This window comes from Nyctereutes procyonoides, unplaced genomic scaffold (genome assembly GCF_905146905.1).
Source record: "Nyctereutes procyonoides isolate TBG_1078 unplaced genomic scaffold, NYPRO_anot_genome, whole genome shotgun sequence".
Classification (NCBI taxonomy): domain Eukaryota; kingdom Metazoa; phylum Chordata; class Mammalia; order Carnivora; family Canidae; genus Nyctereutes; species Nyctereutes procyonoides.
In genome coordinates, this window is record NW_026575052.1 from 70,281,378 (window position 1) to 70,353,466 (window position 72,089).

Consider the following 72,089-nt stretch of genomic DNA (forward strand, 5'->3'; position numbering starts at 1 on the left):
TGCCTGGGTGGTTCAGTCTGTTAAACGTTCAACTATTGATTTCGGCTCAGGTCATGATCTCAGGGTCATTAGATCAACTGAGCTCCTCCTCTGGCTCCCCATTGGGTGTGGAGCCTACTTAAGATCTGTCTCTCCCTTTCCCTCTGCCCCCACTCCTTTTGCACACACACTCTCTGTAAAAACAAAAACAAAAACACAACAGCAACAACAACAAATCAAGATTTCAAAACTAGTGGCAGAGCCTGAACTCTGGTCACATGACCTTGTGAAACGACTAAACAATGAAGAGACAATCCTTGACAGCTAGGAGAGAATACTTAGAATATAAATTAAAGGAAGTGAGAGCTTTACTCAGAAAATACATATGGCTATCAAGAGGTGAAAGTCATAACACCATTCAAGGACATATTATTAGATAAATCTATTACGGTTCATAGCAGACTTGTAGAAGCTGGGGGCAGGGGGTGGGCTTGACATGTAGCAAACCATGAGTTGTGAAGGTCAAGGTAAAAATCAAACCAAACATGATTTGGTTAATATCAAAAGGAATATAGGTTTGGATGAATTACAAAAATGATTCTACAAATATTGCATATTTTCTCACCATGTAAGTAAAGGTCATATTGGATATGTTCTTAACATGTACCACATACAGTGTATGCTTGTCATACAGTAAGTGCTCAATTAGTGATAGGTGCTGCTTCAGTTCACTGCTACCACTATGCAAAATCCAACTAAATTGTATGGTGCTAGTTCATATAATTGGAATACTTTAGTGTAGTGGCTGTGTACTCATGTTTTCTTGCCTTACAGTGGCATAAGACCGAAATTTTATAATCTCCATTTACCTAAAGCAAAGAATATTTTAACTTTCAATTTAATTTAGAGCAATGAGAGCATAGGGGGAGAAAAGAGAGAGAGAGAGAGACTGGTTGGATGATCAAAAGAAGATAGCAATGGGGCTCTCCATGTTTTCCCTTCAACCTTCTAGGTTGCACTTGCATAGGATGAGGTTAGCAACTGGAGAAGTAATGACATCTTGCATTGGCCCTGGCATGTGCAAACACTGCTTAAGTCCATTCACCTTACCATTGCTCCATCTTAAAACTGGGAGTATAATACCTAACTTATAAGTAAGATAGAATGCACCATGCTCAATGATAAATACTAATGCATCATCTAGCATCTTCACAGAAGTATTCCACACAAATCCATTTCTGATCAATTATATTCCTTTGAATCATCTTTCAGAAAAATATTATTTTTATTGAATTATTTATAAAGAACATTAAATCATGACCCTGTTTTTCTTAGTCTATGCTAAACCTAATTCTATTTTATTTGAGAAGAGTATGACTAGCAATTGTTTTATTTAAAAGCTGTGGTGCTCAGAAAAGATGTTCAGGTATGAAAAATCATTTGTCCTTACATTTAGTGGCTCCAGATTATTGTCGTTATACTGTGTTGTTCTGAGCCTGATTTCCATTATCAGAATATCCTGCTTTTAATTTGGTTCTTTCTTTCTTTTGCATAATTTCTAACCCATGAGACTCTCTACATTCCTGGTTGGACAAAATGCATGGGTTTTGTTAACAGACTTTTGTCACTTACTGGTACTTCATTTTGGACTGTTCACTTGCTTATTCTGCAAATGCTGGAAATCTGATCTCAAATACTGAATGTCCTTGACAAACTCCAGGAAGAACAACTGAAGATATATCTCTATTTCTATTCTAAAAATTAATTGTAAGTAAATGCGTAAGGAGCTTCCACTGAGGACAGTCATTAGAAATTCAACTTTCACTTTAGTCAGCTGGCTTTTTTTCTGCAATGCTATATTTTCACAAACCTTGCATTGAGAACCCTGGAATGAAGATTGGTGACCACATAAAAGTGCTTAGGCTACTGATCAAGGCAGCAACTGGATGGAGTATGAGGGGAAAATCCAGCCCATTAGTTCATGCATGGTGGACCACCTTTAAGAGACACTGCCTTCATGCTGTGCCCGGATATTGACAAAATACTGAAACAAGGGGTGCCTGAGTGGCTCAGTCATTTGGGCATCTGCCTTTGGCTTGGATCATGATCCTAGGGTCCCAGGATTGAGCCCTGCATTGGGCTCCCTGCTCATCAGAGAGTCTGATTCTCCCTCTTCCTATGCCCCTCTCCCTACTCCTGCTCTCTCTCTCTGTCTCAAATAAATAAATAACATCTTTTTAAAAATACTGAGACAACATTGACAAGAAATATTTGTATGGAAGCAAGGCAAATATCCAGAAACTTTATGGGCATGATATCCGTGAAAACATTTTATGGTAAATATGATGAAATCAGTCATTTGGAAGTATTTGGTGGCAGGGTCACTTGTCTTACCAGTGTGGCCACCACAACTCACTCTCTCTCTCTCTCTCAAAAAGCCACTTCAGAAGTCAAGTTGGTGAGAATGACATCACAGGGCTAACTAAACTTAGCTCCACTACAACCAGAAATTGTTTGCAAACGTCAGGACTTTGTTTCTAGTAGCAAAAAATTACTCACCTCAGAATCGATTGAGACGCGCCAATGTGTAAAATAATGTGGTTTAGAACTCCCACATAGCGGATATTCCCTTTTTGTAGTCGATGAAAGTGATGCTCAGAAGACATAAATAAGTTGCCTGGGGTCATGCAGCTAGCGAGTAGCAAAGCCGTCACCCACCTGAAACCAAGGCCGCTGAATCCAATGCTCTTTCTACAGGGCACATCACATTTCCCCAAGCACACACCTAATGAGCTATTCAAATGAATAACAATTTAATAGTGCTGGATGTGACTCACTTTTCCTCTGAGACGGACACTACCTTCCCACTAGGAAGAATCGTCTACTCTCCATTTAGCCCCGGAACCACGTTTATACAGGACTATACGACTTATTTCAAAATACATGCTATTCATGCTAAAACATCCATTTCATGTTCACAACATTAGGCTGCAAATATATGTACCCTGGACTGAAAATACATTTAGAAAAAATTGGGGCTGAATGTTGCTTAGACAAAATTTGTGTTTTTATAGAATTATTTATTATAGCAGAAAATCTTTAATTCCAATGACAAGATGGCCTGCAGCAATATTTAATATTCATTCACTTTTATTCAGGCAGAAAATTGACATTAGAATAGGTCTATTTTTATAAGAGGCATTCTAGCTTTTCCAAAGGAAAGCCGCTTTTTCAACTGTTATTCAAAATTATGCACTCAAAGTGTAGTCCCAAATTGTGATACCAAATGCTAACTTTTTATTAGCTACTACATCTGACAAAGTGCTTTTGCAAATATCCGGATCATGCAGCAGGCCTGAGAGCTGGGATACTTCGCTAATAACAAAGATAGGACAGCTCAGGCCTGCCATGTGTCCTAGACGGAGGTCATGAGAGAAATGAAGGATATTCCCTCTGAGTGAATTGACAGCCATTTATTTGCTCAACATTGAGGCTGCAGATGTTGGAAAATGTCAACCTGCAGAAAGAATAAGGAAATAACCACTGCAGCTTGACTCAGGCAGACTGCCAGAAGAGCCATGGTTTGGTGACAGATGGACACATTTTTTTTTTAATATCCATACAAAGAGAATACAGACAAGGACAGAGATTTAGGCAAATACCCATTCTTTCCAGAGCCCTGGGCACAATGTAAGCCTGGTTTGAGTGTCACTGTGCCCTTGGGTGAGGGCAATCTTTGCTTAGGCTTTGCTCAGACTGTTTGCTGGTCTGTCCTCAAATTCTTCATGCCAAGACTGGCTTTAATTGAGCAGCCATCTAGCTGGGTGGCTTTCTCGGTGACAAAGAAAACCATGTGGTCGGGAGTTATTTGGTGTGTTGAGAGAAAGGGTAAAAAAGAACACAAAAACAAACAGGCTTGAACCCGAGGGAAATGAAGAAACATGAGGAGGTGCATACCAGGATGGCTCCAAGGACAGGAGCTCCAGGGTGCCAGGCTCGCTCCTGCTGCCTCTGCTGTGGCCTGATGGCTTAGGATCTACAGGACACAAAGCTCTGAAAACAGTATGGCCAAGCCAGGAGGCTCAGGTGATCAGGAAGGTGAGGGAGAACCCATCAGAGAACCTCTCCTGGCACCTACCCTCTTAAGTCTGCACAGGGGCACAGGAGGTGGGTCCCTCCCCGCACTGGAGGAAGACATGCTTGGGGAAAGGGTGCAGCTGCGCATAGGAAATCAGTAGCCGCCCTCTCATCACTGTCCCACCCCCGCCGCCTCCTCACCTTGACATCTCTTGACATTCTGGGGATTTCTTATTTTTTGGAATACTAAAGAGTGGATATACTGGCAGGAAGTATTAGGTATTTGTCTAGCAATGAGAGAAACTATAAAATATAAATTTTATTTTACTAAATTCCACCTATTTTTATTTTAATGTTTTTAAATCAATGAAATAGAATCACCCAGACTCAAGGGGGGTGTCCTCCTTGAGACCTGATCAACTTGAAGCAACTATTATGATATTGATTCAGCAAATAAGCAACTTTTATTGAGATGGCAAGATTTAATATCATGAAGACAGCAATGTTTCTCCCTGAAATAACACATAATGCAATTATAAGTAGAATCCTAGAGGGTTGTGAGTTTGGTTTAGTAGAGTAGGGGTTATTTTATTTATTTTATTTTTGGAATTGGGTGAAGCAATTTGATGTTTGCATGGAGAAATAAGCCTCCAATAGTATTATGAAATTATGAGAAACAGGAATAAAGCATAATGTGTTTGAGGTTGAAGAAATTGTTGATTTGCTTTACCAGCTATAAAACTTATTTTAAAGTTTCTTTGATCAAATCAACAGAGAAGCAATATATAAATCAACAGAGAGTCTAGGAAAAATCTGAGTATCGTTGGGAAATTGACATGGGACAAAATGATATTTTAATTCAAGGAGAAAGGATGGCTTACTTAACCATCCCCTCTAAGTTAAAATTTAATAATTTTTTGATGAATTTGGCTAGCATAACTGACTAACCATTTTGAGGAAAACAAATTTAGTCTTCTTCCCACACCAGATACAAAAATAAATTCTAGATGAACTAAAGACTTACATGTTTAAAAATTAAAAGAGAAGATGAAACTTAGAGTTCTCCAGCAAAATGGGGATCTCCAAAGCTATAATCCATAAGGCAGTTTTGATTAAAAAAGAAATTTAAAAAATATTTGGGATGATAAATGATTCCACAGTATCAAAGGACAAATGACAGACTGCAAAAATTATTTGAAATTGCATGAGGGATTTGAGAATTCAATTCTATATTCATTGATTTTTTTAAAAGGCATAGAAATCAATGCAAAAATGGGAAAGGAATACAATGCAATTCTTAAAATACAATTCACAAAAGACGATCTAAATGATTAATGAACATAAAAAATGCCCAACTTCACTAATTGGAAAATACAAATTAAAGGTACCATAAGATGCCATATCATATCCATTAGATTGGTACTAATAACAAAGAACACTAGCCCCCTGTGCCAGTCAGGACAAAGGAAATATTTCTCTTATATATGGCAGGTGAAAACATGGATACTGTAGTTTAAAAAATAATTCAATGATATCTAGCAAAACAACTGCAATGTGTAGCATTATTTGTACTGATCTCCCTCTGTAAAAATAGAGGAAAGTAATCAGTGAAAATAACTTGAATATCCATCAATTGACAAAAGGCTAAATAAATTACGGTGCATTATATTGTTAAAAATATGTAAAACATGAAATGTTGTGTAGTTATTAAGAAGAAGTGATATCTGTAGCTACTGACATAGAAGAATATCAATACCTTGTTTGTGAGAAAGATCCAGTTATAAAGAAATGCATGGTGATGCTTAATTTTCTAAGTCAGTTTGACTAGGCTATGGTGCCTGGATATTTGCTCAAACACCAGTCTAGACAGTGCCTTGAAGATCTTTTTTTAGATGTGACTGACATTTAAATAAGCAGACTTCCTTGAGTGTGATCTGTTGTGTATGAGATCCAGTGCCTTATCCATAAAATGGGATTAATAATAATACCTCCACAAGCCTTTGTGAGTATTCGATGAGATCATATATGAAAGGCACTCAGTATGCTGGTGTGCTGACACAAAGTAGTACCTTTATTACTCGCATAATTTTTGTTATTGTTATTAGAGATCGTGTGAGATTACTGGGGGACCATTAAAAGAGTCCATCAAAATTTGCAAAGAGTAGTTCAGTGGTTGGTAGAGTATTTCAATATACCCTGAGTAGCATAAGGGAAAGGATGTGTGTGTGTGCATATGGCTGACACACTTAGAGGGAAGAGGTGGAGGCAGTAGGAATGAGTGAAAGGGAGGACCTGAGATGTAAAAGCTGCAAGATTAGTTCAACATTAAAGATGCTATCAAAGTTCCTACAGTTGATAGTGTTGTGACCAAGGGAGAAGAAGCAGGTTTGGGAGAAGGATATAAGATAAAACGTTTGGGGGGCACCCGGGTAGCTCAAATGGTTAAGTGACCAACTCTTGATTTTGGCTCAGGTCATGATCTCAGGGTCGTGAGATTAAACCCCACATTGGGCTCCATACTAAGCATGGAGCCTGCTAAGATTCTCTCTCTCCTTCTGCTCCTCCCCACCTCCCACTGTTGCATTCTTTCTTTTTCTCTCTCACTCTCCAAAATAAATAAATAAATCTTTAAGAAAAGAAAAAAGAAAAGTTTGGTTTGGGACACAACAATAACTAATATTTATTGAATGCTTATCTCTTATGACCCTATCAACACTCTATACAGTTAAGATTACCTTCGCCATTTCACAGATGACAAAATTGAAGAACAGAGACATTAACCAACTTACTCAGGATTGCAGCTTCACTGGCCTCCTCATTGATCCTGGTGCACACATGCTCTCCTTTCATGGGGACTTTACACTCCCCATGAAATTGTCCCTTTGGCCAGAACCACTATTCCCCAGGATGTTTGTTATGTCTTTGTCAGAAACCTTCCCTGATCAACTTATTCGAAATAGCATTCCTTTTATACCATTATTTTCCATTGTTCTTTTTTTAAAAGATTTATTTATTTGACAGAGGGTGAGCATGGTGGGGGGACAGAAGGAGAGAGAGAGAGAGTCATAAGCAGATCCCATGCTGAGTATGGAGCCCAACACAGGGCTCAATCTCACTACCCTGAAATCACAAACTGAGCTGAAACCAAGAGTCAGTTGCTTAACCACTGTGCCCCTCCATTGTTCTTTTTGTTTTATTTTGTTTTATTTTTCTTCAGAGCATTCATCACCATAACCATATATTTATTTGTTTAACATTTGTCTTCCAACACCAAATATGAGCTCCATGAGAAGAGAGACTTTGTTCCTTAAAGTATCTCTAGCAACTGAAACAGTTGTTGATACACCATAGGAACTCAAAAATATTTGTTAAAGGAATTAAATTTATCTAAGAGAATGTGTACTTCTTCTCAAGAAGCTTATAATTTAATTGTGTGTATATAATACGCACACAGACACACAAAAAAATATTGAAGTACCACAAGTTGATGTAGTGCTAAAACAGAGCACACGAGACTCATTGGATAGACAGTGGGTTGAGGTCAACCAGGAAACATTTTGTACAAGTGAAAAGGCTCAAGTCAGGTTTGGGGGGAAGAGGACAGAAAGCTGCATTTGCAAGAAGGGAAGTATAAATGAGGAATGAGTGATGTTTTATTTTAAGACTGAGGGTGAGGGGGATTCAAAGAGAAAGTCATGTGGAGATAATTCTCAGGAGGGCTCAAAATATATTATTAATGATTTTTTTCTCTCTCTCTCTCTTACATATACGCAGCACTGAAGAAATTCCTCTAGCAAAACTGGGGTTTGCCCTTTAGTTTTATTTATATATGCCTTCCTCCAAGAAGTTTCAAGAAATTTTATGGCAGATCATTCAGCATTAATGTGATTTTAAAAATTTTGATGACGTTTTACATCACTTGTATTCAGGAGGCATGGAAAGCGCATCTAAGTCACTTCCTGTGTTACCTAATGCCCTCACTTCTCAATTCTTATTTCAATTTATAGTCACTGGGAGAGCTTTAATGAATACTTATGGCCAGGCCCTGCCCCAACCAATTAATTCAGGAACTTTGAGAGTGTGGTCTGTGCAGTGATAGGTTCACAAGGTTCTTCAGGTGCTAATACAATGCATCCAGACTGAGAACCACAGAGTTAGTGCATTCACCCCAAATCGAATCCCTGAGCACCCAAATATTGGTGATGCTTTAGTAGCTTGAAATAACACTGTTTTTCATGCTCTTCTGCTTGGTTCCCTTAGTTATCATGGTCAGAAATCCTAGTGGCTTGACTGATTTCTCTACTCTATGGTTCCAAAGGTGGAAATAAAGGTGTCAGCTGGTCTGGGCTCTTATCAGAAAGCTCTGAGGGAAGAATCCACTTTCAGGGTCATTCCCATTATAGGAAGAGCTCATTTCCAAGTGCCTGTAGGACTGGGGTCTTCCTTTCCTTGCTACATCCCCATGATAAAATCCCCTCTTTCTCAGAGCCAGCAACAGCAGGCATTCTCATTTTTTTTAAAGATGTATTCATTTATTTGAGGGGGGAAGGGGCAGAGGGGGAGACTCTTCAAGCAGACTCCCTGCTCAGCAGGGAGCCAGACATGGGGCTTGATCTCAGGACCCATGAGATCATGACCCGAGCTGAAACTAAGAGTCAGACACTTAGCCAACTGAGCCACCCAGGCACCCCAGACTCTCTCATTATACTTTGAATCTCCCTTTTGCCACCTCTCTGATCCTAGCTGGAGCAAGTCCTCTGCTTTAAAGACTAATGCAACTAAATTGGGCCCACTCATATAATCCAGGGTAATCTCCCTATTTTAAGGTCTATAACCTTAATTACATCTGCAAAATCTGTGTTGTCATGTAATATAACATATTCATGGTTTCCAGGGATTCAAGTACGGACATATTTGGAATCCATTCTGCCTTCCTCACTACTCTAGTCCATGAAATGTTGACCCTAACTCCCCTCCCCATGTCTGTGTATTTCATTATTTAACCCAAGTTAACTTGAAATCTTGCAAAGTGTGCCTTCCTTCATGCAGGTTTCATGCCTGTGTTATCAGACAAGGTACATTCTATGGTTTGTCTGTTAGAGCTCCTGTAACAGAGATACCATACACTGGGTGCCTAAATAATAAGCATTTATTTCTCACAGTCTGGAGTAGAGGAAGTCCAAGATCAAGGCCCTGGCAGATTTGGTGCTTGCTTCCTCCATAGATGGATGTCTGTTCTATGTCCTTACCTGGGGGAAGTGGGAGACTGGAGACTCTTTTATGACAACACTAATCCCATTCATGAGGGATCACTCCCAAAGACCCCACCTCCAGATACCATCACAGAAGGGATTAGGTTTCAACACATGAGTTTTAGGGAGACATGAACATTCTATCTATGAATCTTACCAAGAACTTTGAAGATTCAGATTCCTTGTATAACAGGAATAGAGAACCTTTCCCGGGGTGGGGTGTGGGGAGAGGAAGAAAAGATAGGAAAAAAACATTAAAAAAAACTAATGTTTCTTGACCTTTATTTTGCCCATAGCAAGCTGAAAATAGACCATAAACATAGTTATAGTCTGCATGATTAGTGCTATTTTATTACTTAATTTTAGTACTGTGGCAGTAATGTATTTGAATAGTTTTTAAAAATGGATGCTTAAATTGTTTATAAATAAAGGAACAGAGGAAGTACTTAGAATAACAATTCTTTTTAAAATTTTTTTTATTTAAATTCAATTTGCCAACATATAGTATAGCACCCAGGGCTCACCCCATCAAGTGCCCTCTTTAGTACCTGTCACTCAGTTATCCCATCCTCTCACCCACTTTCCCTTCTACAATCCTTTGTTTCCCAGAGTTAGGAGTCTCTCATAGTTTGTCTCCCTAATATTTCCCCACTCAGTTTCCCTCGTTTCTCTTATAATCCTTTTCTCTGTTTCTTATATTTCTCACATGAGTGACACCATGATTGTCTTTCTCTGATTGACTTATTTCACTCAGCATAATACCCCCCAGTTCCACCCATTGAAGCAAATGGTGGGTATTCGACTTTTCCAATGGCTGAATAATATTCTATTGTATATATATATATATATATATATATATATATATATATATATATATCACATCTTCTTTATCTTAGAATGACAATTCTTCACCCCAAAGCTCTATTAAATATATTTATTTTAAACATGGTTAGTCCTGCATATATATAGACATTCCATTACTAGGTGTAATATTAATAGTCATTAAATGGTATACTTTTTTTACAGGTGGCAAGGGATTCCTGGCAGCTTTGTTGGGGGTAATACGGAAACCACACTAAGAAAAAGGACCAAAGTGAAATGGAATAGTTTCCAGCTAGATTGGAATGATATTAAATGATCACCTAGGAAACCAGAGGTATAAACTTTTAAAGGTTTCACCATTAGGGTCAGTTTGAGTTTCCTGTCAAGATAAAAACCTGTGTTTCCTTCAGCTGCATCAAGGAGAAGCAAGTCAGGCAGCAAGAGCAAAAGCAAGCAAGATCCTGTGCTGGGCCATGAGGTCTAGTCTGCACTGCTCCCTGTGTTGAGATGAAAAGGCTGTGGAGGTCAGCACATGGGAGGGGCAGAGCTGCTTGTGTACTTGAGTCCTCCAGCTTACCCTCACCCCTCTTATCCTTAGACGAATGACACTCAGCACAGTGGCTGCAAATGCCATTAGGCAAATGACCATATGGCAGTGAGCGTGTACGCCACTGAAAGTCTATATGCTATTCTAAACCAGAAGCGAAAGTCTGATACATCTGTGACCCTGAGTAAATGTTTTTGTACTGGCTTCCCAAAAAAATCAGAGTAAAGTCATTTTAGACACTTCAGTCTAACCACAGTGATGCTTTTATGAGGCTAATAAACCCATCTCTAAAATGTTGTAAATAGGTGTATTTAGAAAAGCTGCTGTAAGCATATAACCTTTTCTGAAGTACATACTGTACTTGTTTTCTGGATTGAAAGCTTCCCAACATGCCACGGCCAGAAGTAAATAAAGTTCAAATTTAAATGTGAAATATTAAAGAACAGCTGCTTATATGTAGAAGAACCCATGAAACATTGCCCCACAGCCTCACTGTTGTAGGCAGTGGTTATCCCTTGGGTATGAGAGCAAAGAATGCCTCAAAGCATGTGGTTAGGGAAGGTTTGTTGCCATTACTTTTGCAGATATCACTCTTAATATATTTTTATTTCACCTCAGGTTAGAAAACCAATCAACCAATCAACCAACCAACAATGACAATCCTATCCAAAGTTACTCCCGTCATTACACATGGAGAGCTTAGTGCCTATTTTTGGAAGCTGTAGGTTGCAGCAGCTTTCAATCAAGGTCAATAACAAAAGGCAAATAGATCCTAGGAGCACTAAACACTAGGGCTGAATGGATCCTACAGATCCTCTAATCCAGAGGATCCCAATCCATGGGCTTCCAGCTGCTAGCACAACAAAGGAACTATAAATCTATAAATGCAACAAGTCTCGTATGTATAGTCCATGAACAGACACACACAAATACATCCACATGTACTTATTACATTTTCAATTATAAGACATTGAAATCATTTGTGTTCTCTTTTCCTTTCCAAGATGGTAGTCAGGCTCTTTGTACAGCATTGGCTCAGAATAGGTTTGAATTTCTTCCAGGTTTTTTATTTCTAAGCTCCCTGAATGAATTAAGTTACAAGCAGAGAAGAGAGGCAGAAGCTTTAAATCAAAGGACGGTTTTCCATCCTGATAAAGATATAGAAGTCTGTAGACTGGGAGAGTGATAGAACCTATGTGGTAGGGAATTTTCTAGATTTCTAATAGGATTGGTGTGTCTGGGAAGGCTTGCCAACCGACAACCAGGACTCTTAGGCTTGGCAAGGCTTACCATTCCCAGAGAGCCAGCAAATGATATGACTGTAAGAGTGGTGGTTTTGCACACTGAGTGCTTCAGTGGTAATCCCAATAATGACTGAAATTAGATAAATTACTCTTCTGGCAAAATCATTTTTGTGATATTCAGAGCCAGATTTCAGTTGTTTTTAAAAAGTGACATTTCATATGTACCAGAATTTATGGAGTAATACTGATATGTGCTATAAACACATACATACAACTTCTCTGACAATGTATGTAGATGCTATTGTGGTAAATGAAATAAAATTTAATTAGAAGAAGCATGATGTTTGTCATTCTTCAGGTATTATGAATTTCTCTCTTTTTAAAATTTTTTTAAATTCAACTTAATTAACATACACTGTATGATTAGTTTTACAGGTGGAATTTAGTGATTCCTCAGTTGCGTACAACACCCAATGCACACTACATTATGTGCCCTCCTTAATGCCCATCACCCAGTTATTCCATCTCCCCAGAATCTTACCTCCAACAATCCTCAATTTGTTTCCTATAGAGTCTCTTATGATTTGCTTCCCTCTCTGTTTTTGTATTATTTTATTTTTCCTTCCTTTCCCCTATGTTCATGTTTTGTTTCTAAAATTCCATATATGAGTGAAATCATGGTGTTTTCTCTCACTGACTTATTTCGCTTAGCATAATACCCTCCAATTCCATCCATGTCATTGCAAATGACAAGATTTCATTCTTTCTGATGGGTGGGTGTATATATATATATACATATATATATGTATGTATGCGTGTGTGTATATGTGGTGTGTGTGTATATATATATATATACAACTCACCCATATATATAACTATATATAACTATATATATAACTATATATAACTATATATATATATATATAACTATATATATACCACATCTTTATCTATTCATCTGTTGATGGACACCTGGGCTCTCCACACTTCAGCAATTGTGGACTTTGCTACTACAAATGTTGGGGTACATGTGCCCTTCAAATCACTATTTTTATATCCTTTGGGTAAATACCTAGTAATGCAATTGCTAGATCATCAGGTATTTCTATTTTTAACTTTTCGAGGAACCTCCATACTGTTTTCCAGAGTGGCTGCAGTATTGTGAATTTTTCAATCAACAGTCACTAAAATGACAATGGCCATCATTCTGATTTCCTCACCATGACATAAAAACGGTGATGTGGAAAAACAGATTCTCGTGCTGAATTGAAAAATCATTGCTTTTCTCATCCCTTTCATTTTTCAGGATGGGAAACGGGCTTGGCAAAATTAAGTTACTTTCCCTGGACAACATGGCAAACTACTGTCTGAGCCATCCCAGAGCCCAGCTTATCCCACTATATCATAGGTGGAGTCAATAGAAGCGGGGGATCTGCCCCTCTATGAGGTCAGGGCAATCCTCTGATTGCTCTTCCTCCTGCATCCAAGTGAAAGCTACAGGGTAGCACCTGCTTGTTAGTTCTCTCACTTCCTTATCTGATTGTCTTGGCCTGTCTCCTCTCTGCTGCCTCCTGCTTGAAGTCTTTTGAACTACTGCCTTCTTTCAACTAGATTAAAGTTTAAAATGTTTTTGACATAGACTCAATAAAATTTTTATTTTCCCTGAACTTTCACATCAGAAGAATTTTACCATATCCATAGCTTTCTCTCAATCATGAAATTGCTTTTCTCTTTCAGTGTATTACAACTGATTTTTTCTGAAGTTTTCTTTTTGTATTTGGGTATGATTGACATATAACATTATATTAGTTTCAAGGGTACACCATGATTTGATATTTGCTTTAAGTTAAAAATGATCACCACAATGAGTCTAGTTAACATTCCTCACCTAAGTCCTGTGATGAGAACTTTTAAGATCTACTCTCTTAGAAACCTTCAAATATACAATATGATATTAAGTATAGTCTTGGTGACATTACATCACCATGTCTTTTTTTTTTTTTTAGGATTCCACATATAAGTGAGATTATACAGTACTTGTCTTTCTCTGCCTGACTTATTTCAGTTAGCATAATGCCCTTAAGTTCCATCCACAATGTCACAAATGGCAAGATTTCCTTCTTTTTTATGCCTGAATACTATTCCATTGTGTACCTATACCAAATTTTCTTTATTCATTCATCTATCAATGTCAAGTTCTTGAGAAATGACTCTCCATTCCTTCCCTAAAGGGGAGGGCATGACACTCCACTCATACTGGATATGTTTAGAGGAATGTAGTCTCCTAACTAGCTGTGCATCAGAGACACGTGAACCGCTTATAAAATACAGATTCCTGGGTCCTAGCACTAAAGTTTCTGATTCAACACCTTTTACTTGAACTCATTATTCCCTTTGGTGATTCTGATACAAACACAGACTTGAGGACCTCTCCTCCAAGGCACACAGGTGTGAATGAATCTACAAAGCAGTTTTGATTACAAGTGAAGATTGTCATTATTTATGAGAGAGCTTTGCTTCTAGCAACTGCCTTCTTTAGTTGGCCATTTGATTCCCACTTCTTTTTTATTTTTTTTAAAGATTTTGTTTACTCATGAGAGATACAAAGAGTGATGCAGAGACATAGGCAGAGGGAGAAGCAGGCTCCCCATGGGGAGCCTGATGCGGGACTCAATACCAGGACCCCAGGATCACCTGAGCCAAAGGCAGATGCTCAACCATTGAGCCATCAAGATGCCCCAATTCCCACCCCTTTCTATCTCTGGCCTCCTATTCAGTCCTGTCACTGTTCCTCTAATAAATATAGTGAGCTAATCAGCTCTCTTGGACAATATGCTTAGTAGTGGTGACAGAGGAAACTCTCATAGCCCGAAAAATAAAATTTACTGATCCCTGAAATCCATTATAAGTTAATAAATCACTGAGACTTTATCATTCTGAGATCGTAATTTATTAATTGAAAACTGTAAAATCTTATGTAAATTCCATTCAACACCTGTTGATTGAAAGCTTATTACATTGGATGTACTCTATCCGATGTGTTAATCTTTGCCTCTCCTTCATGATCACAGTTTAGTAGTGAAAAGAATTCTCCTATCCTTATTTATACTTCTGCATTGAATTTCTCCTACAGTGGTATTGTCAGCTGGCATCCTTTGAGACTCATATTAAAATACTGTCTGGAGAAAATAAAAGAATTGAGACCATAATTACTCCTTTCTTTGTTATTCTAGGAGACTTAAAGAAGTGAAAGGGAGGAGCTGATAGCACTTCAAACAAAATTACCCTGGCCTCTAATGGCCATCCCAGCTCATACCTAGGGTTAATTCTGTCAGGAAGACATTAACCATGGATCCAACTCTTATGTTTTCTCCAAAAGCTGCTGAATGATCCTGTGCGCTAGAACAATGAGGCACCTGTGGGTTGTTCTTTTTAATTAAATACTCTTTAATGGAATGGACTTTCAGGCATTTACTTTGAGTAAATGCTAGAATTTGGTCCACCTCATTTTCCAAAGTACAATTTGTAAGTGGTGTTTAAAAATAGCCTCCTGGTTTGAGCACACAGTAAAAAATTCACAGCAGTCCCTGAAGGATGGATATATAGGCTTTCAGACAAGAAAGCAAGCAAGATTGCAATGTGTCTGCTATATGCATGAATGTTTACAAGTGGCTAGAGATTGGTAGGAGACTCCTGAGAGAAGAGAGAAAGGTCAACAAAGAAGAGACTGACACACCAGAAGACCTTAGGCCATCATAGCGGACAGTGAATTCAAAGAGAAAGCCTTATGACTAATCTAGGGAATGAGGGGGGAGTTAGCAGAGCTGGAAGGATAAGAAAAGCCAGCAAAAGCAATTCATAAGCATTAGTGAGGTGTGAGGTTCAACTGTATTTAAGAGAACGTTATCTTGATATGAACTTTCAGAATATTCCTTAGGAGGGATTGATGAAGTAACATGCTATTAACCAAGTGCTACTCTAAGTGATTTTAGAGCAACTGCCTCACTTCTAATTTCAACACAGACCCAGAGGGCTTGTCCTGAGAAGAGGGTGAGCAAAAAACTTTTCACAAGAACTAGCTGCTATTGAAGTTCCCTAAACATCAGAATTTGAATGGATGCCAATTGCATCTGTAAATGAGACCTAGTTCCCAGAAAATACAACTCAATGCCAGCTTCTTACTCATTTCCAACATAAATTCCTATTTCTCCATTAAAGTTTTACATATTTTAAGGCTTCCATTGGCAAAATGTTATAAATTATAACAAAAAATCAACTCTTTTATTCATTTGTTCTATCAACACTAATGGCTACCTATTTGATGTTGTCTTTTACTGTCTTTTAATGAATATATACTTCTGAGCCCTTTCTATGTGCTAGAACTGTACCAGATTCTGAGGATACAAAAAAATAGACACAACTTCTCTCCTACACAAGCTAACAACTGAAAGAGAGGAAGACATTAGGTTAATAACTAAAAGGAATGTATAATTACAAATTATGACATTTATCGTATTAGTTGGGATGAGCTAAATAATGCCGTGGCCACAAACAATCTCAACATCTCATTGCAACAACAAGGGTACATTTCTTGTTCACAGCAAAAAAAAATTTGCTATGGAACCATTCAATTCTTCAAGCAGGCAACAAGTGTCCTCTAAATGGCAACTCACTGTATAGACGGGAGTTAAAAGCCAGAGAAAATGGAGATATATTAGATATGCAGGTGACAAACAGGGTGGTACCCCCTGAGACTTATCAAGCTTCATGGGTGATGTTGTCAACCATTAAAATATGAAAGGCTACAAGACACCTATTATTTGGTGACAGATAGTGCATGTGTTTCATGCGTGTTGCAAGAGATGCTAGGTTCAGGTTTGGACATGTTGATTTTGGATTCTTTTGAGACATTGAAATAGAGGTGCTGGGTGGGCATTTGTAGTTCTGAGGTGATTCCCAGCTAGACAGATAAATTTGAAAGCCATGAGGAAAAAGAAGAAAACTGAAGGCAGAATCATGGATAAGGATGTCTATGAAGATGGTATAGAGTAAGCTCAGAAAAAGGCCTGGAACTGAGCCTTGAGGAACTCCAACATTTATTAGCTTAGGATATTGAGAAGGAGAGGACCAAAGAGACAGAGAAAACCAAAAGAGTATGTATGCTATCTTGAAATTCAGAAGATAGACTCTTTCAAAGAGAAGCTGTCAACATAATGAAATGCTGCTAAATATCAAGTAAAATCATAATGAGACCTGTATTTCCATTATGACATAAGTCATCAGTAACTTAGCAAGGGATATTTTAGTAGTATAATGGAGACAGAAACTTTATCTTGAGGAAGGTAAAAGAGAATGAGAGACCACCAATTAAAGATGATGGGTTGAAACAGACTTTTATCTCTTTTCCAAAACCTCACTAAAACAGAAGTTAAAGGATTTTTTAAAAGGTATAAACTATAAAGAGAAAGGAAGAGAAGATAGAATCCATTGAACACTCTAAAACTCTGGATCCTAACCTGGTAGGAAAAAAAAAAGCAACACAAATTACATCTCAGATCATACCAGAAGTCTCAAGAAATTGTGACACTGTGTCCCTTTGGACATGTGGTTGGAAGGATTGCTAAACATAGAAGAATTGGTGGAAAATAATTTAAAAGCAATTATATCTTCATTTACCCCCTTCATTTACACCATGTAGCTATACAGCTGTCCCTCTCCCATGCCAACACACAAAGGAATATTTATTCTCTGCAGAGTAAAACAAGATCTCTGGACTGGTGGACTCCAGTCAAAATTGAAATAGAGTACCATGTTGAATGAAAGAAAACTTAAGTCAAAATGTATGGAAAGCTTTCTTGATTTATATATTGTTGTCGTATGGTTAGGAAGAGATTAGATGAGCCTTCAAATCTGGAAAATCTGCCCAGCCCAAGAAAAAAAGCCCACAGAAACTGACATTGGTTTTCTAGAAGGAAAATGGTCAAATAATGTTATCCTACACCGAAGAACACAGTGGACAAAAACCTGACAAATTCACCCCTGCCTCAGGACAGTTGCAGTTGTTATTTCTAGACATGGTTTTCCTTCTAGTCTCATATTGCAGTTGTCTTCCCAATATTCAGGTTTCTGCACAATCTTATGGAAAAATTACATTTATAGGAATTGCTAAACAGTCCTACATTTATCACAAAGAACTAATACTAATAAAAGTCATGTACATAGTGCTTACCATAGCTAAATTCTATACCCACATACTTACTTAATCTTCCTATCAACTTTATGTACATATACCATTATTATTTCCACATTATACAGGAGCAAATGGAAATACACACAGGTTAAGTAAAATTACCTAAGGACCTGTAGCTAGTAATTGGGGACCATGAAAGTCGAATTCAGGGAGTCTGGCCCCAGAGATCATGCCTTTAACCACTATGCAGTTTCCTCTTAAAATGAGATATGGCTGAAATGTGACTACCAGTAGAGTAATATGAAGAAAGTCAACTATTATTAGCTCTCCTGAGTTCTTACTATCTAGGAAACTTAAATATTTCATATTGTCTTAGTGATTATGTCCATTTCCGTGAATTTCCTTACAGGTTGAAGATGATTTGCAAATACTTAAGAATTATGGCTAATGTATTATAACTTACAATAAATGTACCTTCATTAACTAAAAAAAATCTAAAATAAAATAAGTAAAGAGAATTGTAAGTCCATTTATCATGATGAGCACTGAGTAATGTATAGAACTGTAGCATCACTATACTGTATATCTGCAACCAATAAAACATTGAAGGCTAACTACATGGAATTAAAATAAAACTTAAAAATGTACTAAATAGGTGAAAACTTTCATCCATAAAAGTTCAATCATGTTTAAGTGTTTTGTTACATGATGTAATGGAAGCTAATGTAAAAGGATCACTAATTCTTCATTCTATTTTCTATGTTTTCTCCCTTCTTATTAAACTTACTTTTAAAACCAAATTCTGTAACTTCTAAGAAAAACAGACTTCCATCTTAAGATGAAGAAGAGTTAGTATTTCCCATTCACCCTTTTCTATCTTTTTATTGAAATGCAACAACACTCTAAGAGAGGCATCATTACAAGAGCACTGGCAATAAGGAATACTGGTCAATAATATATCAGATATACTAACCAAACAGTGACAGAACTCAAGGAGAGGACATTAGATGATTTCCACTACTGCTCATGGAGTAGGCCTGACTCAGGTTTCAGAATATTCTCTGGACAAAATGAGGGAAGCCATCAACCAAATGCAGAAGCTGTGGCATGCAGCAGGCAGGTCCCCTTTCCCCACCCATTTCTATCAATTAAAAGAATAGCTTTTCATACTTGTTCAGACACATGCATTTTCAATAAAATGATTTGGGGTGGAAAAGACAGATTTGTGGAGCACCAATCCTGGGACACAAAATCTATTGTGTGAGGAGCCATGCAAACTGGGAAGTGGATAGTTTTCTCATACTCTTTCTGGAAAAGGATGGTCACCAGAGAATCTAGAATAAATTCCTCTTCACATTAATAGACAATGCGAGAGCAGAAGATCCTCTTGCAGTGCAGCATAATCATACTGTATAATAAATGACCACTAAACTCAGGAAATTCAGAAAAGATTTGTGTAAAATAATCCAGGCTATTATTATGTGACAGAGAAATTTTAAGCCCAACCGAGTGAAAAATTCAGGCCACCAAAAAGAACTCATTCACCCCATCTTGACAAAATCAGACCTAAAGAGTGACCTTCTCATTAAGATGAGCAAACAGGAAAAGAATAAAACCAAAATAAAAAAATACTGTAACTCAAAAGAAGAGGAATGTCATATGTAAGATGAAGAGGAACTAAATGCTTCAGAAAAAGGTCAACTATAAGATTCACATGATTTCCAGCAATATAGATTTGTGTTGCCAAAATTTAAACAGGCTGTCAAACAAGAAAAGAAAAGAGTTAGACATCAAGAAATTAAAAAGAAGCTGTTTAAGACATAAGAAGAGAAGAAAAGGGAAATAGGTAAAATAAGGAGATGCTATAAGAAAATGACCAATGTATTGGTAGAATTAAAAATCTGCGTGTGACATTATTTAAAAAAGAACTAAAAAATACAAAAACATCAAGGTAATGTGAAATAAAAATGGAGATGATCTTCCAGAATATAGAGGAAAAGGGTAGACATAAACATTGATAAAGAGTATGACAAATATGAAATAGAAAAAAAAACTTATATATGTACAATCCATAATCCTAAAGATGAAATATGCAATAGATTATTGAAACAACATTCAAACTCAGAATAGAACATTTCTGAGTTTAGGAAGGTCCTGAGTCACCAATACATCAAATAATTACTTAATGAGAAAAAGGTCTCTTATAAAATTAATTTAAATGCCACATACCTGAAATAGAATTAAACAAAAAAACCCAAGAAGATGAATTATAAATAAACTTTTTAATCTATTATCTCCCTAGCAATAAAAGAAAATATCTTTATTTTTTAAAGATTTTATTTATTCATTCATGAGAGACACAGAGAAAGAGAGGCAGAGACACAGGCGGAGGGAGAAGCAGGCTCCATGCAGGGAGCCCGACACCGAACTCAATTCCAGGACTCCAGGATTATGCCCTGAGCCAAAGGCAGGTGCTAAACTGCTGAGCCACCCAGGGATCCCCAAAAATATCTTAATGGTGTTATTTTTTTCATTTGGTTAGTTGAGCAAAAGAAATTTAGACTCACTTTTCTCAACTCCGGGAAATTTACAGTGAAATATGTATGCTCATACATCATTGATGAAAAATCATTACAAATTCACTGAAAGGCAGTCAGATATATTTTGAAAGTCTTAAGCCTTTTGATCTTGTAACTACATTTCTAGGAATTTAAGTAATCAAAACACACAAAAATATATGTACAATGAATGATACTCATCATAGTCTTGTTTAATAGTAAAAAGGGAAACAATCTCCATATGTTCAATCATCATGGAACAAATTATAATGTGTCTCAGTGCCAACATGGAGAACATGCGCATTCAGATCCATCCATGTTTGAGGTTTGCTCAGCAGGTGCAATAGAAAGACAACAGAACAAGAAAGTGAGGCTTAAAGTAGAGAGTTTGGTTGAAGCGATAGTTCATGGAGTCTAAGATGGGTAGGGAGGAAGTCATGGAAAGAGTTGCCTAAACAGAGAAAATCCAGAGGATTTTAATAGTCTGTATATAACAAAGTCGTTGAAGAATCAGTATATTAATAATTGAATGAAACTGCTGGAAAAATGAGCATGTCATTTCAATGGTGAAAGAGTTCTGAGTGAAAACCAGAGACCAGCCTTGGTGGTACTTGGCTTGAATAGAGTGGAAGAGGGGCTCAGGATGATTAAATTGAATGAACCGTTTTTACAGGCCTTGAATTTAGCCATGAGGAAAGCAGGATATTGGGTGGAAAGAAGGTCTGTGCCAAGGAACTAAGTGCCAAAGTCTTCCGTGGGTAAGGAGGGTAAATTAGTCTACTAGGGATGCCATAACCAAGTACCATATAGTATGTAGCTTAAGAAACATGATTTTTTTTTTCTCACAACTCTGGAGGTGAAAGTCCCAGATCAAGGTGTTGACAGGGTAGACTTCTTCTACCTTGGCTTGCAGATGGCTGTCTTCACATGGTCTTCTCTCTGTATATCTGTGTCCTGTTTTCTTTATCTGGTAAAAACACCAGTCATATTGGATTAGGGTCCACCTGAATGAATTCATTTAACCTTAATTATCTCTTTAAAAACCCTATGTCCAAACACAGTCACATTCTGAAATGCTGCCAGTTAGGACTTCACCATTTGAATTTGGGGAGGGTGACATAATTCAGCCCATAACAGGCAGTGCCCAGGAGGTTAAGTGACAAAACTAGGAGGTACAGAGGGGACAGTATCAAATGAGATGAGCATAAATGAAGAAAAAATGACTTAGTGGCACTGTGGTACAGGGAGACACCAATTTCACTAATTCAATTGAATGTGGAGAGGGAGGGAAAAAAAGCATTCTCCATTTGAGAAAGTGACCACAAAAATCACATCCTCAATGGTGAGGCACGTAAGGTCAAAAGATGAAAGGAATATTTAGTAAACAAGTTAAAGATTTAGCTGAAAGAAATTTAAGTAAAAATAATCTAGGAGGTTCATACTTTCTCATACTTCCACTTCTCTAAACACATGCCAATGTGATCAAATAGAAAAAGAGCAAACAAAGACAACATAGGCAGACTTTTATTTATTTTTTATTTTTTACGACATTTTTGGGGAGCTCAGCAAAAAAGATTCAGAAATTAATTGCGAGAGCACCTGGGGGGCTCAAGTCATGATCCTGGGGTCCCGCATCTGGCCCCCCGCAGGGAGCCTGCTTCTCCCTCTGCCTTTCTCTCTGTGTCTCTCATGAACAAACACATTTAAAGATCCTTAAAAAAAATAAATAAAAATGGATGTGGGTAGATTAAGGATTTAAGTATAAAAAAATCATAAAAGCGGTAGCAGGAATTACGTGTGAGCAGTTATCCTGCTGGGGGTAGGCTTGCCCAGGTGTCACGGCGAGTGTCCTGTCCACACGCGTGGGACTGGCAGCAGAGTCGGCCAGTCCTCAGCCTGGGACACTCAGCTCCCCCTTCAGGAACATGAACAGAGAGGGGCTGAGCTGGTGGGCAGTGGGAGCTGCCACAAGGCTGTGGTGAAGTTGGGCCCCAGCCAGGCCAGGAGCGGCTCAGAGGCAGACTTTTAAAGAAATAAATATCACTCTGGACTAGGTACAGAGCAGAAACATCAATGGCTAATGCCCAGCCCTGCTGAGTGCTAATGCAGATGCTAGCAGGCAGCAGGGTATTCATCATCTCTGGGAATAAAAATGCTGCAAGGATTAGGGATAGTCCCCCTTCTCTCCTTAGAGAAGTTAAAGAATATCACTTAGCTTTTATGATGTTTACTAATGAGCTCCATTTAACTAAATCCACCAGTCAGTTCTCAAAATTCCCCAGTCTTTTTTATTATAAGCATTCAATCTGTTTGATCACTCTCCTCCTCCTCCTCCTCCTTTCTTCCTTTTCTCCTCCTTTTCATTCTTCTTCTTCCTCTTCTTCTTCTTCTTCCATTTTTAATCCTTGCAATTCTTTCACTCTCTTCTCTTGAAATGCTTTCTTACTTGACTTCCCCAAACCACCTCTTTCTATTTGTACTTCACTGGCCTCTCCTTCTCTTCTTTATTGGCTCCTCTGCATCTCCCCCACCTCTACACTTAGGCATAACCCAGAGCTTGACCCTCAGCTCTAGTTATTCTCATCTCTTATTTCATTCTTCCCCTCCATGACTTCACCCATTTCATGGCCTACCTACCACATGTTTGAACTCCAGGGCACACATCCACTGCTGCAAGTCACATCTCCATTTGGGTATCATTCCAAATGAATATTTCCAAAATGGGACTTTTGCTCTCTGCCCCCTCCCGCCACATGTGCTTCTACCCCACATGGCCCAAACCTGTTCTTCCCAAGGTTTTCATGGTAAACAGCACCCTGATGGTTTCAATTATTAGAGTTGTCCTGGTTTTCTCACCTTTCATCCACATCTAATCCATTTAGTTTTGTCTTCAAAGTACTTCTCATTTTACCTTCATTGCTTCCAGTCTGATTGCTAACTCCACTCCAGCCACACTGGACCCTTTGGCAAGTCCCAAGCAGACAAAGGTACTCCCATCTTGGGCCCTTCTCACTTGCTTCTTCTGCCTAGAATTCTCCCCTCTTTGGTTCCTTGCTCAAATATCACTTTTCCAGTTAGGTATTCCTTAAGCATTTTATATAAGATAATCAGATGATGACCATCTAGCAGAGCTAGAAAATTATCAGTCCAAACTCCAGTAGGAAAGCAAAGGACCCAAAGGGAATGTCTTCAAATGTAACAAACTGGGCTATTAGTGAGCTGGATGATGCTAGAAATCAGTTGAAGGCAGCCAATTGTTTTTATGTCAACAAGAAATGCTGCAGTTTGGAATGTAAATGACATTCACATTGATAATGTGTAAGTCATGCTCCCTGACTGACTAAAGTGGATGTTTAGTGAAGAGCTGAAGGTTAGCAATTGCCCTCACAGAATGCTACTGGCCAAATTTATCGAGAATTCACTAAGTGCCAGGCCCTTGCTAAAATGCCAGGCTCCTGCTAAACTCTTCAAACATATTCTCTCATTTTATCCTCATAACAGCCTTATAAAATAATTATCTCCATTTTACAGATATATTGAAGAGTCTAGATATAGTGCCTGAGGTGGATACAGCAGGAAAAAGAGACTTAAGTATGTTATTTAGAGTTATAAAGTCAATTAATAAATGGATCATTAATAAAAATAAAACCATTTTAAGAGGCGGAAGCAATTGTACAAGTATGTTATATTCATAATCTTTCAGAGAATATCTACTGTCTAGTGTTGATAAATCAAAAGGTGGAAGTATCAGCACGTTACCTGGGATCGCTATAGATTTAGCCACAAGAACTAAAAACAGAAATGGAAGGATACTGTTAGGGGATGGATATTCATTTTCTGTCTTCTGATCTCTGTACTATCCTAATTTTATTATCAGTGTGCATATGACATTTATAATAAAAATCCTTCAAGTATGCAAGTGGGGTGTGAAACAGCAGCTATGGAGGCAGTGGAGGCATGTAGAAAGCAAGAGAGTCCCTGGCTGCTGGGAAAAAAGATGCCAATTACCCAGGAATCAGTACAAAAGGCAGTTCTAGAAACAGGGGTGGTCAATTCAGCTTAGGGTTCTAGAGAGTGGTGTCTCCTGCCCCTTTCCCTCACTACAGCCCTCACTCAGTACCTGTAGGCATTGGAAGACACTTAACATGGAGGAGCCTAGACATGAAATCTGCAATTTTCATGTCTGTTTGGTACTTTCTGTAGTGATTATACATATGTACATACATACAAATCATGTACATCTATGTGGCTATGTGTATATCCTTACATTACACATGCCTGTAAGGGGAGGACTGCATGTTGTCCATCCAAAGACTGGCACTAGGGGGTTGTTCAGATAGAGCGAAGGCTCCCAAAAACAAAATCCTAGACCCTTTGTCAAAGAAACAGGCAAGTACACAAACTTCTACAACTGAATTCTTCTCAGCCCTGGACAAGGTCATCTTTCTATCAAGGCTGCATAATTTTGATTACATGCAATTTGAAACAACCATCTAATTATCACATAGGACTACCATTTTTGGCTCAATCATTCCTGAAGCATTTGCACCCCAGCACAGGGCTTCATAGGTAGAATATTCCACCTCAAAACAAATTTGAGCATAGACAACTCTTCTTTTTTAAGGTAGCAAAGAGAACTGCTTTTTTGTGAAGACCCAGGAATTGATAATTTACCTTAAGAATAAAGAAGAAGGGAGATTTTACAGAAGATTGCAACTATTGAATCATTCTGTCATTAAATCAATTACTGCATCTGATTAGTTTTCCAGTAGCACTTGGAGTAGAGAAAATGTTGTTGGCAAAATAGTGAAAATCTGGCAGCCCAAAGATTTAAACATTAGCAGCCGTTCAGAAACAAACAGAGGCAACTTAGTACAATGGAGAAGAATCTTTTGATCTAATTACTTCCGCTAGTAAACCCTGCCATTTTTCTTCCTACTGATTTATTTAGTATCACAGCATGAGCTCAATTAATTTCTCTTTACTAAGAGGTTGTGTCAACTCATATCTTCACTAAAAATATTTTGAGATTCTAACAACAATGCAATGCTTTGTTAACCCTTTGGTACCAGAAATTACCACATGTACAAAAAAGGTTACAAATACAATACTTGGTATATAGAAGGCACTCAGTAGAGTGTTATTTAAATTATAGGGCATAATTTAATCATATCAAATGACTATGAACATCAGCAATGGCTTAGAAAGAGGGAACATGTTTAGACTATCCAATGAATAAACATAAAACAGTTGGATTAGATGTCAAGCCATGCAGAAAATTGTAAATGTGTGAATAATTCAACTTTTGAAAAAGGAGCAAATAAATCATAACTGGATATTACTGAAACTGCAGATCACTGTGAAGTCATTTTGTTTCTGCAGTTCTCCCCTTTCATGTATTTCAACTACAAATTCCCACCAAAGCAGTCTCTGTGCTTCTCCTGTGGAGAAACCTTCAAATAGAATCCACAGAGTCTATAGTTTACTCTTCCCTTCAGCTACTGCAGACAATCAAATGGCTAGGTGTAAATTGATTCAAGCCCTACACAATTATCTATGTATCAGGGGCAAAAGTAGATGATCAAGGAAAATACTTATAGCAAATCCCAATGCTTGTTTTCACAACTCTGTTGAATTCATCCTAACCTTCCAAGTTTTGTTTTACAGAAGCAGAATCATCTTATAGCCACTATATCTGAAAACATTACTTGGAGTAATCAGATTTACAGCCTTAGCTGAAATTCCTGCTTAACTGAATAGCTTTACATTTTCTTAACCCTTAATCTGTCACTCCTTAAGCAAAAGTACTGAGGAGGAAAGCTTTTGTGTATAGCAATGAGCATCGTGGAAGAATAGAAGAAAGGGGGTAGCATTTTTCTTCCTATTTATTTGGGGCATTTTATTTATTTTCAATTTGTTTTACCTTCACTCTTCACCAAAGCCTCTACAGATACTATGAGATATGTATATAAAATAAAAAAGCAGAGAAAATGATCAATTTAATAAAAATCTCCATTCCAAAAATGGCCCCAAATGGTGTTACACACTCAGTTTCCAATGCTAACTGGGTTAGCATTTCCACTGGGTTCAAATCCCAACTTTGCCAGTTACTGGTCACACAATCTGTAAAACAGAATAATATGGCATATCTCAGAAGGTTGGTGAGAAAAGTAGATAAGCAGTTATGAGAAAGATAAAACTCAGAGCATCTACTATTGTTACTCAAAAAATTTTAGTCTTTGGAATATAGTTTTACTCTTTGTCTCAGACAAGTTGTAAATGGTGGTTAAAATTCCAGGTTAGGATACCAAAGCCTATTTTACTCATAATGTTTATAGCCTGGCATTAATAGTATTATAAAACCAACCTACCAATTTCTTAGGATTACCGGCTGTTACTTCTGAGAGCCAACCCCCATGCCCAATCTCCCAGACCAGACTCTTGCCTCCTTCTAGAGCCTCGGGATGCTTGGAGATGGAAAGTCCCTACCCACCTGTCAGGGCTGCATCAGGGAGAGGTGATCTTGATCACATGAGTCAGAAAGAACTCTGTGCCTTTCCTGCAGAGACACTGCCACACCAGGGTGTGGCTTCAGTACTCTGAATCAAGAAGCCCTCTGGGCTCTTGGGAGACTTCCAGAGCTTGGCACCACTCTGCTGAACCAAACAAGAGCTAAGAGCCAGATCCAAGAATACCTTGTACCTTGAGCAGTTTGTCATCCTCTGTGCTCAATACTTAGAACACTGTAGGAAATCAATAAAAGTTAATTAGCTTAAAATTACAAAAGGCCCCTCATAGCCTCAAATCTCCTCACTGTGCCCTATTCTTTCATGTCTCCATGACGTGACTCAGTCTTCCTTTGCCTGAAATGCTTTCTCTCCTATTGCCTCCATGTGAGCACAGTCTATCCTTGAAGACCCAGTTCAAAGGCCACCCCCTCCCAGCACTATCTTCTGGCTCCCCAGAAGTCAGCCTCTCTGTGGTGGCACCCACAGCTCTCCTTACCCAGTCTGTCCCACCAGTGTGGCTTTGTAAGTACCATAACAGCACCTTCAGGCTTTCATGTGCTTGCTGCCCTATCTCCACCACTTAGTACAGTGCCCCAAACATAGTAGTTGTTCAATAAATGTTTGTTGTTAATGGGGAGGATTTAAAAAGTGGGTATTCCTCTATCAACAAATGTTTAAGTATATTCTAATTATACAAGGTTCTACTGACACTGAAAAGGGTAGTCATCAAAATCCAATATGGAGCATAAAGACAGGTACATGAAATCAACAAAAACAAAGATCTACACACTGGAATCACTTGAGGACTGCAAACTACTGATGCCTTGACCTCCAACCTTAGAGTTTCAGAATATATCTGGGATTGAGCATGTGAATCAAGATTTTTAAAAGCTTTCCCTCCCCTGAGTGATTCTTCTGGGTGGCAGAGTTGAGAGTCATTGCTGTAGGATCACAAAGCACACTACTTGTATCTCTCTTACAATACTTAGTTTATTCACCTCATTTTTCTGAATCTGTTTACTAATTCCCCTACCACCACCACTTCTCACCAGATTCTAAGCTTCTTGAAGTCAGTTATCAAATCACTTTCACCTTTTTTTAAAAAAAGATTTTATTTATTCATGAGAGACACACACAGAGAGAGGCAGAGACATAGGCAGAGGGAGAAGCAGGCTCCTCGCAGGGAACCCCATGTGAGACTCGATCCCAGGACTCTGGGATCATGCCCTGAGCTGAAGGCAGACGCTCAAACCACTGAGCCAACCAGGCATCCCAAATCACTTTCACTTTTTATTTTAATTTTCTATAGTGCCTGCAATAGGAATTTATACTTCAGAGGTATGTTATGTAAGAAGAAATACATATTTGGTCTTCATTCCCATTCCTGGCACAAAGCCTCCCAAATCTTCTGTATTTCCTAAGTGATGGGAGTGATAAATGTGTCTTTTGTTATGTTAATGATTTGGCTTTTGGAAAGCTGTTAGGTAACCTAAGTATGGTAACTAACTGCCTCAGGCCCCACCATGTAATCCATGTAATTAGTTGGAATTTTCAGTCCCACTCCCTGACCTCAGGGAGGGAAGAGGGGCGGCAGGTTGAAACAACTGCCAATGGCCAATGATTTAATCAAACATGACTATGTGGAGATGTCTCCATAAAAACCTAATTGGACAAGTTGGAAAGCTTCCAAGTTGGTGAGCACATGGAGGTGCTTGAAGAGTGATGTACTCAGAGAGGATATGGAAGTTCCCTGGCTCTTCCCATACCTTGCCTTATATATCTCTTCCATTTGGCTATCACTGAGTTATATCCTATTAATAATAAATCAATAATCTATACTTCTGAGTTCTGTGAAATGCTCTAGCAAATTAATGGGACCCAAGGAGTGGAGTCATTGGAACCTGGGATCTGTAGCCAATTGGTCAGAAGTGCCGGTGACAATCAGGACTTGCTATTGGCACTTGGCATCTGAAGTATTGTGTGTGAGACTAAAAGAGAAACAAAGGAGGATGACTGAGATTTTACTAAATGAAGGGGATCAGTAAAATTTTGTGGTATAAATGAGTGGATAGAACTGTAGGTGACTTGGATTTCGACAACCAGGAGTTAGTTGGGCCAAGAAACATTTCAAGAAATCTGAACCCCAACACGAAATTAAGACACTGAATTGGAGTGTTTAAAAAATAGTAAGTAACCAGGAATAAATGGGCCCTTTGAGCACTGGAGGAGTCTAAGAAGAGCTTTAAAATGACAACAGACCCAACACAGAAGAACAGCAGCTACAAACCAAAGGACATTCTTTATGTCCCTGGCACCCTGGGCCAGCAAATACTTAAACTGTAGTACAGACTATCTGGAGGTCAGTACCATGGACAAGGCATCTCCAAGGAGTCATAAAGGAAGCACCAAAGGAACTGTAGGGAGACAATGACCCTGCTCCCAAATCACCAATCAAAACCATTTTCTTTTATTCAAAAAAACATGTAACATAAAGAGATTTTTGCTACTCTTCAGAAGAATGAGTAACATTAAGTTCTTCGTGGTAAGACATTTCAATGAGGAGCATTTGCTATTGAAATGACAGATCTAAATAATAAATAATAAAACAATTAATAATGAATAATTAAATAATAATTAAGATAATAAAATTTTATTGTTTTTGGCTCTGCTATGAAATTTCAAATTTATAATCTTTTTTTAAGATTTTATTTATTTATTCATAAGAGACACAAAGAGGCAGAGACATAGGCAGAGGGAGAAGCAGGCTCCCCGTGGGGACCCTGAGGCAGGACTCAATTCTAGGACCCTGGGATTCCATTCTGAGCCAAAGGTAGACACTCAACCTCTGAGCCGCCTAGGCATCCCTCACTTTGTAATCTTTTTTAAAAATACACTTTATTGATTTAGCAAATGATCATATGAAACACTTAAACTTATTTTAATATGCCCTGAGGGTGTAGCTGAAAAAAATTCAAATACAGTAAAACAATGTAAAAGGATATTAAATCTAAATAGACCAACTTTTTCATCACAAAATTAGGGTTTCTGTTCAGACTGGATTATGAAGATATGTTAGCATACTAGTGTACTAGCTACTCCAAAAGGCAAGATGATAACTAGTAAGTTTTGAGCCCTGCCTGAGTATCAGCAAGTGTACTATGGATTTCTCATTAATGTCATTTAACCCTTATCCATCCCACCTCCCCAGGTTGATGCCAGTGTCCTCATTTTCCACACAGAGATACTGGGTATCAGACAAGATGAGCAATTTGTCTGAGGTCACATAACTGCTAAGGACCCAAACTAGCATTTGGTCCATGTGACTCCCAAGTTTGCTTTATTTTACCACCTTGCCATGTTACCAGACCTGGGCGAAGCATGCCATGGTAATCTATGCCAAACTGGATATTTCCTTTTTCTGCTACTTCCTAAATGCATTACAAATCAGAATAATATACAGATAATTCAGAATTAAACTGCACTCTGTGAAAATCAATTTCACTTAAACCAATATTTAAGCTATCTCATAATCAAATAACCGATCTTGCTGAGTGTATTAACTGTAAGGCAAGAGCTTTATATGTTGTTTAATAACCAAAAACAACTTGAAATACAGCCTCATTAAAGCCAGAGCTAATTTTTCTGTTGGTCACCTGCTGCTCTTTTATTTATCATCATTATTTATATCTGCGTTCATCAATACAGATTAACTGGCAGGCAAACATGAATATGGCTTCTAAATCACTTAATGTGATGCACTTAAATCACTTAAAGTGCATACAAATGATTAGGAAAAGCTGAGATTTTAATGTGGAAAAACTAAAATACTAGAAAACATATTTTAATATCTAAGAGATATTAAGTTTTCACTTTTCTCCTTCCAAAAAGCATAACATTACCTTGTAAATTGCATGTTATATGATGATATACTGAAGGGAGAGAGGAAACTTGTTTAAAGAAAAAAAAACAGCCATTTTCTAATATCACTAGTAGAGCTTACAGACTGTTAATGTTAGAAACAAATAAACAATAGATAAATTCAGGAGTTAGAAACCTGATTCAGGGACTTGAGTCTGTCATTAATGAATGTCATGCATTTTGCAGAATTCTGAGACCAAATGCATGTGGAGCTGATGTTCTGATACCATGTTAAGTGCTATGAAAAATGGTAAAAAGCTAATATACCTCCAGATGGAACCCCAGTAAGGGAGGATTATTATATAATATGTGGTCTAAATCAGGATACTTGTGAGCGTGAAGGGATGCTACTAAGCAAATATGCCAGGACAACCTGTGTAACCTGGAACTGTCTTGGTATGGTCACCATAATAGATGACAAATGCCCTAAATGCCCAAAAGGTCTTCAACTGACCTTCACTTTACACCCTACTGAACTCTATTTACATGTCCTCAAGCATCTCTTTTCTCCTTTAACTACTTTTATACATCTTTCTTTTTTTGTTTTATTGAGGTATAATTGACAAATACAAATTGTATATTTTTAAGGTGTACATCATGATGGCTTGATATATGTATACATTGTGAAAGTATTACCACAATCCAAGTTGATTAGTACATCCATCACCTCACACTTACCTACTTTTTTTTTTTTTAGTGTGGTGAGAACTAGATTTTACAATTGTATTGTATTGTAAAATTTAGATTTTACAAATAAATGAGATCATGCAGTATTTGTCGTTGACTAGCTTATCTCACTTAGCATAATGTACTTCTAGTTCATTCATGGTGACACAAAGGGCAGGTTTTCCTTTTTTTGATGGCTGAATAATATTCCATCATGTATAAGGACCACATCTTCTTTCTCCATTCATCTGTCAAAAGATATTTAGTTTTTTTCCATGTCTTGGCTATTTACAATAATGCTGCAGTGAACAAAGGAAGGCAGAGAGCTCCCTGACATCCCGATTTTATTTCCTTTGGATAATTATGTATCTTTCTTAACCTTTACATATTATCCCTCCTTTTCATCTTCTCTTCATCTTTACTTCTAGTTCCAACCCTCCCTTTCCCTTTCTTTCTCCCTCCCTTTCTCTCTTCTCTTTCCATGGCTCTGTCCTTCTCCATCTATGAAGCTCTCTCCTTCCCTCTTCTCCCTTTTATTTATTTTTATTTATTTATTTTTAAAGATTTTATTTTTTTTAAAGTAATCTCTACAGCAAATATGGGGCTCTAACTCACAACACTGAGATCAAGAGTCACATGTTCTAGAGGCACCTGGGTGGCCCAGTGGTTCAGTGTCTGACTCTTGATCTCAGTTCAGGTCTTGAACTCAAGGTTATAAGCTCAGACCCTGCATTGGGCTCCACATTGGGTGTGGAGTCTACTTTAAAAAAAAAAAAGTGCTGCATGCTCTACTCGCTGAGCCAGCCAGATACTCCACCCACTCTTCCCTTTTATGATGAATTCTCTCTTCTAGATTCTTTACTGCCTCCATCCTGCCAAGCCCATCCCAATTTGCCATTACCTGGGACTTAAATAAAGGTTAAAATGTTTCATGTTTATTGAATAGTTTTGTGTTTTTTTGTTTTTTAACTTAAAAGCAGCTGAATTGGACATTCATATTTCTTTTTCTACAAAAAAGGCATTTTGGTAAGTAGAATAGACTCCTCAAAGATCTATACCCAAATGTCTGAACCTATTAATATGTAAATTACATGGCAAAAGGGATTTTGAAGACATGATTAATGTATAGATTTTAAAAGAAGAAGATCACCTTGGATTATCTGGGTAACCTCAATTCATTTAATGAGTCTATAAAAGTGGAGAAATTTCTCTGGGTAGAGACAGAAGAGACATGGCAAAAAAGAGAGTCAAAGACATTCTAAGCTTGAGAAGGATTCAAAGCTGTTGCTGGAGAGCGTCATGTGATGGAGGAAACCATATGCAAAGACCAGAGAGAGCCTTTAGGAACTAAGGGTGGACCCCAGTTGCCAACACCTTGATTTTGGCTTTGGGAGACTCTAAGCGGAGGACCCAGTTGAGGCAGGTTGTATCAGAACTTTCAAGAAGTATGAGATAATAGATGGGTGAACTATGAGATAATAGATAGGTGTTTTAAGCCACTAAATTTGTGGCAGTATGTTACAGAAGCAATTGAAAACTAATATGGTATATATACATTATATATACATTATATTTACCCTGTTTGATTTGGGGAGGAGGGGTGGCTCTCATAAATAAAAGAATTGCCTCTTTCATCTTTATTTTAGGCTGTTTGGACATATGGTGTATGTGCTAATTGATTTTACAATCATTGTCATGTTTTCAGATCAAAGGATAAACTTAGTAATCTAGAGGGACTCATTCTCAAAACACACATCATTACTGTCAACACTTAGCTGGTTATCATTCTCACAAAATGATCTGGGAAAAACTTCCTCATTTTTTTTTCTAAATACTTCTTCATTCTTGTAAGAGATGTAAGCAAAACATTTTGCTTCTTCAAGCATTCAAGGGATATACTATCCTCCACCACACTACCAGAATGTAAGAATAATTAACCTAAATTTATAAATAGAACAATGGGTTGTTAGACCCATGATGCAGAAACAACTAGTTGATTCTGCCCTATTGACTCAATTTTTCAGTCACATTAACCTTAAGAAAATTCTTGCGCCTTATAACATCAAACAACATCAACAGCAAAAATTAAAACAAAAGTTTTGCCAGTTTTCTCTGGTAAAGAATTCCTGTTTTTCTTCCCATCTGCCCCAAATTCCTATAGTAGATATATGGCAAGATAGTCTATGAAAATATGAATTTATATTCTCATTCCTGCTACTACAACAGGATCTAGGAGAAATAAGGCATATATTTTTTTAATTTTTTATTTATTTATGATAGTCACAGAGAGAGAGAGAGAGAGGTAGAGACACAGGCAGAGGGAGAAGCAGGTTCCATGCACTGGGAGCCCGACATGGGATTCGATCCCGGGTCTCCAGGATCGCGCCCTGGGTCAAAGTCAGGCGCCAAACCACTGCGCCACCCAGGGATCCCGAAATAAGGCATATTTTGTAGCCTCCCCCCATCTTCTAAACAGAACAAACTCCTGAGTTCCGAGTTCAGGGCCTTCAGAAATCTTAGGTTTAGGAGATGAAAACAGACATTGATAGAACCCTTATCCAGGCCTTTAAGTCTATTATTAGACAAAAAACTGGATGTGGCTTTGAATCAAAACTAAAAGAAGAGAGTAGCGTAAGTGCCAGGTGCTGCCCCCAATTCCTGTTTTCTGTCCAGTATGTCGGATGGGATGGTCTGGGATGCTGGAGCCTGAGCATAGGAGCTATGGCCTTCGTTGATGTGGAGAATGATACTCAGGTCCACATTTGGTACTGTAGAAGAAGGGCCTCCTTCCCTGGAATTGATCACAAGTGCTTGAACAATGTGCATGTCAGTAACCGCAACTGCCTAAAGAGTTGGAAGCTCTCCTCAATTTTTTAAACTGCACAATACCATTGGCCCCTTAGGCCATTCTCAGGTGCAGAGGCCTCCAATAATGACTGGTATTGGATCTCTGGCTACCCTAGCAAACAGATGCTAAAACAAAGATTTAATTAGAAATAGAAACATAAAGTAATGTGATGTTTTTGTATATGATTGTTGCAGAGAAATTCATGCCAATTATGTGGGTATGCATGGATGGGTAGTTGAGAGAGAGAGAGTAAATGAAAGGGATCCAGGAAATTAGTTACTTTTTTTTTTTTTTTGGAAATTAGTTACTTTAAAAAAATAAGGAAAGTGGAAAGGGCCCTGCTTCCTCCTTCTTCTCAAGGTTTTCCCTGTTGTTTGTGTTTGCTCATGTTCATGGGTATTTACTAGGCACAATCAAGCGAGATTACAGAGAAGCTTGAATGAAGACCAAGGAAGAAGAACTTCTATGGCTCTGATAGAAAACATAAACCAATACTAATACTGAGTTGTAGTGTGCATGCAGTCCTTTCCATTTGGCCAATTTCGTTTGCTGGAGACAATTTGTGATGTGTTATGGGAACATGTGGCTATGTGTTTTAGTCCTGTGACAAAGTCAAATCAGTGCTTAGGAGCTGTCATGATTCTGTTGGGCAGGTTTGTGCTGCCAACAGAAGAGGCTGAGGCTGACACTAAACACCATGATGTTTTTCCACCTCCAATGTCAATGATAATTTCAGTGCTGATACACCCGGGTAAATACACTGCTTGTGATAAATCAGCTGCCTGCTTATTCTCTTCATTAAATATCACACACACACATACACATACCCCCTCAAGAAAATTAAGCCCATGAAGATACTTTATTAGTAGAAAGTCACAGCTGACTTAACTTTCAAAAGTCAGGGAATTCTAAGTTCCTTCTACAACTTTATCTCATCCCCACCACGTAAGCACACAGTGAAGCATGAAACCTAAATATGCAAATGGAGTATCTTTTGAACAAAAGGGACACATTCTTGCAGTGATGACTTAGCCATCTCTTGCTCTGTTTCTTTAAAATTACTTCCACCAGAGTCATACTCTCATTCACCTCTCTTCCAAATGAGCTCTTTCTATACTCCAAACAAACTTGGACTTAAGGGGAATATTTCATTCCAAGAAGAAGAGTCAGGGCAGAAAAAGAACGGCAGGGAAACTTTCAGGTGGTACTCCCCACAGCTCCATTCTACACTCCACTGCAGCCAACCTGGCCACCATCTGCCCACACTGCTTGATTAATTTTTACTCAGTCTCTTTGCAAATATCATATACACCCTTTAAAATGACTTGACCACTTTTCTAACAACTCATATTTGTCACCTCTCGAACTCTAGATCAAAACTCACCTTCTCCAGAAAGCCTTTTCTGATTTAACTGTTTCATGAACTCTTCCAACACATGGGCATCCAGTTAAGAACAGAATCTTTCACCTTTGTTGACATGTAGCTTTCTAAGTGAGATAAAGCACAGCTAATATTAATTAGAGAGTGGTTGGATGACAGTTATCACAGCAAACAGATCAGTCTTAGATGAGTAATAATAGAGTAGAACTGTATTTTGTTCTACATTAAATACAATGTTTGGAGTTTAATAAGAACTCTATAAACCACAAAGCTAGTAGGCCTCTGTCAACTATGTGTTTTGTTAGAGAAGGAACATAGACTAGATGAGATAGCACTGAGACAAGATAACTCTGAGATGAGATGGCATGAAATACCATTGAATGAGGAGCCAGGAGACACAGGTCATTCAAAATCCTGTGACTTGATGTTTGCCTAGTTTTTCTACACATTTAGAAAGGAAATACGTTGAAAATGGGCTTGTGGCCCTCCTTTCCCAACAGAGATGTATCCTATATAATGCAAAGCTGGCTGACCATCTGCATATATCCGCATATGTCAGGCACACTGTAAGTATTTGTTACCACATATTTGCATATGTAGTTAGGACCATTTAGTTTTAGTGGTTTTAAAAGGAAATAGGCAGGGTGTACCTAAGTGGCACAGTCAGTTAAATGTTGGACTCTTGATCTTGATTCAGGTCTTAATCTCAAGGTCAGGAGTTCAAGCCCTGAGTTGAGTTAGGCTCTGTGCTGGGCATGGAGCCATCTTGAAAGGACATAGACAATATTATAATTGTATAGCCTGCAGAGCTTGGAAGAATTATGGAGACTACTTAGCCTAGAATTTTTATTTTATAGAGGGAAAAACTGAGGTCAGGATGGCTTATTCAAGAACAAAGCACAAATAAGTGACTCCTAAGGCACAGAATTCATGCTCTTGTACACTAGTCCAACATTGCTCTTAAGAGTTCCCTTACAGCATGTAACAGGAAATCAGGGTCAAGTACTCAGTATTATAATAAAAAACTTCCAAACCACCAGGGAAAATTGACACTTAAATGAAATCATGTTTTTTTGTGTGTCTATTGTCAAAACCTTTTGCTTGATGACTTTATTATATGGGCTAAATGTTTTGCAAAATATTTTAAGATGTGTATTGTTTAAGATTATATTTGGCTGAGCATATCTAGAGATCTCCAAGTAATAATTATGGTTTAAACAAAAATGATATAAATTTTTCTATCACCTAAAGAAGTCTAGCAGCAGGAGACCCAAGACTGGTATGGGCCATGTCCCTTCTGCCCCAGTCTTTCCCATATTACACTTGAGCTCCAGTTGCCCCTGGAGCTTCATCCATGTCCTCTGAATTCATCCAGTAAGAATGAAAAGGAGCAGAGAAAAGGCACACCTCGCTCCTTTAGAAGATCTCTTGGAGTTCGTGAACAACAGTTCTGTTTACATCTTCTTAACTATAACCTAGTCATGTGGCCCCACCTGGCTGCAAAGGACTCTGGACCACGTAGTCTTTTATCATGGTGGCCATGTGCCCCCACTAATATCAGCGTTCTGTTACTAGGCAAGAAGGAAAGGATAAATATGAGGAACTACCAGCATGCTTTTTCACAGAATCTCTGCTCAACAAGCCCTTCTTGATAAATTCAAAGAAGGCCTTAATATTATGCAAATAATCCAGGTACTAAAATAAACTGCTATGATTTATAGGGATAAATATGAACCAGCACAATGACAATAATTTTAAACACATTTAGTACATAAGGAATATTTTATTAGAATGCAATTATTGTAAGTTCACATCTTTGCCTTACTGATACTAACAGCAGCAAAATAATCCCAGGGCTATTAGAAAATCTTTCAAAGGGCAAGAAATTAGTCACCAGGTCATGATATTTGTCAAGAGAGCTTATAAGAGTGGGCAATTTCTCCAAGAGTCTGGCCAGCCCCTTCCACCCACCTCATCTGCCTCTTTCCTACTCCCTTAAACCCTGCCAAAGGTCAAATCATTGCCAAGGCAACTGAGGCTCTTCATTCTCCCCAGCTGATTCTGGTTGCCTATGTCCAGACAAGTATGTCAGAGGAAGAAGTCACAGACTGAGGTTTGGTTTCTGCCCCTGTCACAGAATGCTCTGTGTCTTGCTGTCTATATCTAAACTACAGAGATTAAAATTGTGGATTCTTCTGTTCTATTCCTTATGCTGGGGACACTACCTAGAGGGGTCTAGAAACAATTTCACTCAAAATTTAGGTTTTAAATAAATGCAAAATGTTTTTTACATTGGACCTAATATGTCCCTTCCCAGATAGCTGTTCAGCATAAAAGCCTGATCCCCATATGCATATAGAAAACCTACATTACTATCAGCCCAAAACTACTGAAATACTATCTCAAAATGAAACTAGTATTATTGGAATTGTAACCAAAATCAATGGAGTATTTGTTCTCATAACAACCTGGTTCCTTCTCTCTTGCTCCGACCTCCAATGTCCCATTGTCAAACTGAAGAAACTAAATATCCTTTAATCTGCTTCACAATCAGTTCTATAAGTAACTATGATCTTTTGGATTCCTGAAGGTTCCTTTTAGCTCCGAATTGACTTTATATTTCTCAAGTTACCTAACTTCTCTGGATCTCTGTCTCATTTGAAAAAACTGACTGCTTTACAAAAGATAGTCCCCAAAGCATGTTCCAGCTCAAATATATCCCATGATTCTACTGTAGGATTCCCAAATAGCAAGGTCACAGAATGCAAGTGAAGCTTTAAACTCCTTTTGCAATGTCTCAATAAGAACTACAGCCATTTAAAAATAATTTGACAATTCTTCCGGATGAATTCTTCTGAAGAAGAAATCGTTTGTATACATCATCCTGTCTTATCATACTTTCACAGCTGCTGATGAGTGGCAATTCTCGAAGCCATTTTGGGAGACTTGGTGAAATGAAAGTGATATAGGCTCCCAGGTAAGTACCAATTAAAATTATTTCAAATCATTTAAAATTGAGTGTTATGTAATAGTTTTAGAGTACTGCTTTTGGATGAACAAGTACTTCTTCTTTTTTCAAGGGGAAAAGAATCATCTTGGTTCACAACTATGCAAGATAATCTGACGTTAAATACTTATGCAATACATACTCTAGCATTCAAGTTCAGAGAAGGGGTAGCAGTATAGGTGGTAGCCTGAGAAGAGCACAGTCATTTTCCATTTCCCCTTTTTTGCTTTTGTTTCTTTTCCAGAATCTGTGAGTGCCCCACTTGGATTCAGAAAAACAGTGTCCAACTGGACAATTCCCAGTGCTCCCCTCTTGAGTTGGGCCACTCCAGCTAATGACAAGTGATACAAAAGCTTTAACATCCAACCATTTGTCCATTTGTCCTTCAAAATGCAATGGTAAAATGTAGTTTTTCTAGAGCTCTCTAAAGTGGTTTAGATTTCTCACCCTCGACCCCCCCCCCTTCAGTTCTTCCAAATAGACCTGGACAAAAAAAGAATTGTATTTTAAATAGAATACCATCCAAAAGTGAGTGTGGGAAACTGCTCCTCCTAAGAACCAAAGTAATATTTGCAAAAAAATATTGGCAATGAAGTGTTTGCTTTTGTACATTCAAAATGTCACTCAATACCTTGCATACAGTACTTTTATAGCTGAAGGTAATGTGAATGCTGGCTACTGGGAAATCACTTTCTTAAAGTTTTGCTTAAGGGAAGCAGCTTAACTTTAAATATGGCACCCCACGGGAAAAGGGGAGTTCCCAAAAGACTTCATTAACCTTTATTAATTCCAGTGTAAATTAACCTCCAGGAAAGATTACACCCTGCTTGTAAGCAGTTTTCCAAAGGAAGATGCTGTTCAGTTAACTGACCAGGAGTGTGGAGACTGGGAATTTAAACTTTGTGCTGCTTATGCAGCAAAAACATTTGCAAAACACAAAAATCAATTCCAAGAAAGCCTTCTTAATTGAAATTTCTCATTTCAGATTTTTAAATTTACCTTAGGACAAAATGTTACCCTAGTAACATTTAAAATGCACTAAATGTTACCTTAGTAACATTTAAAATGCACTAAAACTCATTTTTAAATAAACCACATTCTTGTAAGTTTATATTTTCTTGCATTGTGAAGATAAATAATATAGTCTCTTAGGAACATTTTAAATTTTAATTCTTACGATCTGTTATTTTTATATAAAGTAATAAGACTTTAGTTTTAAATAATGTGATCTTGACAGTGTAACTTTACGCTTTTTTCATATATAAAAAAGGGAGATTGAGACCACAAAATCCCTTACAATCTCTTTAGTTGTAAGATCTTATAGTTTAGGAAAAAAATCTTTTCCTCAATTCTAACCCTCTCAAATTTCTGTTATGCTTATATCATCTACATTACAAGAATCATGTTTTAAATTTATAAAACTACTTTTTTCAAGGCACTTTCAAAGCCATTATCTCACTATTCATTGGAAAGATATGGTTGGAAAAAGGATCTTCATATTCTCACTCCATGTTTTTCACTGACAACTGCTAAGCCTAGGGAATTTATCAGAGCCATAAAATCCTGACCTGGAAAGGTCACTTAATTTATACCTTTTAGCAGCCCTCAATAAAGCTAAGGATCAGAACAACACTGGATTTTTCACACTTCATCCTGTGCCTCTTGATTAAATCAGACTCTAAGTGATTTTTTTTTTGGTGTTATCTGCTAAATGATTTAAAATAGCAGAACTAAAGTACAATGCATATCCCTTCAAGAACAGAAACATGACAGGCTACAAATAATGGTTTATTTCAGAGTAAAATCTCACCAAGGAGCCTAAGTGGATAATGGCCTAAGGAAGTTTCAAATGTGAGATGGCTCAAATTTGAGATGGAGGATTATGAGTGGCCTATAATATGGAAATTGGAAGGTTTCTTCCCTACACACTCTTTTTAGATTTTCCATAACTTATTCATTTACTTATTTAATAATTGTACTGTTATCAGCTATCCCCAGTGCTTGCTGTCCTTTTGGGGATACAGACATGAAAAGTATCAAAAATAGCTAATATTTATCGAACACATAGTATGTGCTTAGCTATGGTAAGTGTTCTGTGTATAGTTAAAGCCAACATAAGGTCACCCAGCCAGAAAATGGTTGTGTCTAGTTCTAACATGCATCTGTCTGCCTAGAGGCTATGTTGTTAAGGGCCTCTCATTATAAGAGTAAACTTAGAACCACTGCCTTGAAAAGAATCACCTAGATCCAGTGAGCAGGATGATCCATTCATTCTTGCCATAATGTGATACTGATTTTAAATTGTTCATTTCTGTTAACTCTCACTATCCCATCCTCCACCTCTCCCTCCAAAATAAAACACCAGCTCACAAGCCATTTCTAGAAAAGCTTTTTTGAAGTTCCTTGCAAAAAGTGCTTGCTAATGACCTGGTAATTGTTTTATGTCTTTTAAAACGAAGTGTGAAGTCACCAAAAAGTCACAGAAATACTGTAAAAGCTTTGGCAGAATTTATGGTTTCCCAGGGGGACTACATCATACTGGAATTGGCAGCTGCATTCTCAGCTTTAAATAAATAAAGGGACAAAGAAAAGTAAGATCTTATAGTCACTACTTGAGTTTTGAAAATAATTCTCATGCAGATGCAATGAAACAGGCACTGACTAGGAGAGGGTGAATTTACAAAACTTTCTGGAAAGCAATTTGCATTCAGTCTAAAAAGATGCTTTGTCCTTTGGCCCAGTAACTCCATCTCTTAACTAGAATCTGTTCCAGGGAAATAATTAGATATTTGGACCAAGGTATATTTATATGCATGTTTTCTAACTCTTAATAGAAATACCACAACATTGAAAGTAGTTTATAAACGTGTAAGAATATGTAAATGATTATGTATATTATAATACATAATTTACACATCAAGTTTTACAGCCATTTTATGTGATCTTTTCCAAATATTGTTATGATATGGAAAAATATACAAAAACATATAAACCATTGTATGCAAGACCCTTTCTAAAGATTGATTATTACAGAAAGAGGGAAAAGGACAAGATTAATATGTATAAAAAAGAACTATAATTAAACAACAACAAAAAAGTAACCAAAGTTAGGAGTCTTTATGATCTGTCTCCCTTTCTGATACTTCCCACACATTTCTTCTCCCTTCCCTTATATTTCCTTTCACTATTATTTATATTCTCCAAATGAATGAGAACATATAATGTTTGTCCTTCTCCAATTGACTTACCTAACTCTAGGAAATGAACTAGGGGTGGTGGAAGGGGAGGAGGGCGGGGGTGGGGGAGAATGGATGACGGGCACTGAGGGGGGCACTTGGTGGGATAAGCACTGGGTGTTATTCTATATGTTGGCAAATTGAACACCAATAAAAAAATAAATTTATAAAAAAAATGTCAAGCTAAAAAAAATAACCAAAAAGTAATAAAAGTTATTTCTTAAAAATCAAGAGAATGAACTTAGATTAGGCAATATTTTTTAGATACAACACCAAAAGTACCAGCAACAAATGAAAAAATAAACATCATCAATATTTTGTGCTTCAAAGGATATCATCAAGAAAGTGCAAAGACGTCCTACAGAATGGGAGGAAATTTGTGCAAATCATGTCTCATAAGGGAATTGCATCTAGAATATATAAAGAAGTATTGCAGCTCATTAAAAAAAGACAACCTAATTTTTAAAATAGCCAAAGAAATTAAGTTATCTAAAGAAGATATACAACTGTATGACAAGCACATGAAAATGTATAAGGGAAAGGAGGGGACCTGAATGGGAAAAATTAGAGAGGGAGACAAACCATGAGAGACTCCTAACTCTGGGAAACAAAGGGTTGTGGAAGGGGAGGTAGCCAGGGGGATGGGATAACTGGGTGACGGGTACTGAGGAGGCCACTTGATGGGATGAGCACTGGGTTATCAAAATTAAATAAAAACAAATGTAAGAAAAATAACAATTATAATAACCTTGAGACACTGGTATTATAACTAAATGAGGTAAGAATTTGTTGTGGTGATGGTTACACAATTCTGTAAATAGAGTTAAAACTACTGAATTGTACAATTTAATAGGATGAATTATATGGGTGTGTATTATCAATAAAACTTTTATAAAATAAAAAAAAGAAAACGTATGTACATGATTAGCTATCAAGAAAATACAAACCCAGGCCACCAGGCCACAGTGAGATATCACTTCACACCCAGTAGGATGTTATAATCGAAAAGTCAGAATACAGCAAATATTGAGGAGGGTGTAAAGAAACTGGAACCCTCATTCACTGCTGGTAGAAATGTAAAGTGGTAAAGCTACTTTGGAAAACAATCTGGATGGGATGCCTGGGTGGCTCAGTGGTTAACCCTCTGCCTTCGGCTCAGGGCGTGATCCTCGGGTCCTGGAATTAAGTCCTGCATCAGGCTCCCTGCATGGAGCCTGCTTCTCCCTCTGCCTATGTCTCTGCCTCTGTGTGTTTGTGTGTGTGTCTCTCATCACTTAAGAATAAATAAATAAATAAAATAAATAAATAAATAAATAAATAAATAAATAATAAATCACTTAAGAATAAATAAATAAAATCTTAAAAAAAAAAGAAAACAATCTGGCAATTCTTCTAATGCTTTAACAGTAAGTTACCATATGGTAACAGTAAGTTACCATATTGCCCAGTAATTCCACCTCTGGGTATCTACCCAACAGAAATAAAGACATAAGTCCACACAAAAACTTGTACATGAATGTACTTAAGAGCATTATTCATAATAGCCAAAAGTGGGAACAATCCAATTATTCAGCAACTGATGAATGGATAAATAAAATGTGATATAGCCACGTAATGAACTATTACTTGACAATAAAAAGAAATGAGGCACTGATCCATGCTACAAAATGGGTAAATCCTACTAACATTATGCTAAGTGAAAGAAGTCAGTGGTAAAGAACTATATATTGCATGCATCTAATCATACAAAACATCCAGAATAGGCAAATCTAGAGATATGGGAAATAAGGGGTGGAAGGTGGATGGAGAGAAGGGTTATGTGCGTGTGTGTGTGTGGGGGGTATTTTAATTCTCCATTCCTACCCCCTCCTTGCTCTACCCAATGCACACCTCTTCCCATTTCCACCTGTCATGTAGAGCATGGCATGGTATCCTCCCAGAAATCAGGTCGAGAAATCTCAGAATCACCTAAGTCTGTTCATTGCCTCAGCTCCCAACCCAGGCTCTATCTCTTAAATGTTGCTATAGGGAATGCTCCATTCTCTCACACTACCTGGTTCATGCCTTCCCCATCTTCACTTAGGACAGGACAACCACTTCCTAAATCACACCTCTCACTCCAGTCTCTCCCTCCAATTCTTGTCCACAGGTTACAGTAACAGTTAATTCTCTTCTCTTCTAAGCTGCATTTTTAAAAGGTGAAAACACACTTAAGTACAGAAAATCATATAAGAAGAAAAGAACTAACACATCTTAACACAATGTAACTTTTGCTGTAAATATACTTTTTCTTCTAAGAAGAAATGGAGATTTTGGCCAAAACTAAGTTTACCCTTGTTCTCTTTCCAGTCTCATTTTCTTCCTTCCTGCTCCAAAGGTGTTTTTATGAATGTTTTATAAATGTAGGTGCATAGTTCCAGTACCTACTTTTAATACACACATATATACATATGTACAATGTATATATTGCTTTATATGCTTTAAATTTGTTAACTTTTTCATTGAAGTATAACATAAATACAATAAATGGTACATATCTTAAGGGTAGGTCTTGATGGATTTACCAAGTGAACACACTTTTATCACCATCTTTCAGATCAAGAAACTTAGAATCTTCCTTTGCATCAGCCCCTGGTCTTAGTCATTACTTTCCATCACCACTATTTTGATCTCTATCTCCATAGACTAATTTTGCCTGTTTTTGAATGCCATCTGATTGGAAATAAATGAATACAGTGTATTCAAATACAAGTGTTCTATCTTGTATTTGACTTCTTTCATTCAACATGGCTATGAGGTTTATCCATGTTGTTAAGTATAGTAGATAGTAACTATTTTTCATTACTGTATAGGGTTCCATTTTATGTATATACTCCATGGTGGACATTTGGGATGTTTCCAGTTTGAACTATAAGCAATAATTTTGCCATGAATATTCTTATACACATATTTTGAAACATATATGTATATATTACTGCTGAGCATGTATCTAGAATGGAACTAGTGTGTCATTAAGTCTGTGCATGTTCAGTGTTAGCAGGTACCTCCAGTTTCCACCTTTACAATCCCAAAAGTAGTAAATTAAAGTTCTAATTGCTCTTCATCATAACCAGTACGTGGCATTGGCCCTCCTCTTTTAAAAAGCCATTATGGGGATCTCTGGATGGCTCATCAGTTTAGTGCCTGCCTTGGGCCCAGGGCATGGTCCTGGAGTCCCAGGATCAAGTCCCACATCAGACTCCCTGCATGGAGCCTGCTTCTCTCTCTGCCTATGTCTCTGCCTCTCTCTCTCTGTGTCTCTCATGAATAAATAAATAAAATCTTTTAAAAAATAAAATAAAAAGCCATTATGATGGGTCTATTAATAGTTTTAATTTTATTTCCCTGATAAATTATTTCGAACACTTCTTTGTATACTTACTGGCCATGCTGATATTCCTTGGCAAAGTGTCTGTTCTAGTCCTTTGCTCATCTCTTATTGGGTTGTTTTCCTTTTCCCACTGATCTGAGGGTGTTTTTATACATTCTAGATGTTAGACATTTAAGAAATATGCCAGTTATAAATATCTTCTCTCATACTTTTCATTCTCTTAATCATAAGAGTAAACAGAAATTCTTAATTTTAATGAAGTCTTATCCATCTTTCCTTATACTTTTTTTCTATACCATCAAGCCATTTTCTTCAAGAGATTTTATTGTTGTACTATGATGATATATGATTGATTTAAAATTCAATTTGGGTATATGGTATGAGTAGAGATCAACGCCTATTTTTCCATAAAGACAGGTCCATCTTTACTGTACTACGGTGAAGTGGCACGTTCATTGTAAGTCAGGTTACTAATATATTGGATCTGTTTCTGACTCTCTATTCTGTACATTAGTCCATTTGCCTGTCTTTGTACCAATATCAAGCTCATTTATTTACTATAACCATATAAAAAGTCTTGATGATCTTACATCATTTGTTTTCCTAATTTGTTCTTCAAAACGGTCCTAAATATCCTTTTCCATTTGTATTTTTATATAATTTTTGAAGAGTTAATTCCATTTTGATAAAAATACTTCATAGGATTATTATTTAGTATGTCATTGAATCTTTAGATCAATTTAGGATAATCTCATTTCTGTACAATACTGAGTTTTCCAATCTAAGAACTTGAAATGGCTTTTAATTTATTTAGCTTTTCTTTTACTTTTCTGAACAATGTTTAATAGTTTACTAAGTGAATGTCAAGCATATCTTTATTGGACTTAATCTTTGGTATTTTATTTTTTGACACTATTGTAAATTTTTTCCTTGTATTTTTTATCATTATAAAATATACATGATACAAAATTTACCATTTAGCCATTTTAAGTGTATGGCTCTGTGGTATTGATTATATTCACAATGTTGTGCAAATATCTCCATGTAAAGAACTTTTGTTTCTTCAGATTAGACATGTAAAATATAAACAATGATATTATTAAATGGGTCTGTATTTTCCAGCAGAAACTGTAAACTGAGACACGGGGGAAGATGAATTTGAAATGTGAATTCATCATTAGTGACTATGACTAGAATTACCTTTCAGAGCTTCATACATAGAAGAAGAGGAGGCCCATATCATTAATAGGAAAGGTTGGAGAAAGTATTGATGAAAATGTTAATAGATAATTTCTGAAGAAAGGGTAAAAGTTCAGAACAATTTTGTTGACAAAGAATGAGTTTTGTCTAGGTGAGAGGGGATGAAAAAGAGAATAGTACATGTAAGAGGTGGCTGAGAAGTAGAGTTTTATAATACAGTGAGGTCAGAAAGAAGAAACTGAGACATTGCTATGAGTTTAAGGCAGAGATTTGAGTTTGGTGGGGGGTAGAATTCAGTGGAATTTGAGAGCTTAGCAGAAGGAATAAACAGATTCAGAAGAACCTGAGAAAGCAGAAATATTTGTATAATTTGTAGGGTCCCAAAGAAAGAAGAAACTGCTTTAGAAACATTTTTTTAAAAATGTATTAGTTTCTTAAATCATGTAGAAAACAAAAAGTAGAGTTGCAAACCACTATTACAATACTAGCTTTTCTAATTGCCCATGTGTTGACCTTTATGAGATCTTTATTCCTTCATATGGTTTTGAGGCTTTGTCTAGAGTCCTTTCATTCCAACTAGCAAAACTTCTTGAGCATTTCTTGCAGGGTAGTCTAATGGTAATGAAATCTCTTTGTTTTTGCTTATCTGGGGATGCTTTCATTTTTTTTTTTCATTTCTGAAGGACAATTTTGCCAGATAAGGGATTCTTGGTTGATAGTTTTCTCTTTTACCACCTCAAATATATTGGCTGACTGCCTCTGGCCTCCAGACTTCCGAGGAGAAGAAATCTGTTGATGATCTTATTGAGGATCCCTTATAAGTGATGAGTCACTTCTTTCTTGCTGCTTTCAAGATTCTCTCTGTCTTTGGCTTTTTTTAAAAAGATTGATTGATTAATTATTAGAGAGGAAGAGAGACAGAGCAAGAGAGCAGGTGGAGGGCCAGGGGGGGGGGGGGAGAGAGAGAGAGAGAGAGAAAGAATCCCAAGCAGACTCCCTGCTGAGCCCAGAGCCTGATGTAAGGCCCAATCACAAGATCCTGAGATCATGCATGACCTAAGGCGAAACCAAGAGTTAGATGCGTAATCAACTGAGTCATTCAGGTGTCCCTTTTTGGTCTTTGGCTTTTAAAAGTTTGATTAAAATGTGTCTCAGTGTGAGTCTCTTTATAGTCCTCTTATTTGGAGTTCATTGAGCTTCTTGGATGTTTTTTTTTTTTTTTTCTTGGATGTTTATATTCACGTATTTCATCAAATTTGGGATGTTTTCAGTCATTATTTTTTCAAATATTCTCTCTGCAACTTTCTCTGCCTTTTCTCTCTGGGAATCCTAAAATATGTATGTTGGCCCACTTGATGCTGTTCTATGGGTTCCTTCAGTTCTGTTCAATTTTCTTTGATATTTTTTTCTCTCTGTTCCTCAGGTTTGATCATTTCCATTCTCATCTTCAAGTTGTTGATTCCTTCTTATTCCTGCTCATAGCTGCCTTTCATTCCCTCTAGTGAAATTTTCATTTCAGTTATTGTACTTTTCAGTTTCAGAATTATTTTTTGTTTCTTTCCAACTTTTCTTTTTATTGATATTTCCATTTTGTTCACACATCATTTTCTTGGCTTTATCCACATCTTCTATTAGATGATCAAGCCTCCTTAAGACAATTGTTCTAAAGTCTTTGCCTAGTAGATCCATAATCTGGTCTTTTTTTAGGGATAGTGTCCATTAATTTTATTTGTTTTCCTTTGAATGGACCATACTTCACTGTTTCTTTGTATGTTTTATGATTTTTTTTGTTAAAAAACAGACATTTGCATCTAATAATATGATAAATCTAGAAACCATCTATCAATCAAGGGTAAACTTCTGCAGGGTTTGCTGTCCTTTGGTTATTTTGTTTGTTTGCTGTAGGTTGTCTCTATGCTGAGGATTAGCCAGAGATGAAATTTAAGGTCTTCTCAGGTCTTTTCTGACCCTGTGCCTTTCCATGGACAAGTACAGTGACTTTCTAATTTCCCCTCTATATGTAGTTACTTTTGAGTTTCTTAGTCTTCAATGTCTGGCTCCCAAAAGAGGAAAATAAGAAAAACAAAAAGAAGGAGAATAAAAGGGATCTGCCCCTTTAAACCCCCTGGAAATCACCTGGGCCAGAGAGGAGGGGCTTGCAAAAATGAGAGGAGATACAACAACTGATGACTTACTGACTCTTTGTCTATATCCCTGATATTCGAAGGAGAGGGTTCTTTTCCATCCACCTTAGCTGCCCCAAGCTGGAAGCAAGCTGCTCCTGAAACACATGCACAGCTGCCTGCCATGGGACAAGGGTACAATGTGGGCGGGGGGGGGGGTAGGTAGCTGCTACCTTGCTAAAAGCTGAAATTGACTATAATTTACCACTCAACCCTTTCCCTAGAAGTTGCAAGCCTTCCACAGATTCCAGAGTCTCCAAATAGTTACATTAGACAGACCCTGCCAGGGCAGTTTGCTGTTTAGGCGGGGAAACACATTTTCCGTGCTCCCTACTCTGTCCTCTTCCCAGCAGCCATTGTCTGTATTATCTTTAAAAATGTATTTTGTTACCATTATATATTATAGAAATGCAATTTTTATATACTGAACTTCAATTTAGTGACCTTTTAAATTCCTAATAATTTATAATTCTTTGTGAGAGGGTTTATCATTCACAAAGTCTGCTTAAAGTATTTATAATTACTGTGATAGCTTACACATTTAGCCTTACTGCACCAATTTATTTTCTATTTTGAACATCCCTTGCTTTTTGTTTCTTTTCCCCTCCTTAACTCACTTTTGTTGAATTAACTTTTTTCTTTAATTTTTTCTGCTAAATCTTCTCTTTTTCAAATTTATACATTCCACTTCTCATAATAATTACCTTTAAAGTTTTCACAATTAACCTTAATCTTTGTATGTCTATATATAACCTGTGTCTTTAAATCTCCTTCTGAATAACAAAGGACTTGATTCTCTGTCCATCCCCAACATGTTATGTTATTACTGTTTAATGTCTACACTTTTGTTAAATCTCCATAATGAGATGTTTTAAATATTACTTTACTTGCATGTCTATTTATAAAATTTCTCATTGACCATTATTTTTTGGATTAAATTTTCTTCTTTCTGAACAACATCATTCAACTGTGGAATGAGAGTAGTAAATGCTTTTTTCTTTGTAAGTCAGATATTATCTTTATTTTATCACTATTAAATAATTTATCTGGGCATATTATTCTAAGCTGACAATTATTTTTCCTCTGCACTTTGAAGAAATCATTTCATTGTTTTATGACTAGTCTTCTTATAGATGCAAAGAGTCCTGTTATTCTAACTATCCTTCTTTGTTAGATGTTTACTTTTCTCTCTAAAACTTTATAAAATTTTCTTTTATATTGATGTTCTATATTTTCACAGTCATGTGACTTGTGTCAGTCTATATTTTTATTTTATTATCTGTTCACTCTATTCAATGCTCCTTCACTTTAAACCTGGAATATTCTCACCACTACCATTTTGACTATTGCTTCTTTCTCATTCTTTATTTTCCCTCCTCTTGGTACCTGTATTTAATGTGTGTTGACTTTTCTCAATGTGGCCTCCATTTCTCTTAACTTCTATTATATATCTTCCACCTCCATTTTTCGGCACTCAATTCTCCATAATTTCCATCAATTAATATTCCAGTTCACCGTTTTTTGTATTTTTCTTGATTATGCAACCCACTTTTTAATTAAAATGGCTGCAGTTCCAATTTTAGAAAGGCTACTGGTTATTTTCAAATACACATACTTGTACATGGTTCTGGACTTACCTTATTTCTTTGAACATTGTAAATATATTTTACTGATGTTCCTGGTTATTTTATCATTTCTAGTTTTTAGAGCTTATGTTGTTCCATTGTTGGGTCTTCTAGTCCTATGGCACTTTGTTACTCAAATGGTTTGTACCTTTTGTGAGCTCATTTTCAATGGGAGCTGTTTTCCATCAGAGTTCTGTTGGGAAGAATACCAGTGTGATGGTTGCAGGTGCCTCTGCCAGAGGTCTACTAATTCCTCCTGCTCCAGATGTTTTCATGTTACTTTCTCAATATTGGGGTCCATACCCCATGAATAATGTGAATCTGTAGTAACAATAGCCTGGAGTTCTCATTTCTCCTGGGTGATATTTTTCTCTGTGGCCCCAGATGTACAGTAAGCTTTGTCACCAATTCTCTGAGCCTATGCACAGTTTTCTTCTTAGTCCTTTTTTTGTGGGCAAGGCAGCACTTTGTAATTCCTGGTTTGGTGAATGTAGCTCAGATCTGAGACTGTGGCCTGACCTCCCTTTCGGGAGGGAGAGTCTTAAAACTTCAGTTGCCAACAGTTAAGGCCTACATTTTAATTGCTTTCTCTCATGGCCCATTTAAGCTTCAGTTCCTGCTCACTGATCTGGCTTTGAGTTCTTCATTTCTGACAGCTTGGGATTTCCATTTCTTGATTATTGAACCTGGGCTCAGTATTGACATTTTCACATCTTGCTGACATTCCTGTGTGTTGAAATGAAAGGCCAGGAAGCTGTTTCACATCAACTCCGTCAAACTCATCCTAAATTTCTAAACACAATGTGATCGTATTGCTTTTAATGGGTACCCATTTGCTTGAAGAATGAAGTCAACCTCTTTCTCTGGCTATTTTTTAAAACTCCACATCCAGGTGGGATTCTGGCTCCCAAATATCACCTGCAATCATATCCCTAACTCCCACACCCCCTACTTCAGCAACAGTAACCCAGAGCTCATTCCCCAATATTCCATGTAGCATCACATCTTTCAGAATGTCATTGAAGGGTGGCTTCTAGGTCCAATTTCTATTTCTTATAATGATGTTTTGTTACCTTCATCAAGGCTGTGAACTTTCAAACTCTGTGAATCTTCCATTCCAGAAAAATATAAATTGGGGTTTAAAAGCACAGCTGGGCTGTGTTTTTGTCATTGAGGTCACTAATGCCTTAAAGCTAAACAAAACCCAAGGGTGCCTGGGTGGCTCAGCCAGTTCAGTGTCTGCCTTCAGCTCAGGTCATGATTCCAGGGTCCTGGAATCGAGCCCTGCATTGGGCTCCCTGCTCAGGGCGGAGCCCACTTCTCCCCTTCCCTCTGCCCCCCTGCTTGTGCTCTCTCTCTCACTTTATCTCAAATAAATATATGAATTCTTGAAAAAGAAAACAAAGCTAAACTAAACAAAACCCAAACAGAACAGTGAGAGTGTCCATTCAAAAGGCCAGGAAGACTATGAGGACAGGAGCAGCTGATCTAGCTGAAATGAGTTGCTGAGTTTCATTCACATGCAATTGTCCCATGTAGACAGTACCTTGGAGTTCATTAAGTTCTCAGGGCTGAGCTCCTGGCTCTCAGGGAATATTCATTCTTCCCTCCTTAGGAAGAGCAGCCTGCTGAGGAGATAGCAGTTATATTTTGTGTGCTTCATTAGAGCAAGGAAATATAGTTCACTGTGCCCAAACAAATCCTGGACACTAATGGGCCAAAATATTGTGAATGTGGAGTTAGAAGTGCTAGGACATCAGAGAACTGAAGAGGAAAAAAAAACACCTTAGGAACCAAAGAAATTGCATTTGTAAGCTTCATTTATATACCACATAGCAAGTGAATCAATAACTTGAAAATGTACAGTGAAGGCCAAAAAGGAGTTGATTGCAATCTTCAAAGAGTTGGCAAAAAAAAAAAAAAAAGTAGCAATGCAAATTAAACTCATTCAAAAGAGTAAAGACAGTTGGTTCAAACCTAAGAAGATTCAACTAGGCCAGCAAAAAATCATTATTCCTAGAAGAGATGACAGAGGAAAGTAATAGAATATGAAATGTGAATACTAAAAAAAAAAAAAAAAAGATGTTTGTTTTGAGAATTTTTTTCATAGCATGATTCATAAGAATGCAGAATGGTATGCTTAGGAAGGTTGATGAATGTTAAAATAGAAGGTCATCACCAAGGTAAACAGAGTTTTAGTAATTAGAACAGAATCTGAAGAAATGAAAAATAACTGCCTCTCCAGTTTTATGCTATTACCTAAAAGTAGAGTCAATTTAGTGTAAAAAAATTATTCCCATTTATCATTCATTTCTTATTTATTTTTATATTTGGGCTTGTTTCTCCATTACTTTTAATTTGCACTTAGATATGCATGCTTTTTACCTGGGGGAATATTGTCTTATAACTCATCAATGACAAGATTCTTTTCAACATACATTTCCCATTCCATTCCTTCTCACACACATACCTTAATCACCTCTCAGGCATCTCTGAGTTGAACGTTTTAGGAATTCCCAAGATGGGGAATTTTATCTGATCAGATATATTTATTTATTTACATTTTTTTAAACATGCATTTATTTATTTTGGAGAGAGAGAGAGAGCTCGCACGTAAGTGGGAAGGACTGAGAGCAAGGGAGAAAGGGAATCTCAAGCAGATGCCACACTGAACTCAGAGCTGGACAGGGGTCTTGATCTCACGACCTGGGATCACCACTCCAGAAGCAAGCAAGAGTCAGACACTCTACTGACTATGCCATCAAGGCACCCCCAGATGATAAAAGATTTAACTAAAATTATTTGCTTTACAGTGTCTTCTTCCAGGCCCCTGATCTTGAGTTCAAATCAAGGTTTCATTCAATACATGAAAATTGGTTAACTGACTAGAGGACTAATGGGAATGACATCATCTGGTCTTCCATCTGAGACTACATACTTTCATCCAACCAGCTACCTCTCAACACATACCATCAGTGCAGGAAACCCTGGCAAGGGTGGATACCTCCAGCATTGCCCTAGAAAAGTAATTCAGAGCACAAAGCTGACTGACATCAAGGGCAAGACTCATGCTCTTGCTGCCCAAGCATATATTCTCTGTTTTTAAAAAATTATTTAAAGTTTGCCCACGTGAAAAAAGCCGATATTTATTCACGTAGGCAAGAAATCTGGTTGTGTGTCATGTTAACAAAGGCAAAGCATCTGAGTGAGTGGTTCCTCTAGCTTGCACTCACACAAGGAGAAGAAATTCAGAATGTTTAAAGGCACCTCTCACCAACTCCCTATCATCCTCACCTCTACAGAAAGAAAGTCACTTGACAAGGGGTTCAGGAAGATATACTCACTGCCCTGCAGGATTTTGCAGCATATCTGCAACATATAATTATACCCTTCCCTGAAATATCCCAGCAGTTGATTTAAGCCACAATTGAACAGTTTCACTTCACCTGTTCTCCTAACAAAGGTGAAGTACCAGCAGTGAAGAGAAAAAGAGGATGGGCCAACAACAAAAGTTGTATTTATATCCCTGGCTATTCTCTTGTCTGTAAGTCTACATTTTTGTTTATATTTAAATCTGTATGTCTACAGAACCATGCACAATGATTTTGTGTTTGAAAAATATTTTTATTTTCATGTTTATATTTTTGTCCATGTTTATAACACGATTTAATGAAGTTATAATAGTAATTTTAATTTTATATAAACACACACATATGTGTATGAATCTGCATCACTTTCTTGGTCCTTAGAGGTGTATTGTGTGTGTATAAATCCACCAAGTAAATTCACAGTATTCTCATGGCAATCTTATTAAGCTGCAATTGAAGATGTATTTCTTCCACAAAGCAGTGGGATATAAGAAAAATAAATTTATACATAAAAAAACTGATTTAATAGATACCCTATCTGAAATGAGAAAGCAATCTCTCATTGATTTAAAATTGAAGAAGGGAATATTGTAAACAAACATAGATGTCATAGGTTAGGTTCCCCAAGAAGCAGATTCTGAGATTACATGTGTCTGTGTGATGTTTACTGGAGAGTACCCTTGGAAGTAGCACCTTTGAGTGATGACAGCAGGTTAGGGCAGAGGTTGGAAGTGAGTGGCTTTCAGTTTCAAAAGGGGGTTGGGTCCTTGCACTCCTGTCTTGGCCAGTCTTAGGGTGTTGGCTGCCCCTCGTGAAGGGGCACAACCTTGGTAATGCCTGGAGGTTGACTCAGCTCTGAACCATTAAAAGTGACACACCAAGAAGCTGGGAAAATGAAAGCCTTGGACCTGAAAAGCTGGGGGGCATGGGTGGTGTACCACAGCATCACTATAAGACATTCATGATTCATCTCACTTTTCAATTTTTTAAAATTTATTTGAGAGAGAGCATGTGTGCACATAAGCAGGGAGCAGGATGAATGGAGAGAGAGAGAGGGAGAAGCAGACTACCCCCCACCCGACAGCAGAGAGTCTGGCACGGGGTTCGATCCCAGGACCCCAGGATCATGACCCAAGTAGAAGGCAGACCCTTACTGTCTGAGCCACCCAGGTGCCCCCGACTCATTTTTAATGAGGGCCATTACTTCCTACTCCAAATTATGAGTCTACTCTTCTATGAAACATTCCAATTAAACTTTATGATTTTTCTTCTTGATAATCTTGTTTCTTAGGGCTAGTGAGTCAATTTTACTCCAGCTTTTCCACATGGAAAAGTGCCCTCAATCACCTTGAAGGGAAATCTGACTGGCATAAAATGCTTGCCCACTTGTGGAAGAGGCTTCCGTTCCTTTATCTGTAAAATAGGGAAGGCAATAATAGTACTTACTTCATGGGTGTGCAGAATAAACTAAATTATCCATGCAGAGGTCTTGAAGAGCACCTGTCACACATTTAGCTATAACCAGCATTATTATTTTTGGAAAACTCTGAACTCAGTATCACTTCATGGTTACTAATCCTTATCAGAATCTGCTTCACAAGTTACTTCAAGGGTCAGAGGCAGAAGCCTGCTCAGTCTCCTAGCATTTTAGGTTCCTGTGATATGTTTCCCACTCACCTCTTTTCTGGTGGTAGCCCAATGATTGCACACCACCTTTGGTTGACTTCCATGGCACTGATAAGAAAAAAAAAGCTAAGTGTCTCCTCTGTTCTTGGTTTTGTTGTCAGGAGACACAGCTTAGACAATTAAGAATAGCAGAAACGAAAACATCAGGTCAAATATTTTAAAGCCAAAATCTATTATCACTGTCAGATGTTCCCTAACTTTTAATGCTCATATGCATTAATTTTATACAACAAGTAAAGTCACTCAGATACCTGGAGGCCCTATTTGGAGACAGTTATCTAAGGAGGTTGCCAGGAAATGGCACCATTTAAAAGGAAGATACACTGTGGCTGCTTTACTGAAATTTTCATATGGCCATCTTGTGTTACTGGGGCAAAATTTCTTGGCTAAAATGATTATGTTGGCAAAAGACATGCCAGGCCTTAATCACTCATTCATCCATTCATGGAGGCAGACATGGAACATATTTTTGCAGGTATTCCCAGACTAACTTCTCTGCTTTGTGTGGCAAGAGGGCCTACCCACTCAGCGACCATCCTCAGCTTTACTGAGAGAACTTTTGCCTTCCCAACAATTTACCTGACTAAAAGCTCAGGAACCTGTCCTTAATTGGCAACCTAGCAGGTCTATTCCCTGGGGTCCTGATGAGATGAATATTCCCGAGGATATCTGAACGACATTCATCATTCAGTCTTCACAGGTGGGGGCTCTTCATGTATTTGGGAGAAATTCAGGGAATATATGAACACCATAAAGATGAGATGTGCATTTTTATGTTTATGTCCATGTATGTATTGTTCTAGAGAGACAGCATGATGATATTCATCAGGTTATGACCTGTTTTTTTTTTAAAGATTTTATTTACTCATGTGAGACAGAGAGAGAGAGAGAGAGAGAGAGAGAGAGAGAGAAGGCAGAGGGAGAAGCAGGCTCTCTGCAGGAGCCCGATGTGGGACTCGATCCTGGACCCCAGAATCACACCCTGAGTCAAAGGCAGACACTGAACCACTGAGACACCCAGGGTCCCTCAAAGGACTTGTAGGCAGTTCTGTATGGTGAACTCAGACTGCCTGAGTACTGAGTATATGTACTTCTACTACTGTGTGTCTTTGGGTAAATTACTTATCTTTCAGGGCCTCAAATACTTAATCTGTATCAGGAAGATAATAGTACCTATGCTCAGGGTTGCTGTGCAGAATTAACAAGAAAATCTCAGGTATCCGGCTGAGCCACTTCAAACAATGCCTGACCACGTGCTCAGTTTAGATTTGCCACTATTCCTTTTATTGAAGGTGTCTGTAACTCCAAAAAAGATCAGAAACACTGCTTTGGATATTCTCAGTTAAAACTTCAATGGAGTCAGACCATCAGAAAGTTTTTATTTGGACTATGTCCTTCCAGTCCTTGCTCTTTTTGAATTAGGCCTTAGTACTATACCACTGGCTTTCACTGAAGGACGACACAAGAAGCCAACCTCATGGCACCCACTGCTTATCTACAGGCCCTGCCTGTCTTCAGAAGAAATCTCTCTGTAGGCAAAGAAACAAGGAAGCTGTCAGGTGAAGAACTCATTAGCTTTATTATTCCTGATGAATGCCATGGCCTCTGAGAAACCAGGGACCATCTGAGGCCAGCTCCAGTAAGGACACATCGCCATGTACTATGCATTTCACTATATTAAACCTACCCCTAGTTTATAATTTCACCACCCATGTTCCCTCCTTGGCCCTTGTACCTCAGTTGTTATTTAATCCTGTTGTAATTTATGTGGTTTTGTGAACCACAACAAATCCATTGAGTAATAAAGGTATTGTACACCTAAACAGAACAACAAATCTATATAGAATGGATGAGTGTCTTGTTTCCTATTTTGCTATTTGCTCTGTTTTATGGGTGTTCTTCATCCTGTTTAAATGAATTTTGATCTTCTATTGTGAAAATGTAAGAGGCTAGGGCGGAGGACTGGTGGGCCATAAACAAATGAAAAAGCAATCAAGAGATTTCTAAGACACCCGGTGGTGATAGTTTTCAAAGCAAATAAAATTGCTCCCGGAAAAATATTATACAGGCAAAGAAAAAGAAATCACTTTAAAATTAATCTTGTTTATATCTTGGAAAGGCATTTCTTGTAGGGCTAATATATTCTTAATTCTTAGTCTACTAGAACCCTATTCTCTTTGCTGCTTCTTTTAATATAAACCCTTTCCTATATTTTCAATCTGACATTACAAAGAAGGTGGTCCTCAGGCTTTTTCATTTAAGCAGAGAATGGAAGCTGCTAAGTTTCCTTTAACAGAACATTTCAATTTCATACATAAGCCCAGTGGCCTTGAATACAAGAGTGAGTCTTAATAAGTCCAATAAAAATTCTGGAGGAAGTCTCTCAAATTCCCTCAGAAAATCAGAAATTAATTAGTAGATCTTAATTCTTTAGAAAAATATGCTAAGGGCAGCTTTCTCTCTCACTCTTTTAATAATCCTCTACTAGCAGAAGCATTTTGCCTTCTTCACATTTTCTGGAGAATGCTCTGCAATGTCCAAAATCAGAGGAAACTTGGAAAAAACAGGCTGAGAAACTTAAATACATAGCAATTACAATAGCAATAGCCCACATCTGTGTTGTGCTTCACACTTTGTGAAGTGCTTTCATAAACATTATCTTGCATAATCTTAATAAAAGCTCTGATGACAAAGTTTAAACTCTTCTGGTGTACAAGGCTGCTATGGGTTGAATTCCCCTACCCTCCACCATAATCCATATGTTGAAGTCTCTAACCCCCAGTACCTCAGAATGTGACCTCATTGGAAGGTAGGGGTTTAGGGAGGTAATCAAGTTACAATGAGGTCAGTAGGGTAAGTTCGAATTCCAAATGACTGATGTCCTCACTGAAAGGAGAAATCTGAGGACAGACACATACACAAGGGGAAATGCCATGTGATGATGAAGACAGAGATCAGGGTGACATTTCTACAAGGCAAGTAATGCCAAAGATTGCCAGCACAAGAGCTAGGCAGGAGGCAAGGAACAGATTCTCCTTCACGGCTCTCACAAGGAGCCTACCCTGCCAATACCTTGATCTTGGCCTTGGAACATCCAGAACTGTGAGACAGTCATTTTCTGTTGTGTAAGCTGTTGTTTGTGGTACTTTGGTACAGCAGCCCTAGCAAACCAATACAAAGGTTCTTTGTGATCTGCCCCTCTTTCCTCTCTGGCATCATCCCTATCCTTCCTTCTAGTGGACTCTACATTCTAACCAAACTGAACATCCTAGTCAGGACTCTGCAAAGAATATCTGCTACCTGCTACTATGATGTTAACCCATAGAAGCAGAATGCCTCATACAATAGGGATCACTACATATTCCAGAAGACTTGGGGAGACATATTCTGTACCTTTGCTTTTCAGTATCATGAAATAGACCACTAACTCTAGGGAACCAATATTCACTACACCATTAAGTTTTCTATTTAGTTCATAGCTGAAGATTGCTAAACTCAAATGGTAGCCTACATCTTTAGTTCCAACAACTTGGGATACATCTTTTAATAACACTCTGGAGTAGTCAGAGGGTCAGTTGCTCCAGCCCATGGATGGGGGTGGTGGAAAACAGAAGCATAGCATATAGCCAACAAAAAGCTGTTTGCAAGGTATTCTGTGATGCTGCTTCCATCTAGAGGTGGGGGCCTCCCTCCTCTTCTTGAGTCAGGAAAAGTGCTGTGGACATCTGACCAACAGAATACAGAATTCTGGTTTCCAGGCCATGTCTTAAGAGCCTGGCAACTTCCTCTTCTGGCCTGGTATTTTCTTCCCACACCCTAATGTCTTTCACATCACATTCCAGAGAGCATTGTTATAAAGGAAAAGACAAAGCAAGGAATAAAGAAATCCCTTTCATGAACATCCAGTTTAACGTGTGGCTGAAGAATTGGATTTGTAACCCCTCAGAATGCTAGAAGTGGCAGTGACCTGAAAAGTCTTCTTAATGTATTGCTCCTCTGAGTTTAAACCTTCTATGGTTTGAGAGAACCAATGGCTGTAGGAAGTACAGATGCTATTTGTCCACAAAGATGAATGACAATCTCCACCCTAACTTGGAATAAGAGGACCATGAGTCTTAGAGTCAGGCATACACACGCTTGGAATCAGACATACTTCTTAATTGTGTGATCTTGAGCAAGTTGCTTAATCTCTCAGAAATCCAGGTTTCTTTCTTCCTGAACTAGAGATAAAAATATTTTATCTTTAAAGTGGTTGAGTAGTAAATGCAAAATGAACATAAAGTGCCCATGGCACCAGGAGTGTTCAATGAAGACATCCCTAACACAAGGGGGACAAGGTTCTTCACTGTCACTCCATCAAGCCTGATAATAACCTTATGTCTCACAAAAGGGGTGATATGGCTGAAATATTTCAGACATAGATGATAGCATGGCCAATATTGTATTAAAATGTACTTTTTACAAAATGCTCAAGTCACTACCCAAAGTACTCTCCTCCTCCAAAGAAGGCTCCTACCCTATGGCCTTTGAGGGTATAGCTGTCCTGTAATCACATAGGCAGTGGGCTGAAGGAGAAGACTGGAGCAGCATTACCCTCCAGGATGTGGGACAGGGGCAGGGGGAGGGGAGGGCAAAAGATACAAACACGGCAAGCAGCTGCTGAGGAAGGCAAAGCCAGTGATGTTACCTCCATTGTACAGTGGGGGAACTGAGGTTTAGAGAGATAAATGCTCTCCCCTAACCCGCCACTGTGCCCCTTGGGAACCTAGGCCAATATCTTTGTGTAGCATGTAACAAGATGGAGATCATTTTATATTCCATGTTTCCTTTGGAAAATATCTAGATAAACACCAGATAAAATATGTAGAGGCTGAGAACTTCAAGAGGACCAGTGAGGCCTAAAGTGGAGGAATCTGATTCTTTAGTTCAAGTGCACAGGAAAGGGATCAGGAGAAGGTGAGGTGGAGCCAGGGAGACACAGAGAGAGGTCTTCTCGAATGATCCCTCCCCATGTCCCCCAAATCACCAGTAATGGCTATTCAAATCAGGGAATGTTATCAATGGAAGTTCTTCTTGTAACCTGACTGGGAAAGAGGCTATGTTATATGGCCAGCCTGGGCCAGGGGAGGCAAGAACTACTGCACAAACCTGGGAGCTCTAAGGCTGAGGTCTCCCCTGTAGCCTGTATCTTTAGCTCCAACAACTACATCATTAGCTCCAACAACTCCAACTTCCTTCCTTGGGGAAGGAAGCCCCAAGGCCTCCTGGTTCTCCCACAGACTTTGAGGTGTCACAAGCTGCTACAGGTCAGTGTAAGTAGCTCTTCAGTGTAGGAGGCCACCCTGACATCGTGTTGCAAGGGGTAACATCAAGTGATAGTCAACTATCCTCTGACAATCAGATAAAAAAAAATGTATCTTTATATTCTCATCAGCAAAACAGACATGCACATATCCATTAAAATCAGCATAAATTTTCCAGGACATTTTCAGATCATCCAGGGATCCCTAGTTCCCAGGTGAAGGGAAGTCATCATGCATTTATTTTACTTCATCACCTTTGTATGTCTGGTTTGTACTACATTGACTAAATCACACACTCCATGTTTATTTCAGGAAATCTAGAATTTTGTTCTGAAATTTGACAGAATGAAAACCAAAGCATGTATTATATATGAAATGACTCACAGTTGTTAACAAAAATCAAATATTCCCTAAAATAGATAACTGCAATTTTGTCAGCTACATGAAAACACGAACAACAGCTTTTTCTGCTTTTGTAAGCAAAAGCTTGAGGAAAAAAATGTGTTCCCCTTTAGTGAAAACTTGAGCTTTGCCTGGTCCCTTATAATCAGGAGGAGGAAGAAAGCAGAACCAGCCAAACAGATGTCTTATGACTCAACTTACCCACAAGTCAAGCTATTGTATAAAAGATTTTTACCTCCCCCTTAAAACTCATTTCATATGTGTTAGATATTCCCCCAAATATTTAAGTACTTTCTGATTAGCGATCATGACCAGCAACCAGAAACCATCACCTCAGAAGAAACGGATAATGCATAAGCATCCACTTAAAAAAGCAACCTCGCAAGCAGGTAGGAAGAAATGATATATTCTTTCTGCACTTTGGTCTATAAATAAATGGCTTAAAAGCAAGTTGTGAAGCAAAGTTGAAGAAGCTCTAGAAGTTATATGATTTTATGTTGTTAAAGGATTTTCTTTAATTGAAGACTATTTCAAAGCCCAATAATTTCCTCTTAACAGGCATTTGCTTACTTTTAAAAGCCATGATTTTATTATAATAGCCAAACTGCTTTTGATGAATGACTATAAAAATTAATTTCACCTGATTTGAACTGTGGGGAGAAAAGGTCAAATTGACATCATCTCCTTTGCTTTTAAGTGCTTTTACTGACAGAAGCCTAAATTACCTCTGCCGGCTTTGAGCCCACAGCTTGCACAGACATATGCATCATATTTGTCCATGGCTAGCCTGTGCTACTAGTCAGAAGGTGGTGTTTCTCTCCAGCACCAGAGAAAGCAAATAATCCAGGCCCAGAAGCAGGTGCTTCCAAACTAGACACTTTATACACAAAACTGTGCATGGTTAGGAACTATCAGAGTGTTTCAGGCAGTGGATTGCCAGCCAAGGCACTGTTTCTCTTGCCAAGAATGTTCTCAGTAGAAGTACATTTAACAGTGCTAAACCTTCACTGAATGACCGAATTTTCCCCTGGAAGCAGTGCATACTGTCAAGGAAGAAAACACCATCATGACTGGAAGAAAAGAAGGAAAAGAGGACAGAAGGTATGAAAGGGAATGTGGCTACTGGCCCACACAGACATCTAACCATCAGTGAGGGAGTCATCAGCTCCAAGTCCATTGAATATAGAACAAGTAAAAAGTACCAAACGGATATTGGACACACGCTATCTGGGGATGGCACAAGGTGATGCCAATGCCTAATTAGCACACCCTGTGAGCTGCTTTCCCATGTGCAAGTGGGTTCTTTGAGCTGGCCATGCTCGCTTGTGGGGTTCCCTCTGGGACCACAGTGGGACAACTGAATAGAGTTAGAGGTCTTGCTCCAATGGTAGGGTATATAGAGTGATGAGGATATAATACACACAATTATTAATCATTGAAACAGAACTGTGCACAAGACTTCATTCATTTCTTCCATGACTTGGTCTAGAGCCTAAATGATCGTGTATCCCTCCTGTCCTCGCTTCTCCCACATGGAAAGTAATGGTTTCTGGACAATCACTCAACTCAAGGGCCTAATGATCTGTGAGGCATCCAGAAATAAAGAATGTGCACTGGCTTTGGTGTGGCCTAACACTGGCTCAGAGAAAAGAAAACAAACTGTTCCCAGGGAAATGCAATTCTGCAAAATAGAGCAGTTACAATGCCATAGAAGCTTAGAATTTATATCTATATCCATTTTCACTTTAAGACAAAAAGGGTAAGAATAATATTTTAATAGTAACATTCAAATAGGATACATTTGAAAAGGGCTAATATATGAAAACTTACTATAATAGAATTAAATTAATAATATTTGTTCAAGGTTCAGAACAATCTATTCCTCACTTTGAGAAAGATTTATCTGTAGTTCTCCATAAAAAGCCAACTTCTGTAGACATTGAAACCATGGCTTCATTCTGAAAGTATTATTTACCTGCAACCATTCTAGAATATATATGATATAAAGGGAAGAGGTTGGTGCTTTTCCTAACCCCGCTGGATGGGTTAAATATTTATTTTGCCTTCTAGTGTCATAGTTTGCAAAGATAAAACATAAAATAATCACCCAAAAGATAAGAGTTGGTGTTTAATTCATCCCTAGGATACTCAGCACTTTTACAGAGGAAGGTTATGAAACCTTCCATAGAATGGCAAAATTCATGTAATAAGATGTATTTTCCATATTTCAGGTGGTGTAATTTTACTCTCTAAGAGGCAATTGCCAGAAATTAGGGTGTATCATATGAACATAAATTCACAGTAAAATTATTTTTATTTAATATATTTTAAATTTTTCCTTTATTCAAAAGTAGTTCTCAAACTGTCTAACAATATGCATAAAACAATTTGGGGAAATTTGAGAACTGACTGAATATTTGACAATGGTAAGGACTTGAAAACTTAATGACTTTAAGGTGTGATAATGGTATTGTAGTTATACCACCATCAAAAAGTCTTTATCCTCTAGTTATAAATTCCTAGGAATGAAATGATATTTGACATTTGTTTAAAAAAACCCAGTGTTGATGGGGCAGGAGGGACATAGTGGGGATTTAGATGAAATAAGACAGGCCTCAGTGTAGTGGAGTCTCAGTGATGATAGTACAGAAATTTCTAGTTCATCTTCTCTCAGAAACATCAATTTCAAGAACTATCCAAAAATACCTTCATAAGAGCTAAGTATTCCAGATGAGGGATCACAGCACCTGGATAAAGCACAGAAATAAGAAAAGATGCATTGAAGAGGGTAGGAAAGAGTTTACATTTCTCCCATCACCTCTCCTCCAAGCCCTGGCAGCTCAAGGTAAAGAAAGATCCTGTCCCCATGGAGAAAGGAGATTGAAGTAAGCAACTGACTTCACAGCAGATCTCAGTACCAGGCCCACACAAGCTCCAGGCAAACTCCTACAGTCCCAGTCTCCCAGCACACCCCAGCACAGGCCAATCCCCATGGATCCAGGCCCGAGGGTCTAGGAAGGCTCCTACAACCCAGGCTCATAGCCCACTCTAGTACCAAGCTGCCATTCCACAGATCTAACCTTCAGACTAGCTCCTGTGAATCCAGGCTCCCAGCCTACTATAGTTACAGGCAGGCCCCAGAAGATCCAGGCTCCAAACCAGTTCCTACAGCTCCAGGCTCCATGCAGTTCCCATGGGCCCAGGCTCCCAGTCCATCCCAGGGCCAGGCCAGCCCCCACAGACCTAGCCTCTAGACTTGCTCCTGCATACCCAGGCTTCAGACCAGCCTCTATAACCTTAGCATGCAGGTGCAGGCTATCCTAAGACTGGATCAGCCCCATGGACCCAGGGTCCAGGTCCGCTCACACAGGTCCAGGTCCAATCATCATAGATTTGAGCACTTAGTTCACTCCAGTAATTGTAGATTGTAGGCCTGCCTCCAAGGATCCAGGCGCAAAGCCTACCCAGACATCAGAACTCCAGCAGCAAGCTGTCCACAGACACCACCAGACAACCCATTGATTCATGAAGGGCTTTCCCTACTGAGTCTAGTCTGTAACAACTGGAAGAGGTGTTTACTTACTCAAACAAATAGAAACCAACACAAAACCACAAGGATCATGAATAATCAAGAAAACACCAAAGGAAACTAATAAAGTTCCAATGACTGACTCTAAAGAAATGGAAATCTATGAACTGACAAAGAATTAAGAATAATTTTCTTAAAGCAATTGAATTAACTACAAGAAAACCCAGGTAGACCACTAAAAGAAATTAGGAAAACAATGCATTAACAAAATGAGAATTTCAACAAATAAACAGAAAACATTAAAAAAAAACTTGAATGGAAATCCTAGAGTTTAAGGATAGAACTGAAAAAAACTCCATAGAAAGCTTCAGTAGTGGACTAAACGAAGCAGAAAAAATTAGTGAACTAGAAGATAAGTCATTTGAAATCATCTAGTCAGAGGGACAAAAAGAAAAAAGAAAAATTTATGTAGGAAAGCCTATATAAATTACAAGATATTATTAGGCAGAACAATCTATACTCATTGGAATCCCAAAGAGAAAAAGAGGGAGAAAGGGGCAGAAAACTCATTTGAAGAAATAATAGAGAAGAACCTCCCAAATCTGGGAAGGTATTTGATCATCCAAATTCACAAAGATAATTGGTCACCCCAAAATTCCAGCCTAAAACAATCTTCTCAAACTGAAATCAAAGACAAAGTGAAAAATTTTAAAGCAGCAAGAGAAAAAATTCCTCATACATACAGGAAGCACAATAAGACTATCAGCGAATTTCTCAGCAGTCCTTGTAGTCCAGAAAAGAATGGAATGATATATTCAAAATGTTGAAAACAAAACAAAAGAAAACACAATACCTGCCAACCAATAATACTTTCAAAGTTGTCCTTCAGAACTAAAGGAGAGGTAAAAAGGTTTCCAGAAAAGCAAAGGTTGAAAGAGTTCAGCACCATACCTTAAAAGAAAAGTCAAAAGGAGTTCTTCAAGCTGAAATAAAACAATGCAAACTCTTTACTATCGTAAAAATGTAAAACTTGTTGGTAAAGGTAAGTAAGAGTCAAATTGAGAATTCTCTAATATCATAAGATGGCAGTGTGCTAATTACTTAACTATAGTGTAAAGATTAAAGGATGAAAGTATTAAAGCAAACTATAATGATAATTTGTTAAAGGATATACAATATGAAAATAGGTAAGCTGTGATATGAAAAACATAAAATGTGGGAAGCAGAGACAGGAAAATCATCAATTCACAAAGGAAAACAGCAAATAAGTAAGAAAGAAACAAGGGAAATACAAAACAGCCAGAAAACAATTAAAATGTCATAAGTAAGTCCTAATTTATCAGTAATTATTTTAAATGTAAATAGATTAAATTCTCCAACCCAAATGTACAAGACCAAACTATATGCTGCCTACAAGAGAATCACTTCAGCTTTAAGGACACACATAGGCTCAAAATGAAGGGATAAAAAGACATTCCATCCAAATGGTAACCAAAAGAGAACAAAGTAGCTATACTTATATCAAATAAAGTTGACTTTAAGAAAAAAAATGGTAAGAAGAGACAAAAATACAGATCTTAAAGGAGATATAGATATATAGCTATGATAATAGTAGAACTGCAGCACCCCACTTTCAACAATGGATAAATTATCAAGACAGAAAATCAATATGGAAACATTGGACTTAAACTAAATTTTAGACCAACATGATCCTAAAAGACATATACAGAGCATGTCATCCAACACTAGCAGAATACACATTTTCTCAACACATAGAGAAAATTCCCCAGGATAGATCACATGTTAGATCACAAAACAAGTATTAGCAAATTTAAGAAGATTGAAATCAGATCAAGTATATTTTCCAGTTACAATGGCCTGAAGTCAATATCATTATCAAGAACAGGATGAAAATTGGAAAATTCACAAACATATGGAATTAAACAAACATTCCTGAGCAACCAGTGAGTCAAAGGAGTAATCAAAAGAGGAATCTAAAATATCTTGAAATAAATTAAAATGGAAATACATCACACTCAAATGTATGGTATGCAGCAAAAGCAACTGTAAAAAGGAAGTTGTTAGTGATAAATACCTATATTAAGAATAAAAAACGATTTCAAATGGGCAACCTAACTTGACACCTAAAACTAGAAAAAGAAGAACAAACTAAACCCAAAATTAGCAAAATGAAAAAAATAGCAATGATCAGAGCATAAATAAATCAATAGAAACCAGAAAAACAATAGAAAAGATCAACAAAACTAAGAGCTAGTTTATTGCAAAGATGAAAAAAATAAACAAACCCTCTGATAGACTAGGGGAAAACTAAAGTAAATATTCAGAAATGAAAGAGGAGATATTACAAATGATACCACAGAAATGCAAAGGATCATAAGAGACCACCAGGAATAATTATACACCAACATATTTGAAGACCTAAAAGAAATGGATAAATTCCTAAAAACATACAATCTATTGAGATTAATCACAAAGAAGTAGAAAATCTGAACAGACCAATAATGTCAAGGAGATTGAATCAGTAATCAAAAACTACCTACAAAGAAAAGCCCAGGTCCAAATGGCTTCACAGGTGAATTCTACCAAATATTTAAAGAATGAATGCCAATTTTAGTACTGTTTGTTCTAGTTCTATGAGAAAACTTATTGATATTTTTATAAAGATTGGATTAAATTGTAGATTCTGGGTAGTATGGACATTTTTAACAAAATATAGTTTTCCCTGCCCTGCTTAAATTTATTCCTAGGTATTTTATTGTTTTTGGTGCAATTGGAAATCGGATTGTTTTCTTAATTTCTCTTTCTCCTACTTCATTATCAGTGTAAAGAATGCAACAGATTTCTGTGTATTAATTTTGTATCCTGTGACTTTGCTGAATTCATTTACCAGTTCTAGTAGTTTTGTTTTTTTTTTTTTTTTTAGTAGAGTCTTTGGCGTTTTCTATACATTGTATCCTGTCATCTGCAAATAATGAGTTTACTTCACTTACTTCAATTACCAATTTACTCTATTTACTTACCAATTTAGATGCTTTTTATTTCTTTTTCTTGTCTGGTTGCTGTGGCTAGGATTTCCAATACTATTTTGAATAGAAGTAGTGAGAGTAGACATCCTTGCCTTGTTTCTGATCATAGAGGGAAAAAAATCCCAGGTTTTCACCATTGAGCATGATGTCAGCTATGAGTTTTTCATATATGGCCTTTATTATGTTGAAGTATATTCCCTCTAAACCTTCTTTGTTAAGAGTTTTCATCATGAATGGATGTTATACTTTGTCAAATGTTTTTTATGCATATATTGAGAGGATCATAGAATTTTTATCCTTTTTCTTATTAATGTGATGTATCATGTTGATTGATTTGCAAATATTAACCCACCCATGCATCCCTGAAATAAATCCTATTTGACTGTGGTAATTTAATTTTTTAATGTATTGTCGAATTTGGCTTGCCAATATTTTGCTGAGGATTTTCACGTCTATATTGATCAGAGATATTGACCGTAGCTTTCTAAATAATACTAATTCATACTGATCCACAAAAGACCTCAAGAGTCAAAGCAATCTTGAGAAAAATAACAAAGCCTAGAGGTATCACAATCCCAGATTTGAAGATATATGCAAAGCTTTAATAATCAAAACAGGATGGTACTGGCCCAAAAACAGACACATAGGTCAATAAAACAAAACAGAGAGCCCAGACATAAACCTATACTAAATGGCCAATTAATCTATAACAAAGAAGTCAAGAATACACAATGGAGGAAAGATGGCCTCTTCAACAAATGGCACTTGAAAAACTAGACAGCTACATGCATAAGAATAAAGCTGAACCACTTTTTTAGATCTCCAAATGGTTTAAAAACTTACATATGAGACCAAAACCATAAAACTCCTAGAAGAAAACATAGGCAGTAATTCCCTTGACATTGGCTATAGAAATATTTTTCTAGATATATCTCCTTAACCAAGTGAAAAAAAAGCAAAAGTAAACTATTATACCTACACCAAAATAAGAAGCTTTTGCACAGCAAAGGAAACCATAAACAAAATGACAGGGTGACCTACTGAATGGGAAAAGATACTTGTAAATGAAGTAACTGATAAGTGGTTAATATCCAAAATATATAAAGAACTTATACAACTGAACACTAAGAAAAAAATCGGATTTAAAAATAGGCAGAGGACCTGGATAGACATTTTCCTAAAGAAGACATAAAGATGGCCAAAAGACACATGATAAGATGTTCAACATCACTCATTATCAGGAAAATGCAAATCCAAATCACAATGAGATATCACCTTATACCTGTCAGAAGGGCTAGATCAAAAAGATAAGAAATAACAAGTGTCGGCAAAGGTATGGAGAAAAAGAAACATTGGTGGGAATGAAAATTGGAGCAGCCACTGTGGAAAACAGTGTAGGGGTTCCACAAAAAATTAAAAATAGAATTACCATATGACCCAGCAATTTCACTACTGGGTATTTACCCAAAGAAAACAAAAACACTAACTTGAAAAATATATGCAGGATTTTATGTTTATTGTAGCATTATTTCCAATAACTAAGGTATGAAAGCAACCCAAGTATCTATACATAGATGAATAGATAAAGAAAATGTGGTTTGTATATATTCAATGGAATATTACTCAGCCATAAAAAAGGAGACCTTGCCACTTGCAACAACATGGATGGACTTAGAAGGTATGATGCTAAATTAAATAAGTCAGTCAGAGAAAAACAAATACCATATGACTTCACTAATATGTGGAATTTAAAAATAAAACAAATGAAGAAAGAAAAAATGAAATAAACAAAAACCACTCTTTACAGAGAGCAAACTGAAAAAAACAAAAACAAGAACGAACAAACAAAAAATACAGAGAGCAAACTGGTAGTTACCAGAGAGGTGGATAGGGGTATGTGAAATAGAAAAGGGGGATTAAAAGTACACTTACCATGATGAGCACTGAGTAATTTAGAATTATTGAATCATTGTACTGTATACTGATACGAATATAACACTGTATGCTAATTATACTTCATTTTAAAAAGAATAATTAATGCCAATTATTCTCCAATTCTTCCAAAAAGTTGAAGAGAGATCACTTCCAAATTCATTTTACAAGGCCAGAATTACCCTGATAACCAAAACAAAATAAGAGCACTACAAGAAAAGAAAATATAGGCCAATATCCCTAATGAATATAGACGTGAAAATCCTGAAAAAAATGTTTGTGAAATGAATTTAACAGCACATCAAAATGATCATACACCACATTCAAGCAGGATTTATCCCTTGAACACAAAGATGGTTCAACATATGGAAATAAAACAATGTGATACACAATATTAATAAAATGAAAGGTCAAAATCATGTGATATGTCAACAGATGCAAAAAAAAAAAGCATTTGACAAAATTCAACATGCTTACATAATAAAAACTCTCAACAAATTAGGTATAGAAGAAAGGTTCTTCAACATTTTAAAGGCCATATATGACAACCCCCCATCTAGCATCATACTCTATGATGGTTAAAAGCTTTCCAACTGCAATAAGAAACAAAAGTACTCACTCTCACCTTTCCTATTCAACATAGCACTGGAAGTCTTAGCCAGAACAATGAGTCAAAAAAGAAGAAAGAAAAAAGAAAAGAAAAGGAAAAAAGAAAAGAAAAGGAAAAAAGAAAGAAGGAAAGAAAGGAAGGAAGGAAGGAAGGAAGGAAGGAAGGAAGGAAGGAAGGAAGGAAGGAAGGAAGGAAGGAAGGAAGGAAGGAAGGAGAAAGAAAGAAGAAAGAAAGAAAGAAAGAAAGAAAGAAAGAAAGAAAGAAAGAAAGAAAAAGAAAGGACATCTAAATTGGAAAGGAAGAGGGGATCCCTGGATGGCACAGCGGTTTGGCGCCTGCCTTTGGCCCAGGGCGCGATCCTGGAGACCCAGGATCAAATCCCACGTCGGGCTCCCAGTGCATGGAGCCTGCTTCTCCCTCTGCCTGTGTCTCTGCCTCTCTCTCTCTCTCTCTCTCTCTCTCTCTCTGTATGACTAAAATAAATAAAAAAATAAAATAAAATAAGTTGGAAAGGAAGAAGTAAAATTGTCTGTTCGCAGATGATATGATTTTCTATGTAGAAAATCCTAAAAAGCTCCAGCAAAAACCTGCTGGAACTAATAAACAAATTCAGTAAAATTGCAAGATACAAAATCAACATACAAAAATCAGTTTATATTTCTCTACACTAATGACAAACTATCTGAAAAATAAAGAAAACAATCTCCTTTAGAGTATCATCAAAAATACTCATATGCATATATAAATAATAAATACCTATAAATAAATTTGACCATGGTGGTGAAAGATCTGCATACTGAAAATTGTAAGACATTGGTGAAAGAAATTAAAAAAGATAAATAAATTGAAAAGATATCTTTTGTTCATGGGTCAAAAAAACAAATGTTGTTAAAATGTCCATTCTGTCCAAAACTATGGATTCAGAGCAATCTCTGAATCAAAATTCCAATGGCATTTGTTCCAGAAATAAAGCAAACGATATTCACGTTTGTATGCAATCACAAAACACCCTGAACAGCCAAAGCAATTCTGAGAAAGAACAAAGCAGGAGGCATTACACTTCCTGATTTTGAATTATATTACAAAGCTGTAGTAATCAAAACAGAATGGTATTGGCATAAAAATAGACACACAGACCAATACAACAGAAATAAGCCCATGCATATACAATCAACTAATATTTGACAAGGGAGTCAGGAATACTCATGGGGAAAAGATATGCTCTTTGATAAACAGTGATGAGAAAATTGGATTTTCACATGCAAGAGAATGAAATTGGAATCCCATCCTACACCACACACAAAAACTATCTTGAAATAGATTAAAGACTTACATGCAAGACCTAAAACCACAGGAAACAAAAACACTAACTCAAAAAGATATTTGCACCCCCATGTTTACTGCAGCATTATTTATTAGAGCCAAGACAGAAGCAATCAAGGTGTCCATGCACAGATGAGTGGATAAAGAATACACACACACACATACACACAGGAATATTATTCAGCCATAAAAAGGAGGAAATTCTGCCTTTTGCACCAACATAGATGGACCTTGAGGGCATCATGTTAAGTGAAATAAGACAGAGAAAGACAAATAC